This window comes from Hevea brasiliensis, unplaced genomic scaffold (genome assembly GCF_030052815.1).
Source record: "Hevea brasiliensis isolate MT/VB/25A 57/8 unplaced genomic scaffold, ASM3005281v1 Scaf1, whole genome shotgun sequence".
NCBI classification, from domain to species: domain Eukaryota; kingdom Viridiplantae; phylum Streptophyta; class Magnoliopsida; order Malpighiales; family Euphorbiaceae; genus Hevea; species Hevea brasiliensis.
In genome coordinates, this window is record NW_026614585.1 from 6,200,231 (window position 1) to 6,272,319 (window position 72,089).

The window sequence follows — 72,089 nt, forward strand, 5'->3', positions numbered from 1 at the left end:
TGGGTTTTATGAAATATGATTTGATACTTCAAAAAGAAATTGTTTGGGATTAAAATCTCATAAACTATGTTTTGCATTTAACTCGCATGCTCAGTTCAAATTTTGAATAAATGTGATTTTATTTCTGCATAAATATTATTTTAGTATGTTGTGCACCACTTAGTCCTAGTACTCGTGATAGCTTTATTCTTTGTCATGAGATATAGAGACTAGAGGAAGCGTGAAGAGTCTTGAGGATTGAGGATCTATCAGCTTGGAGTTATCGAGTATAATTTATACCCTAATTGTAAATATTTCTTTTGATGTATGTATTGCATATAAATGTATGGACATGTAAATGGGTCTTGAGCAGCTTGTACAAAATTTGTATGAAGTTTGTAATAAAGTTTAGTTTGTATTTTTTTTTTTTGATGTAAATTTTGTAAGGATGAATATAAATTGTTTTGTCTCTAATGAAATATGAGTGGAACTATTTTATTTAATTTGAATGAAATGTATTGCTAGTATTTTGAGGATTATTGAATTTTGAACTTGAGAAATTGATTGAAATGATTGTGGAGTTGTTGAAATTGATTGAGTTTGATTGTGAAATTGAAGTAGTTGTTGAGAAAAATTTTTAGAAGTGCTTTTTACAGGTATTTGAAGAACTGGTTTCTCAAAATACAAACAGAACTCTGTCAAAATTTTTATAAAATTTGCGAAAAACTAAAATGGACCAAAAATATTAACTAGATTTACTTTTAATCAAATGTTTTAAATACCTATTAGAAAATGCTCACCACTTATCAAAAATAAGAAAATTGTTTTAAAATTCCTTGTAGGGTACTTAATGAGTTATCGGTAGATGAAGTTCGGTAGTTCATTAGGTATTCTACGGGATCATGTTATGCCTTACAGAGGAGTAAGGTGTGACACAAGGCTACTGGTAAACTGCCTAGTCAACCAGAGATGAACCCAAAGGCGCATTGCAAGGCAGTTACATTGAGGAGTGAAAGAATTCTAGAATAATTAGAGGAAAATCCAACCAAGAAAACCTCTGATAAACCTGAAAGCCAAATAGAGGAGAAAAAGGAAGAAGCCAAAAAGGACTAAGAAGAGGAAGCAAAGAAGAAAAAGAAGCTACCAGAGCCATATCAGCCTCCTCTACCTTTTCCTCAGAGATTCCAGAAAGCCAAATTAGATAAGTAGTTTGGAAAGTTTTTAGAAGTTTTACAGAAACTCTACATCAACATTCCCTTCACTGAAACACTTTCTCAGATGCCATCCTATGCCAAATTCCTTAAGAAAATTTTGTTAAAGAAAAGAAAGCTGGAAGATTATGAGACTGTTGCTCTCACAGAGGAATGCAGTGCCATACTACAAAACAAACTGCAACCAAAGCTGAAGGATCCAGAAAGCTTCTCCATATCGTGTCTCATTGACAATATGAAAATAGACAAGGCCCTCTATGATCTAAGGGCAAGTGTGAGTCTAATGCCTCTATCAATATGTCAAAAGCTAGAGGTCGGAGAATTGAAACCCACAATGATCTCACTATAATTGGCTGACCGGTCGGTTAAATATCCTGTGGGCATTCTAGAGAACATCCCTATCAAGCTGGGTAAGTTCTTCATCCCAGTTGACTTTGTTGTCTTGGAAATGGAGGAGGATGTCCAAATTCCTATCATCCTAGGAAGACCTTTCTTAGCAACTGCCGGAGCTATCATAGATGTTAAAAACGGGCGGTTAACTATCAAGGTAGGAGATGAGGAAGTGGAATTCAACCTGTTCAACATGATAAAGCACAGACTTGAACCTGATGAATGCCTTAAGGTTGATATAGTTAATAAGCAAGTTGAGGAGGAATTTCATAAGAAACATCTTGAAGATCCTCTTGAAGCATGCATTGTGCACGCAGTGGATAATGAGAACACAGAAATTGCAGCCTGTGCACGATCTTTAGCAACAAATCCACCCTTATGTTTAACTAAATCTTTCAAAGTGGAGGAGCTAAAAGAATATCGGCCCAAAGGCAAGCCTTAGGAAGGCACTAAACAGGTAGAGATTTGGAGTGAAACCTCAGGCGCATTCAAAGTGAACGGGTAGAGGCTGAAGCCATACCTTCAAGGAAAACTCATAGAGAAGGGGGCAAACTGTACCTTTGACAACCCTCCAGACTGACTGTGAACTAAGAAAGTGAAGTTAAGCACAAGACTATAAACAAGCGCTCTTTGGGAGGCAACCCAAAATTTCTAAATTTCCTTTATTCTTACTCTTATTTTATTTTTGTTTTATTTGTTCGTGTTTTATTTTGTAGGAACCCTAAATCACAATTCTGTGAAAGCCAGGAACCGAAAGCAAAGGAGGAAAGGAGATGTCAAGTCAAAACCACACAAGAGGAGAGTGTATAAAACCGGGGAAGTAGCTCTGTTGTTAATTTTTATGTTCATTTCATTCATAGTGGTAGCATAAAATTTTAACACAGAGAGAATTGGAGAGCCAGAAAATTACACGGGCAGTGTATGAGTTTTACATGCACTGTGTAACCTTCTAGAAGTCGGGAAACCCCTACACAAGCCCCAGAAACTTACACCGGTTGACCCTGTGTAATGTTACACGGGGCGTGCTTCATCAAATGAGAGAGAAATTTAAAGTCTAAGGGAGACAGGAAGTTACACGGGTCTCAAATAATTTTACACAGGCCGTGCAACTTAACCAGCAAAGTAACTTTCGAGCAGGAAGTTACACGGGTCCCCAAATAGATTTACACGGGCTGTGTAACTTGATAGAAAAGAGGAAATTCTGGACAGAAGATTACATGGATCTCCAGGTTGGGACCTGTGTAGTGATACCCCGTGTATCATGTCATAGACGTGATTCCTGGGACGCGAAACGAAGGGTCACAACGACCCTTTAAATTCTCCTACACCTCTTAAACTCCCTTCCACTCAAAACCTCTTCCTCTCCAAGCCTCCTTCCCTTTATAAACCTCTCAAATCTCTTCTTCCCTCTCATAAAACCCTAGCTTCTCCTTCTTCCAAAGTCACCAATGGCTCCTGCTAAGAGACCTGCACGACGAACGGGCTCCTCCTCAAGGCAAGGAGGCGATTCCTCACCCTCACCTCCTCAGCCACCGCCCCAGCGCCCGAGAACAAGGCAAACCTAGCAATCCCCACCTCCACCTCAGCCACAAGCCGCGCCACAACCACCACCACAGCCCCAACAACTAGCCTAACCCGAATTCTCCATTGCCTGGTCGTTCTGAGATAACACCCACCGAGACTTGTGTGCGTGACTGAGCAATAGGAGAATTATCTCCACCAAATACATGGATTTGGGGTTGTTGGATCAACTCGGCCTACGGGAAGAAATTGATGGACTGCTAGATAGCATTGGGTGGACTAGATTACCCAATTAGAGTTCCCAGCCTATCACGACACCACCTTGGAATTCCTGGGGAGTTTCAAGGCCACCCTATATCCCACAGATCGAGAGGATAGGGGAAGGATAGAGTTTCGGCTCCTTGGTGTTGACCGAGTGATGACCATGGACGAGTTCAATGCGGTGTTCAGCTTTGACAGCACTGGATTCCAGGAGATCCCACATAACTAAATGGTCTACAACAATGTCAACTTTTGGCATTCCATAGCACCAAACACCGACGTTTACAACTCCAGCAAATCCAAATCCTCTGGCATCATCAGCTCCACTTTGAGGTACATGCACCGACTCACCGCCCACACCATAATGGGCTGTGGTGATAGCCTAGGCATGGTCAATGCCAATGAGCTTTTCTTCCTCTGGTGTATGGTCACCGGGCAACATTGCAGCACAGGTTTCTTCTTGTGCAACCACTTTCGCCACAACTCTCATCAGCCGACAGGCCACATAGTGCTTAGTAGACTCATCACAGCCCTCGCACTCCACTTCGGCTTCGTCTCGAGGCATCACAGGCTGCGCTCCATTGCTGGTATTACTAGAATCGACCAGACCGTTTACATATCCATGGGGATATGTAAGAAGGTTGGGAAAACCTGCTTCCTAATCGATGTCGAAGGGAATGTCATTCCCAGGAGAAATGAAGAAAAAGCAGAGCCTGGTGAACCATCACAGCCACAAAAGGAAGCCCAAGAGCCATTACACCATGAGTCCCCAACCCGACTGCCTCCTTACACTCCACCACAGACAGACCCCGTCCTTGCATACCTTCAGCGAATGGAGACCACAATAAATTACAGGATGCAAGCACTCGAGGACAGTCTCCAGGAGGCCCACAACCACAACAAGCTTGACATGATCATGGAGAGACTTGATAGAGAGGGAACATCATCCCCATCAGAGGCTTTTTAGAGCTAGGACTCTAGGATAGATTCCTTTATGTAAAAATTTATATGCCCTAGTCCTACTTAGTGCTTATAGGTCTTTATTACTTATTTTTTGTCTAAACCTTCAATTTTTAATACATAATATGCTTTTTGATAATTCGGTGTGCTATGCTTTAATTTTGCATATTGTGTTGCCATTGAGGACAATGTCAGATTTGAGTTTGGGGGAACAGATGCATTTCATGCACTGCATATCATTGCACTTCATCACATTTCTTAATTATATATATATTATACTTGTGTATCAAAAATATAGAAAATTTTACAAATTTTAAATTTTTGAACTAGTTTTTAACTTAGAATTATAACTACAAATATTAATGAGCTAATAATTGGACTCCATGGGATTGAGGTATGACTGTATCTGGATAAGCAAAAAGGCTTTAATCTATTGTCTGTGAAAAAACGTAACCACCTTAGTGGAACTAGACTAGTTAAACCCATTCATAGCTATTAATTTGTCACATTGAACTTGCAAAGTTAGGAGAAAATTTTTGAAATGCAAACGAACCCAAAAATGCCTCACTAGCTCTAGAACATGTCTCTTGGACCTATCGAGGCGAAATCCTAGCATTTGTGTGAAAAAGAGATGATTAAGGCATTCTTTAATATAGCCCCACTAAGCCTTAGCCATCCCTAATTAAAATATATATCCCTTATAGCCAACTTGAGCCTGTGTCTTACCTGTATAATTTTTTTTGTCTACCCACAAATATTTATGTAGCCCCTAGCCTAAACACTCATCTCACCTTTTTGAAGAAAGCCTAGTGTATAAAAGATAGGTATATCAAAGGGAAAAGAAAACATGGGGAGAAGATGTGAAAACCAAGAAAAGTGCAAGTATGCAAGTAAAATCAAGGAAAAATTTACCTTTCCAACCCAACAAAAGCAATGAGTTTGGGGGAGAGGACAAATAGGGACATAAAAAAAAAAGTCCCAAAATAAGTATGCTTAGCACTACAAAGAACTTTTTTTCCCCACATAAAAAAAAAGCAGAATAAAACTTGATATATTTAGAACTTTATGTATGAAAGCTATCCTCATATTTGCATCCCTTAAAACCCTTTATTGGCAACCAAGTCATTATCAATTTACCCCCTTTACAACCCTTTTAAGACCTTTTGATCTTTTGAAAAGTATATGATCCATTAGTGGAGATAAGAAATTGAGATATGCATACGAAGTTGGAATTTGAGTACTTCATCACAATTATCCATAATAGAGGCAATTTCGAGGGCTCTGGTCTATCCTAATAAAACAGGTTATTTGTAACTCATTAATAACCTTGCATAGAGGAATAACTAGTTGAAACTCCATGAAAGGTGTAAAGGTTTAAGCAGGCAGCTATTGAAGCCCTTATGCCTTGAAGGAAGGGAATTGGTATGAAGGTTGACGGAGTTCAATTATATGCATATTGAGTCTGTGGTTATGTTTCTAAGTTTTCCCCTAAAAAGTGTTCTAAAAAGGTTTTGGTTTGCTTGAGGACAAGCAAAAGCTTGAGTTTGGGGGTATTTGATACACTTGTACTATATAGATATTTTTTAGTACATTTGTATAATATTTCATAGCATTTAGACTAGTAATTTCATGCATAATCATTAATTTCATCAACTTTTGTAAATTCCATTACCAAGCTCTAAATTCCATGTTTTCTACATCATTTCAGGTGTTTGTGTGAAGTTTCAAGGCATAGGAGTGCGGAAGGAAGCTTGGAAAGGCCAAGGGATTAAGAAGTGCTGCTGATACATATTACACGGGTCGTGTAAGCAAAGCCACAGACCCGTGTAACCTATTGCCAGGAGAAAGCCAGAGAGCCAAGGAAGAAACAAAGTACGCGGGCCGTGTACCATGACCCGTGTAAACTATGGAGACCCGTGTAAGTCTCTGCCGGGCCAGGCTTAAAGAATTCTCTGAAGAACAGAAGAACACGGGTCGTGTAATCGGACTCGTGTAATTAGCAATGCCCTGTGTAATCTCCTGTGCTAATACAAGATGCGACCATTCAGCTCCAGTGAGTTACACGACCCTGGGCCGTGCAGTGACACACGGGCCATGTATCATGCGGCAGCCAGTTTTCTGATATGAATTCCAGCTCCAGTTTACACACTCCAAACAGTCTCTTAATGCTTTTAGGACTTTAAAAACCTAACCCTAGGTCACCTATTATAAATAGAAGTAGCAGATGATAATAGAGAGAGCTTTTGTTTTGGGAGTTTTAGAAGAGTTTTCATTTTCACACATACATTATTCTTCATAGCCGTCATGAAGAAGAGAGCATCAGCGTAAGAGGGGTGCCTTTAGCCAAAGTTCCACAAGTCCAAGACTGTAGAAAACCCTTATCGGTTCTTTTGTTCTATTTCTTTAAGCAGACTGTTCATGTTCTTTCACTTTATTTTTATTATATTTGTCAAACTCACCATGAGTGAGTAATCCTCTTATTCTGAAACTAGGAGAGTAACATTTGTAATTATTATTATGGATGAATATTGAATTCTATTTATTGGATTTGAGTTCTGTCCTTTGATTCAATTTCTTGTGATCTTAATGCATGCTATGTGTTGGTACCCACTTATTATAGATTATAGATATTAATTAAAGGACTGAAAGGTGAAGACTAATATTAGAAAATCAAGATCTTGAACCTAGGAAATCTAACCTAGAGATAAGCTGAAGACCTTTGTGGAGTTTTGTAATTAATCAAATATCTTAAAGGGTTTTTATTAGGACTAATCACCAACGAAAGTAGGGTTTAGCTCTAATCGAAACACACCTTAGGTGCCTTGAGAGAGGACCTAGGATATTTTAGGATTAATTTCTATCAAAGTGACGATCCTTAATCCAATTAATAGACAAGATTGAAATCCATAATGAGATTACAGTGTGAAATCTTAATTTTGGAATTACTTAAATAGATAGTTTCATTTAAAGTTCATTTCCAGCATTCAAATTAGATTTAATTCACTCTTCATACATATTCGGTAGCCTAAACAGTTAAAATTATTATGTAGTTTAGTACTTGCTAACTAAATTCCTCATGGGATGATACTTCACTCACTACTCTATTACTTATTAGCGATCCGTGCACTTGCGGTGGTTACAAAATCGGTAAACAATAAGGGACTGAGCTCTGTGCCTCCTCATGAGTCCCAGTATGTCTCTTAGAAGAAGCATTGCTTGTGGAAGATGAGTCAGCACTTGAAGGAATCCCTAAGTTAGTATCACTAGTATCAAAAACCTTTACTGGAATTGCAGGAGGAGCTTAAGGCTTCTTAGCCTAAGGTACATGATGACTGAAATGCCTGATAGAAAGGAGAAAAGAGCTTCCCTATTACTTCTTCTAAGGTGGAGGGAACTTCTTGATTTTGGACTTATATCTCTTGGCCTATGCCTTCTTCTTGGGTGGAGGAAGCTGTGACTAGGAAGGAACACTTTCCCACTTCCTAGAAGAAGAAGTGGATCTGGAAGAAGCTGCTCTTTGGGCTATGGCAGCAAAAGGAGTAGAGGGAGTACGTGAGAGAGAACCTAGAGAAAAATAGCAAAGGTCAGTAAATGAAAAGTATAATAGGAAAAAATAGCAAAACAGTAAGCACTTGGGGCCTTCATGGGAATCATCTGGCACACATCCTGTAGTTGCTCTGGCTTGTAGCTGTATCAACCCATGTTTGTTGGAGATGATAGACTGATCCCATTGCTAATGACTGGGTTAGCTCAGATAAGGACACCAGAAGGAATGCCTTGAACAAACCTAAGCTGTCTGAACTAAAGGGAAGGCATATATAATTCTAGTTTATGCTTTACTATGGCTAAACGAGTGCCAAAAGAGGTATCAGTGTGCAAGTATCGGATACTAGTGATAGAGGCCCAGTGGCTAATAACATCATCTGTAAAGGTGGCTTTGGAATGGATGACCCAGCTAGGAAGGCCAGCAGACTCAAGACCTTCAATGTCATCAAAAGGAGTGAAGTCAGAGAAGTCCAGAGCAAATAGCTAGACTAGGAACCTTAATACCCAGCTCTCATCCCAAGTGCAAGCCAGAGAAATAGCCCTCCTACTGAAGATACTGTCGACGAGGATTGGTAAAGCATCTCAGGGAAGTAGGATAGTAGCCATAACTGTATAATCAATAAAGCGCCATTCACCTTGCTCAGTGGTGCATCATTTGAAACCATGGTAGATAAGGCTCGAAAAATGAAAGCCAACAGCATGGTACCAAGGGCATAAGGCTGAGCCAAGGCAAGAGAATAGGCTAGTGGCAAGTACTTAGTAGAAAGGCATCCAAAAGAGGGATAGAAGATGATTCTACAAATCAAACACCAAAGGAATAAAGTATGGTCAAATTGGTTGATACCTGTGTTGCGCTCAATAAGGGCACTATAAGAAGAGAATTTGTCTAGCTTCTTGTATCTGAAGGGCAATTCTGTAAAAGAACTGGGAACATCATTACCAATGATAGGTAGGCCTATCAGGACTTTAATGTCCTTTTGTGTGATAGACATAAGCCACATTAGCAACATGAAAGAGTTACATGATCTAGACCATAACCTCAAAGAGTCAGCCAGTAACCCAGGACAGAAAGGTGGATCGCATCTGGATAGCTTGATGAAGTCATATATGCCTTGGAGCTTCCAAGTATGAGAGAAGTAGAATTGGAGTATGTCTGTCCATGCCTCCTAGCTAGAAAATTACTTCAGCCAGGATTTGATGTCACTTAGATGGGGGAAGGATTGTAGTTCACGAATGAGCAACAGCTCCTGGCAGCTCCCTAGAAGGAAAGGAGGCAGTGGAATATCATGAGAAAAAGCAAAAGGGCAATAGTGTTAGCCACTACTACAAAACCCTATAAGAACGAAGTAAGTGATGTCAGGTACTTAGATAAAGAATTTATACTAGATGAAGTGAAACAGTAGAAGAGCATAAGACTTACTTGTCACACCTTATCCCTCGATAAGATATGACATGATCCCGTAGTATATCTAATGAACTGCCGAACTCCACCTACCAATAATCCATTAAATATACTACAAGGGATTTTAAGCGAATCCAATTTATTTTAAATTAAATAATTGCCAAACAGTTGAGAAATAAATTAAGTGTTGGGGAATCAAAGAATTTTATTTCATATTATTTTTCAGAAAATCTGCGTGGTGACGGCTATAATTTAATTAAATTCAAAATTTTAATCTAGTGAAAATCAATCTGTAATAAACAGTATGCATAAATTAAACTCAATCAAAGCTCAAATCATTTATTTTCATTCATTCGACATCAAGAAAATAAAATCATCTCATTACAATTTAAAAGAAATACTCATTCACACTTTTATAACTCAAAAGATATTTATTTTCAAATTTACAAGCTTCAAAATTACAAAAATATTATTACAAATCTTTTGATACAGCTGCTCAATTGTCTCTTACATACATATAGTTCTACTTTACATCAAAATACAATCTACAGTGGGTATACCTATTATACCTGAAGACAATCCTACATAGCTCCAAATAGCTCACTCATCTACTTTTTCCTTTTCTTTACCTGTGACAGCATAAAACAGCTATCGCTGAGTAATGTTGCTCAGTGGTGCATAACTAATAGTTTTAAAAACTCATTATAAACATATTTGCAAAATTCAATTTTCCCTAAATCATGAAAACAATACAACATTGTTCAATCATTAACAAATCAATTAATTTGAATCACATATTTATCAAAATATTCACAAAACACAAATGTTGCCAACAATCACATAGTTTAAACCATGACATAAAATTTCACGATTAATGCCGCGTTGTACACCATGACAAAGTAATCTCAACCCCACTAACCATTATTAATGAGGGAGGAGGCTAGCTAGCAATATGAGTATTCATCTGATCTCAACCTCAACTAGCAAGCCAGAGAGGGAGGTAATATAAACAAATATTAAACTCTAATTAGCCATTATTAATGGGGAATACTGTAAGGGACTATCATGCCAACAGTGGTTTCAAAACAAATCTCTAAATAATTTTCCATTTAAATAATCACAATTACAAATCAAATAATCACATTCAAACATCACAAATCCACATAAGTGGTTGGAAACACATCAAGTACTCAAAGCACTTTTAAATACATTCAAAACCGGCTCACCCCCTTGCTACAATAAATTCAACTGGCCAACATCTGTCTTTCCACAATTATAAATCCATTTCACAATTCAAAACTCTCAAAACAATATGTAAAATTCTCAAATACAAAAGAAAAGCATAATTGACTCATATAAAGTCCATTCAATCCAACTACAAATTTTAAAATAAAAGAGAAATCTAGTTGTGCACAAACCTTCTTTCAATTCTCTCTTATTGTCCTAGTTCTTCCCTTCTTTGAAAGTCTCCTTATCCACTGAAAATTCACAAATTCAAAGCTTTACTATCATTCTAAGTTCCACTTATAGCTAACCAAATAAATTTCTAATGAATTCAAAGTTGTAGTTGATTTTGGGTTTTAGATAGTTTTGGAACCTGATTTTAGAACCCAATTTCAACCTAGTTCCGGTCATAATTTGATAATGCAATCTTCATGAAAGTTGTTCCCCTATGTCTTAGATTTAATTTCCTTTTTGAATCACTCAATTTGAAGTTATGGTTCTCTTGTTATGGCCAAAAAACTAGGTATTACTCCTAGGTACCTAACACTGTTCTTTTCTAGTTTTCCAAATTTTTACCTAATTTTTGCATTCAATATCCAAGCACCTTATGCTAAGAATTTGAACTTAGTTCTTGAAACAAAGTTTTAGGCCTTTGTCTTAGGTTTTTAAATCATTTTGAATCACTTAAATTGGAGTTTTTTAAAGGAAGTTATGCCCTAATTACTATCCAGAGGTCAAAGGGCACAATTACTAAGTTGCAGGAAATTCCCAGTTTTCAAGCTCTAACTTACTCTAGTATTTTAGCCACTTTGCCCTTAGAACTGGGTTTAGCTCTAAACATAAAATTTGTAGTTCTATATCTTATGAGTATTTTGGCTTTAGAATCACTTAAGTTGCATCTATAGAGCTCCACTTATGGCCACTTTGCCAAAACTGGTTGGATACCTAAATTTCCCAAAATTCAGGTCTAGTCCAGAATCAGGGTAGATTTCTAGACTCATTTTGTTTAAGCAATTTAGGTAAGTTATGGTCATAATTTGGCTTCATGGTCCTTATGAATTGTTCTCCTATGTCTCAAAATTACACGGGTTCAATAATTACCCAATTTAGAGTTTTCTAGAGTGAGTTATGCTTAATTGATTAGGTACTATTCATTTGGTCAATTTTTCCAGTCTATAATTGGTAATCCAGATTCAAGCCCTTATTGAGGTATGCTATGGTCATTTTCTGAGCAAGTGGCCTTCATGAAAATTTGAGAATTATGTCTTAAGTTTCATTTCCAATTGGTTTCACACCAATTGGAGTTATGTAGCTCAACTTATGAGTTTCTAAACACACTAGACTCAAGCTGTCCAGATTCAAAACCTAAGGTTCAATGTCACTTCTATTAATTCCTTCACCAAACAAATACCATTTTACATTCAATGCACATCAATTGGTCACCTTACAACATCAAGAACATTAATTGAACTTCATACCAAGGAAACCCTAATTTCTCAAAACCCTAATTGCTCATCTTCTAAATTCATACAAATTCAAACTCACAATTCATGTTTATATCATCATCCAACACTAAAAATCACTTTTAATTGAATCAAACCATCAAACCCTATCTCCCTTCATCTTGGCCGAAATTCAAGCTCCCCATATCATGCATAATTTTTATCATTTTTCATGTTAACTCTCCATAATTAAACTTAATTTAAGTAATTATACAACTAATTAAGCTTGGAAGGAAGCTTACCTTACTTAAGCAATTTCCAATCTCCCAAAATCTTCAAAGTTTCTTGGTTTTCTTTCTTCCAATCTTCTAATTTAGAGCTACTTCCAAGTTTTCTACTAATTTAGTATGGGATTTATGGAAGAAAATGGTGGATTCAAAGCTTGGGATGAGCAAAAATGGAGGAGGAAGAGAGAGAGAGTGAATCGGCCAAATGGGGAGGAAGAAGATGGATTTTTGTTTTAATTTTTAATGTCTTTTGCCCTATTTATATTTATCTCAAATTAAATATTCAAATTATAATTATAATAATAATTATTTTTATACAATTTTATTAATTTCATCCATGTCCCTTCTCAATTTTTCATACAGCAATTACTAATTTAATTCCTATTTCAATATATTAGCCTCACTCATTTTAATGGACATTTAGGTGTTTGCTGGTTTTTCAACCCTGCAAGTGCACGAATCGCTAACAAGTAATAAAGTAGTGAGTAGAGTATCTGTTAGTAGTATGCCCTAGAGCATATCATTTAGTATGTATCTTGTACATATTTTATTAATAAAAGGCATTTTCACTTTTCCGTTTACATAATATATTTATGTGTAATAGAAAAGGTCCATTGATATTTTGTTAGAAATATTATTCTTAAGTTGTTAAGAATATGAGTGACAATATTTCTAGCACAAAGTATCATAAAAAGGTTCACAATCGAGGATACTTCATAATAAAGACATGACTTATCCAAAAAGATTGTATTCATGTTTGTTCCCAAGTTATTTATATGAGATATAAATAAGATAGAATGGTGAGTCTCATGCCATATAACAAACATGATAGGCACTTATAAATGATAAGTAGGCCGAACCAGTGACACTTATGACAAGCATATGGAGTTTACTCTTGTCAATGTTTTGTCATAAATCATATCAGTGCATATAATCTTTAGACCTAAGATAGCACAGTTATCTTGTATATAGGTAGTTTGAGTTTGATACTGCTTTCATACTTGTACTGTGTATGGGTATATGGGCATGTGTTGGCTCCTACTAGTTATATATGGAGGTAGGTGTTGATCAAGATGGAATCTGTTCCTCTAAGTAAATAGAGATAAAATCCTATGTTCATTTAATTGTTCTTGATGTTTCAAGTTCCTGACCAGGACAGATAGATTTATTCAGAAAAGAGTTTCTGATGAGAAAATCTTTTAATCAAGAACTGGAATTAAAAGAGAACATAATATTCATATCAAATGGAGTTTGACATAAACCATGACTCCAGCTTGAGTTGGGATTTTTTAACAGAGAGATTCTAGTGCATGGTAACATATGATTATAGGTTCATTTAAGGTAAACCTTATTACTATTTGGGTGGCCATGGCATGCTATACTAGGTGTTAACCATGGTCTATGAGGTTCATAAAATGATTTAGAGAAATCATTTATGGTAAGAAAGAGTTCTGATGATATTAAGAGTTAATATCATGTCTCATTGCCAATTAGTGATGAGCCTAGTAAGTCACACACATACACAAGTTATCACCTATTTAAATATGATTTAATTAATTAATTAAAGAGTTTAATTGATTAATTAAATAGGTTTGGTTTGCAATTAAATTGCAAAGTCCCTAGCATGACTTGAAATCAAATCTAGATTATTGGATGTATAGTATAAGTTAAATTTATATTTAAAGTGTTTAAATATGAATTTAATTAATGAGAAATTAATTAATAGAGATTAATTAATTAATTTATATTTGATATAAATTAGAAGAAGAAAAATAATAATTATTTGGGGTTAAGAACTCAAAATTAAGAAACAGGGGCATTTTGGTCATTTCTCAGTGTGACACGTGGCACCATGAGATGGTGACACATGGGATTACACATAAGCTTGCCAAATGTTTTTTAATCATGTAAGATGATTAAAATCAAGATTAAATATAGGTTTGACACTTGGCACAATGTGATTGGGTCACTTAAACCTAGAGCTAATCAAAGGGTGACATGTGGCAAGGGTTTAATGTGTTAGCCTAGCTATTTAAGTGTTGTTATGAAAAGAAAAGCCAACCAGCAGCCACTCCTCTCTTTTGTCACTCCACTTTGAGGCTTTTCATATATTCTTCTTCATCTCTCATCAATTCAAAGAGATTAGCCATCAATCTCTTGAATTAAGAACACTAGAAATTGTTTCTAGTGTCCTGTTTACATCTCTAATCTCTTAAAAGGCAGAACTTGAATTTCTAATTAATAGAAAAAGCTTTAGAAGCTGTTCAAGGGCTACCATAGGTGTTCTTGGTGTGGACAAGCTAGAGGGACAACATCTGGTGTCCTGAAGATGAATCTCAAAGGCGCAGATACGCTGCAGTGCATCAAGAGGTTAGTGTAATCGTTCTTGATTTAATCTAGGGTTCTAAAATTAATCTGATTAATTTTAAAATCTTAAATGGCAAATACAGATCCAAAAACATAGTAAAAGAGTTTTAATATGTTTTTTATCATTGAAATCAAATAGATAAAAATAAATCTTGCATGATGCATGTGACCCTAGGTGAAAATTTTTGAATTCAATGGTATAAACTTGTGTTTTTCACGCTTCCGTTCCTTCAATTGGTATCAGAGCCACTATATTTGCCATTTAGATTGATGTTTATATGATTTAATTGTGTGTTTGATCATGAGATCAAAAGTTCATTGCTGGTTGCAAAGCCAAGGTGGCGGCACAAATGATGAACACCATGGTGCGCATGGTTGATGCACCACAATGGTGTGCAAAGGTAAATGGATGGTGAATGTGCAATTGTTGTATGATCTAAGATCCATTTTATGTCTAATTAAATTGTTTAATTAGAATTTTTATCACACAATTAAATTATGATTCAAATCAGAATTTTAAAAATTGTTTGAATGTGATTCAAATCTGAATTTTAAAAGTTGTTTGAATGTGATTCAAATCTGAATTTTTAAAGTTGTTTGAATCATATTTAAATCTGATTTTTTAAAATTGATTGAATAAAATTCAGATCTGATTTTTTAAAAAATGTTTGAATGTGATTCAAATCTGATTTTTTAAAAAATGTTTGAATGTGATTCAAATCTGAATTTTTAAAGTTGTTTGAATGTGATTCAAATCTGATTTTTTAACTTTGTTTGAATGAGATTCAAATCTGAATTTTTAAATTTATTTGAATCATATTCAAATCTGGATTTTTAAGTTGAATATGAGATATTCAATTTAATTTAAGTATGTATGTTTTATTTAATTGTTAAATAGTGATATGCATGATGGATGATCATGGACTATAAAAGACCAATGTGATTGGATTTATTTCTTTTATGTTTCTTTGGGATTGTAAATTAATTAATTTATTTTGGGCATGTATTATTAAGTTTGTAATAATTTTTGGGTTGTAATTTCATTTATTTAAGTTCTTGTAAATTTGCCTTGGTATGCCAAGGATTACTATGTAATATTGGATTGCAAGAAGTTCAAGGAGGTCAAGAGCATTGGTGGGACCAGTGGGAGGAATTCAAGATCAAGTGTTGATTATGTACTCCTTCAGCAACTCTTGTAAAATGAATGAATGAATAAAATGCACTTAGGAATGCCCTGATTCAATTCTTGGTGGCTCAGAATTGAATCCCTTAGAAAGTCCATGATCATACCATATTTATTGCTTATCCATGAATGCATGAGATGTATGGGAATGTATGCTATTATATGATATATGCATGCTAATTGGATAATGTGCAAAGTGAGACCTTAATAGTAATTAGAATGACCATAAAATCTTCCAAACAAATGATTAAGTTGGAAATGCTATAATTAAAGTAATTATAACATAGGCCCTCCATTGGGGCAATTATTTTAAGAAATTTTAAATAGTTGCACAAGATGCAATTAATTTAAGAGATTTTCTTAAGAATAATTGTTAAGCATGAGATGTTGTAAATATGTAAATGGTTTAGTGGCCAATATTGGATGTACCTGAGGACATTAAAATTATTTGCATAATTACTGGCTCAATGGGATCAACTTAACTAATGCAAGATAAGTCAATAATGGATGTACCTGAGATTTTGAGCATTAGGGGCTAGGTAAAGGATTGAACCTCACATGAGATGTGATGGGCAAGGAGTTGCTCACTTATAGTTTATTTTAATTCCAATAACGGATGTACCTGAGGATGATCAATAGAATTATAAGAATTCAATCACCCACTAGAAATCTATCCAACTAGGATTTCCGTTTTCTACTTTGGAAGTGTAGGATTCGCTAAGTTAGTGGGAGGACCAATTTGATTAAAAGACCATAATCATTTTGGTTAATTACATGATACATTTACTCATTAATCTGGTTATTTTCTGCAGTTAATTTTATGATAAAAATGAGCACAAAACAACCACCACCATCCAATATCCTTGCAAGCATACTTGATAACAAAAGGTTGAAAGGACCTAATGTCTGATTGGCTAAGAAATTTGAAACTTGTCCTGAACCTTGAACATATAGGATATGTTCTAGATTCAAATGTTCCTGGTCCTTACCTCCAGAGGCCACACAAGAGGAACATGAAACTTTGGACAAGTGGAAGGAGCATGATATGAGAGCTAAGTGTTACATGCTTGCTTCCATGAGTAATGAGTTACAGAAGCAACATGAGAACATGCAGAGTGCGAGTGAGATCCTCCTTCACCTACAAGAGTTGTATGGTGAGCACAGCAGGAATGCTAGGTATGAGATATCTAGACAGCTATTCTCAGATGAGGATGTCCGAGGGACGTAATGTTGGGGATCATGTCCACAAGATGATTCGGTGATTGAGCAGCTTGGAACATCTTGACTTCAACATGGATTTCCAACTACAGACGGATTTGATCCTTCATCCCTTCCCGAGTCTTTTGGGAATTTTGTGACAATTTTCCATATGACTAAACAGAATGCACCTTAGCCGGTTTACTCAACATGCGGTTATTGCCCAAAAGAATATGCCGGGCAATAAAGGAAAAGAGGTAGCTTTATTGCATCTTCTTCTGCTGGAAAGTCCAACAAGAAGAAGGGTAATAGGAAAAAGAAACCTCAGATTCCTGGTCCTTCTAAGAAAATAGCTAAACAGAAAAGGAAGACTAAAGCTGATGAAGGCAAAGGAAAGTGTTTCCACTGCCAAAAGGATGGGCACTGGAAAAGGAACCGCCTGAGTATCTTGCTTCTCTGAAGGACAAGAAGGATACACCTTCGGAAGGTATGTCCATATCTTGTTATTTAGATTCTGATGATACTCATAGTTCATCTACAGCTTGGGTTTTAGATATTGGTGCCAGTTCTCACATTTCTAATGATATGCAGGAACTAGCAAACAGTAGCAGCTTGCGTTCTCAAGATATTAGAGTCCGGATTGGCAATGGCTCAACTGTTGAAGCTTTAGCCATAGGATCTAAATCTTTTTACATGTTTGGACATATTTTGTGTTTGGATAATATTTTATATGTACCTGATGCTTTTAAGAACATCATTTTTATATCTAGTTTGACTAGAAATGGCTATGAATTTCAGTTCACAGATGATGTTTGCAATATTTATTTTGGAAATAAATATGTTAGTTCGGGTTATATGAATGATGGTCTTTATTATTTGGATAATAATGACAAACACAAATTGAATGCAAGTGATCTAAAAGAATGCAATGCCATGGTGAAAACCAACTCAAGTTCAAAATATATTTGGCACTTAAGGTTATGTCATGTTGCAGAAGATAGGATTGCCAAACTGGAGAAAATAGGGATTCTATCCTAATTGGGCTCTGAGCCTACTCCAACTTGTGAATCTTGCCTTCAGGGTAAAATGACTAGATCACCCTTTGTTGGACAAGGGCTAAGAGCTGAAAATATTTTGGAGCTAATACATAGTGATGTATGTGGTCCATTTAAAGAAATGGTTAGAGGGGGTTTTCATTATTTTATTACCTTTACTAATGATAAATCAAGGTTTGGGTATTTGTATTTGATGAAATACAAACATGAATCTTTTGAAAAGTTCAAAGAATTTAAATCTGAAGTAGAAAATCAAACAGGAAAGAATATTAAAGCTCTTCGATCAGATCGTGGAGGTGAATATTTGAGTACTGAATTTGATGAATACTTGAGAGAGCATGGCATTGTTTCGCAGCTGACTCCTCCAGGAACGCCACAGCTGAATGGTGTATCTGAAAAGAGAAATCGTACCCTATTAGATATGGTACGTAGTATGATGAGCTATACTGATATGCCAATCTCCTTTTGGGGATTTGCATTAGAATCAGCTTTGTATATTCTGAATAGGATTCCATCAAAATCAGTTTCTTCCACACCTTATGAGATATGGCATGGAAGAAAACCAAGTCTTAAGCATGTTAAGATTTGGGGTTGTCCAGCTTATATCAAAAAAGCTAAACACTGATAAATTGGAGACCAGATCAGAAAAAGGTCGATTTGTTGGATATCCAAAAGATAGTTTTGGATATTATTTTTATTTGCCTACTTCACAAAAGGTTGTGATAAAGTAGAGATGCCACATTTCTTGAACAATAGTTTGTTCAAGAAGGAGGCAAAGGAAGGCAAATAGAGTTAGAATTGGAGAATTCAGACCAACCAACAGATCAGATGGATATAGATCCATCTAGTTAACCTATACTCGTTAATGAAACATCTACAGCTGTTCCTCGTAGAACAACCAAGGTATCTCACCCACCAGTGAGATATGGTTTCCTTCATGAAGAAGAATAAGAGTTGTCTACTCATGAAGAAGTAGATCATGGAGATGATCCACTTACTTATGAAGAAGCTATATCAGAGATAGACTCTTCAAAATGGATTGATGCTATGAAATTCGAGATTGATTCCATGTATAAGAATCAAGTTTGGGATCTTGTTGACCCACCTGAAGGTATTTTACCTTAGGGAACAAATGGGTTTTCAAGAAGAAAATTGGTTCTGATGGAAAGGTAGAGACCTATAAGGCAAGGCTAGTAGCAAAAGGGTTTCGCCAAAGGCAAGGAATCGACTATGAGGAGACTTTCTCGCCTGTTGCCATGCTTAAATCAATTAGGATTTTATTAGCAATAGCTGCATACTATGATTATGAGATTTGGCAGATGGAAGTCAAAACAGCTTTTCTCAATGGATACATTGAAGAAAACATTTTCATGGAACAACCTAAGGGTTTTGAATCCCAAGATGGTTCCAAGGTATGCAAGCTAAAGCGATCCATTTATGGGTTGAAATAAGCTTCGAGGAGTTGGAAAATCCGTTTTGATGAAGCCATTAAATCCTTTGGTTTTATCAAAAATGAGGATGAGCCATGTGTATATAAGAAGGTTAGTGACAGTGCTATCACTTTCCTTGTCTTATATGTGGATGACATACTGTTGATGGGTAATGACACAGGTATGTTGACGACTATAAAGGTATGGTTGTCAAATACATTTTCCATGAAAGACTTAGGGGAGGCAACTTATATTCTTGGGATTCGCATCTATAGAGATAGAGCGAAAAGAATAATTGATTTATCCCAAAGTCTATACTTGGAAAAGGTGTTAAAGAGGTTTAACATGCTTGATTCCAAGAGAGGATTGTTACCAGTGAGTCATGGTATCCACCTTTCTAAAGAGATGTCTCAAAAGACACCAAGAAAGAGATAAGATGGCGAGGATTCCATATGCTTGGCTATTGGAAGTATAATGTATGCAATGTTGTGTACTAGGCCGAATATCGCATATGTTGTTAGTTTGACTAGCAGGTATCAATCCAATCCAGGTTTGGAACACTGGATAGCTGTCAAGAATATCCTTAAGTACTTGAGAAGAACTAAGGATTTATTCTTAATTTATGGATGTGGAGACTTGCAATTGGGTGGTTATACTGATTCTGATTTCCAATCAGATATCGATGATAGAAAGTCTACCTCTGGATATGTGTTCATTTGTAATGGAGGTGCAGTCAGTTGGAAGAGTTCCAAACAGAGCACGATCGCAGATTCCACTACGGAGGTCGAGTATATTGTCGCATCGATGTCGCAAAGGAAGTCGCTTTGGATAAAGAAGTTCATGACAGAACTTATAGTAGTTCCTTCCATTGAGTCAGCAGTTCCACTACACTATGACAACAATGGAGCAATCATACAGGCTAAGGAACTAAGGTCTCACCCAAAATCCAAACACATAGAAAGGCACTACCACATTATCAGAGATATAGTTGGGCAAGGCGATATAGCCATGCAGAAAAATAACATCAGCTGAAAAATCCAGCTGATCCATTCACTAAGCTTTTGTCACAAGTTCAGTTAGACCGACATCTTGAGAAGATGGGTCTAAGGTATTGTAATGAATGGCTCTAGTGCTAGTGGGAGATTGTTAGTAGTATGCCCTAGAGCATATCATTTAGTACGTATCTTGTACATATTTTATTAATAAAAGGCATTTCCACTTTTCCGTTTACATAATATATTTATGTGTAATAGAAAAGGTCCATTGATATTTTGTTAGAAATATTATTCTTAAGTTGTTAAGAATATGAGTGACAATATTTCTAGCACAAAGTATCATAAAAAGGTTCACAATCGAGGATACTTCATAATAAGGACATGACTTATCCAGAAAGATTGTATTCATGTTTGTTCCCAAGTTATTTATATGAGATATAAATAAGATGGAATGGTGAGTCTCATGCCATATAACAAACATGATAGGCACTTATAAATGACAAGTAGGCCGAACCAGTGACACTTATGACAAGCACATGGAGTTTACTCTTGTCAATGTTTTGTCATAAATTATATCAGTGCATATAATCTTTAGACCTAAGATAGCACAGTTATCTTGTATATAGGTAGTTTGAGTTTGAAACTGCTTTCGTACTTGTACTGTGTATGGGTATATGGGCATGTGTTGGCTCCTACTAGTTATATATGGAGGTAGGTGTTGATCAAGATAGAATCTGTTCCTCTAAGTAAATAGAGATAAAATCCTATGTTCATTTAATTATTCTTGATGTTTCAAGTTCCTGGCCAGGACAGATAGATTTATTCATAAAAGAGTTTCTGATGAGAAAATCTTTTTAATCAAGAACTGGAATTAAAAGAGAACATAATATTCATAGCAAATGGAGTTTGACATAAACCATGACTCCAGCTTGAGTTGGGATTTTTTAACAGAGAGATTCTAGTGCATGGTAACATATGATTATAGGTTCATTTAAGGTAAACCTTATTACTATTTGGGTGGCCATGGCATGCTATGCTAGGTGTTAACCATGGTCTATGAGGTTCATAAAATGATTTAGAGAAATCATTTATGGTAAGAAAGAGTTCTGATGATATTAAGAGTTGATATCATGTCTCATTGCCAATTAGTGATGAGCCTAGTAAGTCACACACATACACAAGTTATCACCTATTTAAATATGATTTAATTAATTAATTAAAGAGTTTAATTGATTAATTAAATAGGTTTGGTTTGCAATTAAATTGCAAAGTCCCTAGCATGACTTGAAACCAAATCTAGATTATTAGATGTATAGTATAAGTTAAATTTATATTTAAAGTGTTTAAATATGAATTTAATTAATGAGAAATTAATTATTAGAGATTAATTAATTAATTTATATTTGATATAAATTAGAAGAAGAAAAAAAATAATTATTTGGGGTTAAGAACTCAAAATTAAGAAATAGGGGCATTTTGGTCATTTCTCAGTGTGACACGTGGCACCATGAGATGGTGACACATGGGATTACACATAAGCTTGCCAAATGTTTTTTAATCATGTAAGATGATTAAAATCAAGATTAAATATAGGTTTGACACTTGGCACAATGTGATTGGGTCACTTAAACCTAGAGCTAATCAAAGGGTGACATGTGGTAAGGGTTTAATATGTTAACCTAGCTATTTAAGTGTTGTTATGAAAAGAAAAAGCAACCAGCAGCCACTCCTCTCTTTTGTCACGCCACTTTGAGGCTTTTCATCTATTCTTCTTCATCTCTCATCAATTCAAAGAGATTAGCCATCAATCTCTTGAATTAAGAACACTAGAAATTATTTCTAGTGTCCTGTTTACATCTCTAATCTCTTAAAAGGCAGAACTTGAATTTCTAATTAATAGAAAAAGCTTTAGAAGCTATTCAAGGGCTGCCATAGGTGTTCTTGGTGTGGACAAGCTAGAGGGACAATAACTGGTGTCCTGAAGACGAATCTCAAAGGCGCAGACACGCTGTAGTGCATCAAGAGGTTAGTGTAATCGTTCTTGATTTAATCTAGGGTTCTAAAATTAATCTGATTAATTTTAAAATCTCAAATGGCAAATACAGATCCAAAAACATATTAAAAGAGTTTTAATATGTTGTTTATCATTGAAATCAAATAGATAAAAATAAATCTTGCATGATGCATGTGACTATAGGTGAAAATTTTTGAATTCAATGGTATAAACTTGTGTTTTTCACGCTTCCGTTCCTTCAGTATCGTCCCATGAGGAATTTAATTAGCAAGTACCAAACTACACAGTAATTTTGATTGTCTATGCTACCGAATAAAATAAGGGAGTAAATCTGATCTATTTTGAATGCTAAAGACTAGAATGATACGAATTTAAAATAAAACAATCTATTTAAAACAATTCCAGAATTAAGATTTCACACTTTAATCTTTTTATGGATTTAATCATGTCTATTCATTGGATTGAGGATCATTGCTTTGATGGAAATTAATTCTAAGGTATCCTAAGTTCTTTCTCAAGGCACCTAACGTGTATTTTGAATAGAGCTAAACCTTACTTTCATTGGTGATTAGTCCTAATAAAAACCCTTTAAGATCTGTGATCAATTATGAAACTACACAAAGGTCATCAGTCTATCTCTAGGTCAGATTTTCTAGGTTTAAAATCCTGATTTTCTAATACCAATCTTCACCTTTTAGTTCTTCAATTAATATCTTAAATCATAACTAGGTGGGTACCAACACATAACATGCATTAAGAACACAAGAAATTGAATCAAAGAACAAAACTCAATTTCAATAAATAAAACTCAATATTTGTCCATAATAATGATTACAAGCATTACTATCCTAATTCTAGAATAAAGAAACTACTCACTCATGGTGAGTTTAACAAACATAATAAAAATGAAATAAAAGAACATAAAAGCATCCTAGAGAAATCGAACAAAAGAACCGAAGAAAATTTGCAGCTTTGAACTTGTGAAACTTCAGCTCACGGCCCAGGATTGGTTGTCAGTTGATACACGGCCCATGTGTCACTACACGGCCCGGGATCGTATAACTTACTGGACCTGGAACCTAATCAGGAAACTGGCTGTCGGTTGATACGTGGCCCGTGTGTCACTACACAACCCTAGGCTGTGTAACTTAATGGAGCTAGAAGGTTGCATCTTATATCAGGGCAAGAGTTTACATGGGCCTTGGCTAGCTACATAGGTCCAATTACACGGCCCGTATACTGTTGTTCTTCTAGGAACTCTTCGAGTTTCGCCAGGCAGAATCTTACACGAGTCACCGGAGGTTACACGGGTTATGTTATACAGCCCGTGTACTGTGTTTCTTCTTTAACTTCTTTAGTTTTCTTATGGCAACAAGTTACACGGGTCTGTGGTATATTTATATGACCCGTGTAATGACCCGTGTACTGTGTATCAGCAACAATCTTCTTTTTTTTTTAGTTTTTCCAATCTTTCTTCTTTACTCCTATGCTTTGGAACTTCCTCTAAACATTTGAAAATATGCAAAAAACATAGAATTTAGTGTAGAGTGATGAAATTTACAAATGTTAATGAATTTAATGATTATGTATGAAATTATCTATCTAATTGCTATGAAATGCTGTACAAATGTGCTTAAAAATATCTATATAATACAAGTGTATCAAATACCCCCAAACTCAAACTTTTGCTTGTCCTTAAGCAAATCAAAACCTTCTTAGAACACATTTTAGGGGATAACTTACAAACACAACCATAAATTCAATATGCATATAATTAAACTCCTTCAATCCTTCATACCATTTACCCTCTTTCAAGGCATAAGGTTTTTAATAGCTGCCTGTTTAAAGCTTCGCCCCCTTTTATGGTATTTCAACTAATTATTCCTCTATGCAAGGCTATTAATAAGTCACAAATAACTTATTTTATCAAGATAGACTTAGGAAACACTTACTCCCCTCAAATTTGCCTCTATTATGGATAATTGTGATGAAGTGACTCAATTCTAACTCCATCGGCACATCTCAATTCCCTATCTCCACTAATCCAGCACACACTTTTAAAAGATCAAAAGGTCTTTAGAGAGGTTGTAATGGGGTTAAGGGATGATGATTTGGTTACCAATGAAGGGTCTTAAGGAATGCAAATATGAGGATAGCTTTCATGCATAAAATTCTAAGTATACCAAGTTTACTCTATTGATTTTGTACGAGGAAGAAGGGTTCGTCATAGTGCTAAGTGTACCGTCTTGATATTTACTTTGGGACTTTTTTTTTATGTCCCTTTTTTATCCTCTCCCCCAAACTTATTGCTTTTATTGGGTTGGAAAGGCAAATTTTTCTTTAACTTTAATTACACACTTGCACTCTTCTAGGTTTTCACACTTTCTCCCCATGTTTTCTTTTACACTTAGATATACCTATCCTTCATACATTAGGCTATCTCAAAAGGGTGAGGTGAGTGTTTAGGCTAGGGGCTAGGTAAATTTTTATGGGTAAACAAGGAAAATTATACAGGTAAAGATATAGGCTTAAGTTGGCTGCAAGGGATATATATTTTAATTAGGGATGGCTAAGGCTTAGTGAGGCTATATCAAAGAATGCCTTAATCATCTCTTTATCAAGCATATGCTAGGATTTCGCCTCGATAGGTCCAAGAGACATGTTCTAGAGCTGGCGATGCATTTTTAGGTTTGTTTATATTTTAAAAATTTTCTCTTAATTTTGCAAGTTCAATGTGACAGATTAATAGTTATGAAGGGGTTTAACTAGTCTAGCTCCACTAAGATGATTAAGTTTTTCACATACAACAAATTAAATCCATTTTTGCCTATCCAGATATATTCCTTCCTCAATACTATGGAGTCCAATTATTAGCTTATTAATATTTTTTGTTATAGTTCTAAGTTAAAAATATTTGAAAATCTCAAAATTTTGCAAAATTTTCTGGATTTTTGATACACAAGTATAATATGGATATAATTAAGTGATGTAATAAAATGTAATGATATGCAGTGCATGAAATGCATCTGTACCCCCAAACTCAAATCTGATATTGTCCTCAATGGTAACACAATATGCAAAATTAAGATATAGCACAAAAATTATGAAAAAGCATATTATGTATTAAAAGTTGAAAGTTTGGACAAAAAGCAAGTAACAGAGACCTATAAGCACAGTTTAGGACTAAGGCATATAAGTTTTTACATGAAAGAACCTATCCTATAGTCCTAACTCTAGAAAGTCTCTAATGGTGATGATGGTCCCTCTCCGTCGAGCCTCTCCATTATCATATCAAGCTTGTTGTGAGCTTCTTGGAGGCTGTCTTCGAGTGCTTACACTCTGTTGTTTAAGGTGGTCTCCATACGCTGAAGGTGGGCAAGGATGGGGTCTGTGGGTGGTGGTGTGTATGGAGGCACTCGAGCAGGGGACTCATGGTGGAGTGGCTCTTGGGCTTCCTCTTGTGCCTGTGAGGGTTCGCTAGGGTCTTCCTGTGCTTCTTCCCACCTAGGGATGACGTTCCCTCCGGCATCAACTAGGAAGCAAATGTTCCCAACCTTCTTACATATCCCCATTGATATGAAGACAGTTTAGTCAATTCTGGTGATGCTAGCGATGGAGCACAGCCTGTGATGCCCAAGGACGAAGTCGAAATGGAGTGCGATGGCTGTGATGAGACTGCCAAGCATTATGTGCCCTGTCGACTGGTGAGTTATGTGGCGTAGATGGTTACAGAGGAAGAATCTGATGCTGCAACGTTGGCCAGTGACCATGCACCACAAGAAGAAAAGCTCATTGGCATTGATGATGCCTAAGCTCTCACTACAGCCCGTAATGGTGTGAGCGGCCAACCTGTGCATATACCTTAGAGCGGGGCTAGTGATACCGGAGGATTTGGATTTGCTAGAGTTGTAGACATCAGTGTTCAGGGTAATGGAGAGCCAGAAATCCACACTGTTATAGATCATCCTATTTTGCGGGATCTCTTGGAACCCGGTGTTGTCAAAGCCGAACACCATGTTAAACTCATCCATGTCCATCGCCGGGTCAATGCCCAGTAGTCTAAACTCAATCCCGCCCCTGTCCTCTATGTCCGTGGGCCATAAAGTGGCCTTGAAGCTCTCAAGGAACTCCAGAGTGGGGTCTTGATAGGCTGAGAATTAGAGTTGGGCAAATCTAATCCATTCGATACTATCAAGTAGCCCATCGATCTCCTCTCACTGGCCGAGTTATTCCAGTAACCCGAAATCCATGTATTTTATGGAGATAATTCTCCTGTTGTTGAGCCGTGTGCACAAATCTCCTTGGGTAGAGTCGCGGAATAGCCAAACAAGGGAGAATTTCAGTTGTGCGGGCTGTGTGGGTTGTTATGCGGGAGGTGGGCTTTGCTGTGGCTACCTTATTCTTGAGCATTGTGGTGATGGCTGGGGTGGTGATGGTGAGTAATCTCTTCCTTACCTAGAGGAAGAGCCCATTCTTCTTGCTGGTCTCTTAGTAGGTGCCATTGGTGCTTTGGAGAGGAGGAAAAGCTAGGGTTTTATGAGAAAAGAGGAGATTTGAGAGGTTTTTAAAGAAGAAGAGGGGTGGAGAGGAAGAATGGGAGTTGAAGGGGTGTTAGGAGAATTTAAAAGGTCATTTTTCCCTTTGTTTTTAGGCATTTCACACCCCTGGTATCGCGTCTATGACTTGATACACAGGTCGTATATCACTACATGGATCCCAGCCTGAGGACCCATGTAACTTTCTGTCCTTAAGTTCCCTCCTTTGCCATGTTACACAGCCCGTGTAAATTTGTTTTGAGGACCCATGTAACTCTCTGTCTCCCTTAAACTCAAAATTTTTTCTCTCCATTTATGAAGCATGGGGCGTGTAACATTACACGGGGTCAACCCGTGTAAGTTTTTAGAGCTTATGTAAATGTAGTTTCAGAGTTCTAGGATGTTACATGGGGAGTGTAAAATTTATACATAGCTCGTGTAGATTTTTGGCTCTCCAGTTCTCTTTTATATGTATTTGATTCATGCTAATGTCTATATGAATGAGATGAATGCAAATATTAGCAACAGAGTTACTTCCCTGATTTTGTACAATCTCCTCTTGTGTGGTTTTGACTTGACATTTCCACTCCTCCCTTGCCTTTCGTTCCTTGCTTTTGCAGGATTGTGATTTGGGGTACCTTTAAAAATTAAAGAACATAAAGTAAAGTAATGAAAATAGAAAGAAGGGTTACAAAGGTGTTTGGGTTGCCTCTCAAAGAGCGCTTGTTTATAGTCATTAGGCAGGCTGTTCTTCAACTTTATTATTGAGATGGAGAGGTACTGTAGGATTGGGTGAATCCATCTTCAATTTATCCCCTGGGAAGAATGGCGTCAATCTTTGCCCATTAACCTTGAAGGCACTTGAGGTTTCATTCCATACTTCCACCTCTCCATGTGGGAAGACTTGAGTTACCTTAAAGGGTCCAGACCATCTTGACCTCAACTTCCTTGGAAAGAGTTTTAATCTTGAATTGAACAGCAGGACAACTCCCCATCTTTTGGTCTTGTCCTTAAAGATTCTAGCAATCTCATAAGCATCCTCCCTGACTTCTTCCAGCTCATTGAGCTGTAGAAGCCTTTTTTCACTAGCAGCCTTCAGGTTAAAATTGAGGGTCTTGATTGCCCAATAGGCTTTGTGTTCAAGTTCGACGGGGAGGTAGCAAGATTTTCCATAAACTAGGCAGAAGGGTGTTGTTCCAGTGGGAGTTTTATATCTAGTGTGGTATGCCCACAATGCATAATCCAGTTTCATAGACCAGTCTTTCCTTGAGCGATTGACTATTTTCTCAAGGACATATTTCAGCTCCTGGTTTGAAACTTCTACTTCACCACTGATTTGAGGATGGTAAGGGGTTGCCACTTAGTGAGTCACTCCATATTTCTGCAATAATGTTTCAAATTATTGATTGCATAAGTGACTTCCTCCATCTAATTATTGCCCGTGGTGTGCCAAATATTGTGAAGATGTTCTTCTTAAGGAATTTTGTGATCGCTCTAGCATGATTTATTGGTGTAGTGATTGCTTCTACCCATTTCAACACATAATCAATACCAACCAGAATATACTTATTTCCAAAGGAGGATGGAAATGGACCTATGAAGTCTATTCCCCATACATCAAATAGTTCAATTTCAAGTATGCCATGCAGTGGTATTTCATTCCTTCTTGAGATGTTTCCTGTTCTTTAGCATTGAGCACAAGTCAACACAAAGGATCTCACATCCTTAAATAGATTTGGCTAGAAAAATCCTGTTTGCAAAATCTTGGCTGTTGTTTTTGTTGTGCTAAAATGTCCTCCATATGGTGATGAATGGTAATGCTGTAAAATGCTCTCGATTTCTTCTTTTGGTATGCATCTCCTTATCAGCCCATCGTTGCATCTCCTATACAGCAAAGATTCTTCCCATGTGTAGAAGCGCACATCATGTAGAAATTTTTTTCTTTGCTAATAAGACATGTTTGGTGGCAATACCCTGCATACAAGATAATTAACAAAGTCAGCATATCATGGAGCTTGTGAGAGTGCTAGTAATCTCTCATCAGGAAATGAGTCATCAATTGGTAAATCCTTGATGTCCCCTATGTCTTCCTGTTTCAATCTTGAGAGGTGGTCAGCTATTACGTTCTCGGATTCCTTTTTGTCCTTGATCTCAAGGTCAAATTCTTGTAGGAGTAAGATCCATCGAATCAATCTTAGCTTTGCTTCCTTTTTATTCAAGAGGAGCCGAATGACAGCATAGTCTATACATACAGTGACTTTTGATCCAAGAAGATAGGATCTGAATTTGTCAATTGCAAACACCACTGCAAGGAATTCCTTTTTCGTGGTAGCATAGTTGATTTGTGCATCGTCAACTGTCTTGTTGGCGTAGTAAATGGCATAAAGCCTTTTATCTTTCCTTTTTCCGAGCACTGCTCTAACCGCATAGTCACTTGCATCGCACATCACCTCAAATGGTAGTTCCCAATTAGGTGGTTGCATTATTGGTGCTGAGGCTTCTTTGATCTTGTTAAAAGAGACAAGGCAATTTTTATCAAAATCAAAAGGAACATCTTGACTTAAAAATTAGTCAATGGCTTAGCTATTTTGAAAAAATCTTTAATAAATCTTCTGTAGAAGCCTGCATGTCCCAAAAAGCTTCGTAATCCCTTGATTGATGTTGGTGGTAGCATCTTTTCAATAATTTCAATTTTTGCCCTGTCAACTTCAATTCCTCTTTCTGATACCAGGTGCCCAAGAAATATACCTTCCCTTACCATGAAGTGGCATTTTTCCCAATTCAGAACCAAATTTAATTCTTCAAATCTTTGCAACACCTTCGATAAATTAGCTAGACATTCATCAAAAGTAGTTCCATAGATAGAAAAATCATCCATAAAAACTTCCATAATATTTTCAATATAATCAGAAAAAATGGCTGTCATGCAGCTTTGAAAAGTAGCAAGGGCATTACAAAGACCAAAGGGCATTCTTCTATATGCAAAGGTTCCATAAGGGCATGTGAATGTGGTCTTTTCCTGGTCTTCTGGGTGAATAGGAATTTGAAAAAATCTTGAATACCCATCTAGATAGCAAAAGTAGGAATGTTTTACTAGCCTTTCTAGCATTTGATCTATGAAAGGGAGAGAAAATGGTCTTTTCTGGTAGCACTATTCAATTTCCTATAATCTATGCACATGCGCTAACCAGTGACTACCCTAGTAGGGTTCAATTCATTATTTTCATTTTAAATGACAGTTGTCCCACCTTTCTTAGGCACTACATTCACTGGACTAACCAATTTACTATTAGAAATTGGGTATATAATACCTGCATCTAATAGTTTTAAAATTTCTTTCTTAACTACTTCTTTCATGTTTGGGTTAAGCCTTCTTTGGTGTTCAATAGTGGGTTTGTTGTTTTCCTCCATAGGTATCCTATGCATGCAAATTAAAGGATTAATCCCTTTTAGGTCTTCTATTTTATACCCTATAGCTGTAACACCCCTATTTGTATAGCCTGGTATATTTTACTGTTCCGGTGATCGGTGTTGGTCCGGACAATTAAGAGAAGTAGAACTATGTCTAAGACACTTAGATAAGCCCTGAACACAAATAATTAATAGTTAAGTATAAATAAGAAAAACCGAACACAAGAAGTTAAATGAGCCGAGAGTCACAGCGATGGGTGACTTTGTCGGGAAGGACTGCGAGGTCAATCTAAACTCAAATTTCGAACCGTAAAATGTGACGCTGCGGTCCTTAGGACTATTGCGAATACAGTGGAAAAGATAAAAATCACATAAAAGAATTCTTAAGCAGGTCAAATAATTAGGTCAAGAATCCGAAAGAAATATCGAATAACTTGCAAACCGGATTGAACCAACGAGGGGTAATTTGGTCAATTTACCCCAGGAGCTGACTCTTGACCTAACTGTCCAATAAAATCGGAGAAATAAAATTTCGGGATCAAGAATTAAATTAAAGACTAATGAAAAAACAAATGCAAAAGAAAAAAAAAAGAAGAAAAAGTTTAATACATCATTGGATGACATTATCATGATGTCAAAATCCATTGTAATTTCCCTACATAATTGACCAAGTCAATTCTTGTTAAATGAGACATAAAATAACAAAAAAGAAAAGAAAAAAAAATCATTTTTGATCTTCTTTTTCCTAGTGTGCCGCCCACCTCTCCCTCGCCTCTCCATTGCAAAACCTCCATTAAAGCTTGATCTCAAGCTTTTGTTCCCTCACTTAACCCTACTTTGCCCCCAAATTATTCTATTAAAGCTTGTTAACTTCACTTGGGAAGGTGATTGAGCAAGAAAGAAAGAGGAAAAAAGGAGAAGAATTGAAGATTGAAGTGCAAAGTGGAGGTAAGCAATTGAATTTGAAAATTTAAGTTTATTAGATGTGTTTATGACTCAATTAACCTAGAAATCTACTTGAAATTAAAAGAAAACAATTATTGAGGGACCAAACATGAAATTCATCCAGCTAGGGTTAGGGTTTGATATGAATGAGTTTGATGGTTTTGAATGATTATTTGAAGTGAATTAAGTGTATAAATCATGAATATACACTTTAAATTTGCATTAGAGTTGAAATACATGTAACTAGGGTTTGGAGATTGTGAAAACTTGAAGAAAAATTTCAAAATTGGCCAAATGCTATTGTTGACCTTATTTGAGTTGAGAAATGGTCAATTGTAACCATTTGTAGTGTGTATGAATTGTTGGAACCAAGTTCCAATTCGGATTGGGGAGGGTCAATCTGTAGGCAGCATGACCTAGGTCCCTTTCAGGGACCAAAATTGAAAATTTACCAATCCAATTGGTGTGAGGCCAATTGGGAATGAAACTACACACAAAATGGCACATTTTTCATTTAGGATTCATGCCCAAAAAGTGACCATAACTTAGTAAACAATTAGGCCAAATCCGAAATTGGTAAACTGACCTGTACAAAAATGACCAAATGAACAGTAGTTACGTAAATGATCATAACTTGGTCTAGGGAGGTCCAAATGACCTGAACTTTTACCTGTAGAAAGCTGAAACATAATCCTACAACTTTTATGCAGAAAACAAACCCAAATTTTGACCATAACCTGTTTGAAAAGCCACCTGTAGTAAACCTACAAAAACTGCCATTATCCATTGAATGCCCAGAATTCTGGGTAAAACTAAATCCAGCCAGCCATATTCAAATGGCTATAACTTAGGCTAAAAAACTCCAAATGGAGTGATTCAAAAAGGGAAATAAAGTTAAGACAATAAGGAACAACTTCTATGAAGAAAACTTAGCCAAATTTCCACAGCAACATGACCAATGGAACAGTGCAAAATAGGACACCAAAACTAAAAATTTGAAATTTGTGCCTAAAAGACTTAAGATTTGAGAAAACAACCAAAACCAACAAAATTGGCAACCAAAATGTGGTATGTGGGTATAGTTGGATTTCCCATACCTTTTAAGCATAAGAAAGTCAATATTTTGACTTTAATAGTATCATGAATAGTAACTTCGACATGAAAATTTCTAAGTATTGGGGCTAGAATTGAGCATATATGAAATTAATTATTGGATTTATTGTGAGATAAGATACTGAAACACTGTCAATTATGTGTTTCAGCTAAAAAAGACCCAAAAAATCTAAGGGACTGAGTCAAGGCTTAGAGGCGACTCACGTCAGGTTTGTTCACAATAAATTTATGTAATTATTTTCTAACTGAAAAGTTGAATTGTTATACTTTATGAAATCATTGTATTGTTTATAAATTGTGTTGCCATTTTGTGACTGCAAAATGACTTTGGAAATTGTTTGGGATCTTTTCTAAATTATTTGAGTACTTTGTTTTGAATTGATTTTGTGTTTACACTTAGCATGACAGTACCACATTATTCCTCCTCCATTTATGGGGTTGAGATCGTTTATTTTCCTCCTTACACGCTTGAGGTTGTAGATCGGATGAGTACTCATTAGCTAGCTAGCCACCTCCCTCATTAATTTTGATTAGTGGGGTTGTAGATCACTTTGTCATGGTGTACAACACGACATTGATTGGAAATTTTGTGTTATGGCTTAAGTTGTGTATGAATTGGCAACACTGTGTTTATTAAATTGTTTGACCAAAATTGTGCTATAATGAGTTTTGATGATTTGTGCAATATTTAAATTGTGATTTATCAATGAATGTTTTATGTACTGCATTTCGAATTTTTATTGTGCACCACTGAGTATTTTTATACCCAGCGATAGCTTATTTTGCTGTCGCAGATAAGGGCAAGGAGAAAGCAGCAGAGTGAGCTGCTATTAAGATAGAGGACTGCATTGACCTTTTTGGTATGGATATTTATTTATACCCTTGTAGTTATTTTGATGTAAATATTGTAATGTCATATGTATTAATATAAAGTTGAGCAGTTGTACAGTAAATTGTAATAATATTATTTTGGATTTTCTTTTTATAAATTAAGACCTGTATACGTAAATTAAATTTTAAATGCAATGTGAATGAAATTATGAAATATTGTGAGATGACAAACTTTGATTGAATTATGGAATTGATTTGAATTATGTTGAACTGAGTCATTTTGGTGGTTGAAAGTTGTGGAAACAATTATTGGAAGTGTTTTTATAGGTTTTTGAAGAACTGTTTTCTCAAAATACAGACAGCACTCTGCCGAAATTTTTACTAAATTGTGGAAAAATAAAAATGGATAAAAATTTTTATTAGTTTTGAAACTTCAATTAATTTTTTTTTTAATTCCTACCATAATGCTCACCACTTCAAAAAAGTAAGAAAATGGTTTTAAAATCCCTTGTAGGGTACTTAATGAGTTATCGGTAGGTGAAGTTCGGTAGTTCATTAAGTATTCTACGGGATCATGTTATGCCTTACAGAGGGGTAAGGTATGACATGTTTTAGTGGTATCAGAGCATGGTTTTGCAATGAATTTTGACTATGTATGTGAATATTTCTTTGATAAGTACAACTGCTCAAGTCTCTTTAATTGATACATATGACATATTTACATCATTAATATGCTCTAACAGAGGTCAACCTCCTTGTATTTGATCTCAGGAAGTAGGAAATTTTTGAAAACGGAGTGGAAGAGGGAGATCATTCCGTTGAGCAATCTGTCGAGGCTGAGGTCCAAGGAGAAGCCCCAGCACTTCAGAATGTGAGTGGATCAGCCACTTCAGCTCCTACTCCAGCACCGCAGTTTCCTACTCAGTTTGCATAGTAGATGGCTGCATTTTTTTACCAAATGACGGGAAATGTGCCACCCCAAGTTCAGATGCAAGCACTGCGGACAACCACAAATTTCACTGACAATATAAAAAACTAATGAAATTTGGGACTACCGAGTTTAAAGGCACTGTGGATCTATTGGAGGCAGAACAGTGGCTAGAACAAATGGAAAGGGTATTCAGAAAACTACAGTGTGCCGAAGAATTAAAATTTGAATATTCAGTATCTCTTCTGTAAGGGGATGCATATGAATGGTAGAAGACCATCTCCCACAGCCTGGTTAAGCCACTTGTGCTGACATGGACAGACTTCCTGAGGGAATTCAGGCAGAAATGGGTTCCCGATGGTTATGTAGATATGAAATTGCAAGAATTCTTGAGCCTGAAGTAAGGGGACAGAACAATAGTAGAGTATGAGCAGGACTTTTCTGTTAGTAGTATGCCATAGAGCATATCATTTAGTATGTATCTTGCACATATTTTTATTAATAAAAGGCATTTCCACTTTTCCGTTTACATAATATATTTATGTGTAATAGAAAAGGTCCATTGATATTTTGTTAGAAATATTGTTCTTAAGTTGTTAAGAATATGAGTGACAATATTTCTAGTACGAAGTATCATAAATAGGTTCACAATCGAGGATACTTCATAATAAGGACATGACTTATCCAGAAAGATTGTATTCATGTTTGTTCCCAAGTTATTTATATGAGATATAAATAAGATGGAATGGTGAGTCTCATGCCATATAACAAACATGATAGGCACTTATAAATGATAAGTAGGCCGAACCAGTGACACTTATGACAAGCACATGGAGTTTACTCTTGTCAATGTTTTGTCATAAATCATATCAGTACATATAATCTTTAGACCTGAGATAGCACAGTTATCTTGTATATAGGTAGTTTGAGTTTGATACTGCTTTCATACTTGTACTGTGTATGGGTATATGGGCATGTGTTGGCTCCTACTAGTTATATATGGAGGTAGGTGTTGATCAAGATGGAATCTGTTCTTCTAAGTAAATAGAGATAAAATTCTATGTTCATTTAATTATTCTTGATGTTTCAAGTTCCTGGCCAGGACAGATAGATTTATTCAGAAAAGAGTTTCTGATGAGAAAATCTTTTAATCAAGAACTGAAATTAAAAGAGAACATAATATTCATATCAAATGGAGTTTGACATAAACTATGACTCCAGCTTGAGTTGGGATTTTGTAACAGAGAGATTCTAGTGCATGGTAACATATGATTATAGGTTCATTTAAGGTAAACCTTATTACTAATTGGGTGGCCATGGCATGCTATGCTAGGTATTAACCATGGTCTATGAGGTTCATAAAATGATTTAGAAAAATCATTTATGGTAAGAAAGAGTTCTGATGATATTAAGAGTTGATATCATGTCTCATTGCCAATTAGTGATGAGCCTAGTAAGTCACACACATACACAAGTTATCACCTATTTAAATATGATTTAATTAATTAATTAAAGAGTTTAATTGATTAATTAAATAGGTTTGGTTTGCAATTAAATTGCAAAGTCTCTAGCATGACTTGAAACCAAATCTAGATTATTGGATATGTAGTATAAATTAAATTTATATTTAAAGTGTTTAAATATGAATTTAATTAATGAGAAATTAATTAATAGAGATTAATTAATTAATTTATATTTGATATAAATTAATTAGAAGAAGAAAAATAATTATTTTGGGTTAAGAACTCAAAATTAAGACACAGGGGCATTTTGGTCATTTCACAGTGTGACAAGTGGCACCATGAGATGGTGACACGTGGGATTACACATAAGCTTGCCAAATGTTTTTTAATCATGTAAGATGATTAAAATCAAGATTAAATATAGGTTTGACACTTGGCACAATGTGATTGGGTCACTTAGACCTAGAGCTAATCAAAGGGTGACATGTGGCAAGGGTTTAATGTGATAACCTAGCTATTTAAGTGTTGTTATGAAAAGAAAAAAGCAACCAGCAGCCACTCCTCTCCTTTGTCACGCCACTTTGAGGCTTTTCATCTATTTTTTTTCATCTCTCATCAATTCAAAGAGATTAGCCATCAATCTCTTGAATTAAGAACACTAGAAATTGTTTCTAGTGTCCTGTTTACATCTCTAATCTCTTAAAAGGCAGAAATTGAATTTCTAATTAATAGAAAAAGCTTTAGAAGCTGTTCAAGGGCTGCCATAGGTGTTCTTGGTGTGGACAAGCTAGAGGGACAACATCTGGTGTCCTGAAGACGAATCTCAAAGGCGCAGACACACTACAGTGCATCAAGAGGTTAGTGTAATCGTTCTTGATTTAATCTAGGGTTCTAAAATTAATCTGATTAATTTTAAAATCTTAAATGGCAAATACAGATCCAAAAACATATTAAAAGAGTTTTAATATGTTGTTTATCATTGAAATCAAATAGATAAAAATAAATCTTGCATGATGCATGTGACCCTAGGTGAAAATATTTGAATTTAATGGTATAAACTTGTGTTTTTCACGCTTCCGTTCCTACAATTGGTATCAGAGCCACTATATTTGTTATTTAGATTGTTGATTACATGATTTAATTGTGTGATTTGATCATGAGATGATTGATCCATTGCTGGTTAGATCAAGAGGTGTGGCGACATGCTTGATGAACTCCAACATGGTGCGCATGGCTTGGGAAGATCATGGTGTGCATGGTTGTTATTAAATTTTGCAATTGTTGCATGATGAAAGGTTCATCATATGACTAATTAAAATGTTTAATTAGGATTTTTAATCACACAATTAAATTATGATTCAAATCAGAATTTTAAAAATTGTTTGAATGTGATTCAAATCTGAATTTTAAAAGTTGTTTGAATGTGATTCAAATCTGAATTTTTAAAGTTGTTTGAATCATATTTAAATCTGATTTTTTAAAATTGATTGAATAAAATTCAGATCTGATTTTTTAAAAAATGTTTGAATGTGATTCAAATCTGATTTTTTAAAAAATGTTTGAATGTGATTCAAATCTGAATTTTTAAAGTTGTTTGAATGTGATTCAAATCTGAATATTTAAAGATTCAAATCTGAATTTTTAAATTTATTTGAATCATATTCAAATCTGGATTTTTAAGTTGAATATGAGATATTCAATTTAATTTAAGTATGTATGTTTTATTTAATTGTTAAATAGTGATATGCATGATGGATGATCATGGACTATAAAAGACCAATGTGATTGGATTTATTTCTTTTATGTTTCTTTGGGATTGTAAATTAATTAATTTATTTTAATTTATTTTGGGCATATATTATTAAGTTTGTAATAATTTTTGGGTTGTAATTTTATTTTTTTAAGTTCTTGTAAATTCGCCTTGGTATGCCAAGGATTACTATGTAATATTGGATTGCAAGAAGTTCAAGGAGGTCAAGAGCATTGGTGGGACCAGTGGGAGGAATTCAAGATCAAGTGTTGATTATGTACTCCTTCAGCAACTCTTGTAAAATGAATGAATGAATGAAATGCACCTAGGAATGCCCTGATTCAATTCTTGGTGGCTCAGAATTGAATCCCTTAGAAAGTCCATGATCATACCATATTTATTGCTTATCCATGAATGCATGAGATGTATGGGAATGTATGCTATTATATAATATATGCATGCTAATTGGATAATGTGCAAAGTGAGACCTTAATAGTAATTAGAATGACCATAAAATCTTCCAAATAAATGATTAAGTTGGAAATGCTATAATTAAAGTAATTATAACATAGGCCCTCTATTGGGGCAATTATTTTAAGAAATTTTAAATAGTTGCATAAGATGCAATTAATTTAAGAGATTTTCTTAAGAATAATTGTTAAGCATGAGATGTTGTAAATATGTAAATGGTTTAGTGGCCAATATTGGATGTACCTGAGGACATTAAAATTATTTGCATAATTACTGGCTCAATGGGATCAACTTAACTAATGCAAGATAAGTCAATAATGGATGTACCTGAGATTTTGAGCATTAGGGGCTAGGTAAAGGATTGAACCTCACATGAGATGTGATGGGCAAGGAGTTGCTCACTTATAGTTTATTGTAATTCCAATAACGGATGTACCTGAGGATGATCAATAGAATTATAAGAATTCAATCACCCACTAGAAATCTATCCAACTAGGATTTCCGTTTTCTACTTTGGAAGTGTAGCATTCGCTAAGTTAGTGGGAGGACCAATTTGATTAAAAGACCATAATCATTTTGGTTAATTACATGATACATTTACTAATTAATCTGGTTATTTTCTCTGATTAATTTTACGATAAAAATGAGCACAAAACAACCACCACCATCCAATATCCTTGCAAGCATACTTGATCATAATAGGTTGACAGGACCTAATCTGTCTGATTGGCTAAGAAATTTGAAACTTGTCTTGAACCTTGAACATATAGGATATGTTCTAGATTCAAATGTTCCTGGTCTCTTACCTCCAAAGGCCACACAAGAGGAACATGAAACTTTGGACAAGTGGAAGGAGCATGATATGAGAGCTAAGTGTTACATGCTTGCTTCCATGAGTAATGAGTTACAGAAGCAACATGAGAACATGCAGAGTGCGAGTGAGATCCTCCTTCACCTACAAGAGTTGTATGGTGAGCACAGCAAGAATGCTAGGTATGAGATATCTAGACAACTATTCCATATGAGGATGTCTGAGGGACAGAATGTTGGGGATCATGTCCACAAGATGATTCGGCTGATTGAGCAGTTGGAACATCTTGACTTCAACATGGATTTCCAACTACAGACGGATTTGATCCTTCAGTCCCTTCCTGAGTCTTTTGGGAATTTTGTGACAAATTTCCATATGACTAAACAGGAATGCTCCTTAGCTGGTTTACTAAACATGCTGGTTATTGCCCAAAAGAATATGCCAGGCAATAAAGGAAAAGAGGTAGCTTTGGTTGCATCTTCTTCTGCTGGAAAGTCCAACAAGAAGAAGGGCAATAGGAAAAAGAAACCTCAGATTCCTGGTCCTTCCAAGAAAATAGCTAAACAGAAAAGGAAGACTAAAGGCATGGAGGCAAAGGAAAGTGTTTCCCTTGCCAAAAGGATGGGCCTTTGGAAAAGGAACCGCGAGTATCTTGCTTCTCTGAAGGACAAGAAGGATACACCTTCGGAAGGTATGTCCATATCTTGTTATTTAGATTCTGATGATACTAATAGTTCATCTACAGCTTGGGTTTTAGATACTGGTGCCAATTCTCATATTTCTAATGATATGCAGGAACTAGCAAATAGTAGCAGCTTGCGTTCTCAAGATATTAGAGTCCGGATTGGCAATGGCTCAACTGTTGAAGCTTTAGCTATAGGATCTAAATCTTTTTACATGTTTGGACATGTTTTGTGTTTGTATAATATTTTATATGTACCTGATGCTTTTAAGAACATCATTTCTATATCTAGTTTGACTAGAAATGGCTATGAATTTCAATTCACAGATGATGTTTGCAATATTTATTTTGGAAATAAATATATTGGTTCGAGTTATATGAATGATGGTCTTTATTATTTGGATAATAATGACAAACACAAATTGAATGCAAGTGATCTAAAAGAATACAATGCCATGGTGAAAACCAACTAAAGTTCCAAATATATTTGGCACTTAAGGTTATGTCATGTTGCAGAAGATAGGATTGCAAAATTGGAGAAAATGGGGATTCTATCCTCATTGGGCTCTGAGCCTACTCCAACTTGTGAATCTTGCCTTCAGGGCAAAATGACTAGATCACCCTTTGTTGGACAAGAGCTGAGAGCTGAAAATATTTTGGAGCTAATACATAGTGATGTATGTGGTCCATTTAAAGAAATGGCTAGAGGGGGCTTTCATTTTTTTATTACCTTTACTGATGATAAATCAAGGTTTGGGTATTTGTATTTGATGAAATACAAACATGAATCTTTTGAAAATTCAAAGAATTTAAATCTGAAGTAGAAAATCAAACAGGAAAGAGTATTAAAGCTCTTCGATCAGATCGTGGAGGTGAATATTTGAGTACTGAATTTGATGAATACTTGAGAGAGCATGGCATTGTTTCTCAGCTGACTCCTCCAGGAACGCCACAGCTGAATGGTGTATCTGAAAGGATAAATCGTACCCTATTGGATATGGTGCATTAGTATGATGAGCTATCTTGATATGCCAATCTTCTTTTGGGGATTTGCATTAGAATCGACTTTGTATATTCGAATAGGATTCCATCAAAATCAGTTTCTTCCACACCTTATGAGATATGGCATGGAAGAAAACCAAGTCTTAAGCATGTTAAGATTTGGGGTTGTCCAGCTTATATCAAAAAGCTGAACACTGATAAATTAGAGACCAGATCAGAAAAAGGTCAATTTGTTGGATATCCAAAAGATAGTTTTGGATATTATTTTTATTTGCCTACTTCACAAAAGGTTGTGATAAGTAGAGATGCCACATTTCTTGAACAACAGTTTGTTCAAGAAGGAGGCAAAGAAAGGCAAATAGAGTTAGAATTGGAGAATTCTGACCAACCAACAGATCAGATGGATATAGATCCATCTAATCAACCTATACCCGTTGATGAAACATCTACAGCTGTTCCTCGTAGAACAACCAGGGTATCTTACCCACCAGTGAGATATGATTTTCTTCATGAAGAAGAACAAGAGTTGTCTACTCATGAAGAAGTAGATCATGGAGATGATCCACTTACTTATGAAGAAGCTATATCAGATATAGACTCTTCAAAATGGATTGATGCTATGAAATCCGAGATTGATTCCATGTATAAGAATCAAGTTTGGGATCTTGTTGACCCACCTGAAGGTATTGTACCTATAGGGAACAAATGGGTTTTCAAGAAGAAAATTGGTTCTGATGGAAAGGTAGAGACCTATAAGGCAAGGCTAGTAGCGAAAGGGTTTCGCCAAAGGCAAGGAATGGACTATGAGGAGACTTTCTCACCTGTTGCCATGCTTAAATCAATAAGGATTTTATTAGCAATAGCTGCATACTATGATTATGAGATTTGGCAGATGGATGTCAAAACAGCTTTTCTCAATGGATACATTGAAGAAAACATTTTCATGGAACAACCTAGGGGTTTTGAATCCCAAGATGGTTTCAAGGTATGCAAGCTAAAGCGATCCATTTATGGGTTGAAACAAGCTTCGAGGAGTTGGAACATCCGTTTTGATGAAGCCATTAAATCCTTTGGTTTTATCAAAAATGAGGATGAGCCATGTGTATATAAGAAGGTTAGTGACAGTGCTATCACTTTCCTTGTCTTATATGTGGATGACATACTATTGATGGGTAATGACACAGGTATGTTGACGACTATAAAGGTATGGTTGTCAAATACATTCTCCATGAAAAACTTAGGGGAGGCAACCTATATTCTTGGGATTCGCATCTATAGAGATAGAGCGAAAAGAATAATTGGTTTATCCTAAAGTCTATACTTGGAAAAGGTGTTAAAGAGGTTTAACATGCTTGATTCCAAGAGAGGATTGTTACCAGTGAGACATGGTATCCACCTTTCTAAAGAGATGTCTCCAAAGACACACGAAAAAAGAGATAAGATGGCGAGGATTCCATATGTTTGGCTATTGGAAGTTTAATGTATGCAATATTGTGTACTAAATTTGGATATCGCATATCTTTGTTAGTTTGACTAGCGGTATCAATCCAATCGAGTTTGGAACACTAGATAGTATCAAGAATATTCTTAAGTACTTGAGAAGAACTAAAGATTTATTCTTGATTTATGGAGTGGAGACTTGCAATTGGATGGTTATCACGATTCGATTTCCAATCGGATATCGATGATAGAAAGTCTACCTCTGGATATGTGTTCATTTGTAATGGAGGTGCGATCGGTTGGAAGAGTTCCAAAGCGAGCACGATTGCAGATTCCACTACGAGGTGAGTATATTCTGCATCGGATCTTTGCAAAGGAAGCTGTTTGGATAAAGAAGTTCGTGACAGAACTTACAGTAGTTCCTTCTATTGAGTCAGCAGTTCCATTGCACTGTGACAACAATGGAGCAGTCATACAGGCTAAGGAACCAAGGTCTCACTAGAAATCCAAACACATAGAAAGGCGCTACCACATTATCAGAGAAATAGTTGGGCAAGGCGATGTAGCCATGCAGAAAATAGCATCAGCTGAAAATCCAGCTGATCCATTCACTAAGCCTATGTCACAGACTCAGTTAGACCGACATCTTGAGAAGATAGGTCTAAGATATTATAATGAATGGCTCTAGTGCTAGTGGGAGATTGTTAGTAGTATGCCATAGAGCATATCATTTAGTATGTATCTTGCACATATTTTTATTAATAAAAGGCATTTCCACTTTTCCGTTTACATAATATATTTATGTGTAATAGAAAAGGTCCATTGATATTTTGTTAGAAATATTATTCTTAAGTTGTTAAGAATATGAGTGACAATATTTCTAGCACGAAGTATCATAAATAGGTTCACAATCGAGGATACTTCATAATAAGGACATGACTTATCCAGAAAGATTGTATTCATGTTTGTTCCCAAGTTATTTATATGAGATATAAATAAGATGGAATGGTGAGTCTCATGCCATATAACAAACATGATAGGCACTTATAAATGATAAGTAGGCCGAACCAGTGATACTTATGACAAGCACATGGAGTTTACTCTTGTCAATGTTTTGTCATAAATCATATCAGTACATATAGTCTTTAGACCTGAGATAGCACAGTTATCTTGTATATAGGTAGTTTGAGTTTGATACTGCTTTCATACTTGTACTGTGTATGGGTATATGGGCATGTGTTGGCTCCTACTAGTTATATATGGAGGTAGGTGTTGATCAAGATGGAATCTGTTCTTCTAAGTAAATAGAGATAAAATTCTATGTTCATTTAATTATTCTTGATGTTTCAAGTTCCTGGCCAGGACAGATAGATTTATTCAGAAAAGAGTTTCTGATGAGAAAATCTTTTAATCAAGAACTGAAATTAAAAGAGAACATAATATTCATAGCAAATGGAGTTTGACATAAACCATGACTCCAGCTTGAGTTGGGATTTTGTAACAGAGAGATTCTAGTGCATGGTAACATATGATTATAGGTTCATTTAAGGTAAACCTTATTACTAATTGGGTGGCCATGGCATGCTATGCTAGGTATTAACCATGGTCTATGAGGTTCATAAAATGATTTAGAAAAATCATTTATGGTAAGAAAGAGTTCTGATGATATTAAGAGTTGATATCATGTCTCATTGCCAATTAGTGATGAGCCTAGTAAGTCACACACATACACAAGTTATCACCTATTTAAATATGATTTAATTAATTAATTAAAGAGTTTAATTGATTAATTAAATAGGTTTGGTTTGCAATTAAATTGCAAAGTCTCTAGCATGACTTGAAACCAAATCTAGATTATTGGATGTGTAGTATAAATTAAATTTATATTTAAAGTGTTTAAATATGAATTTAATTGATGAGAAATTAATTAATAGAGATTAATTAATTAATTTATATTTGATATAAATTAATTAGAAGAAGAAAAATAATTATTTTGGGTTAAGAACTCAAAATTAAGACACAGGGGCATTTTGGTCATTTCATAGTGTGACACGTGGCACCATGAGATGGTGACACGTGGGATTACACATAAGCTTGCCAAATGTTTTTTAAACATGTAAGATGATTAAAATCAAGATTAAATATAGGTTTGACACTTGGCACAATGTGATTGGGTCACTTAAACCTAGAGCTAATCAAAGGGTGACATGTGGCAAGGGTTTAATGTGATAACCTAGCTATTTAAGTGTTGTTATGAAAAGAAAAAAAGCAACCAGCAGCCACTCCTCTCCTTTGTCACGCCACTTTGAGGCTTTTCATCTATTTTTTTTCATCTCTCATCAATTCAAAGAGATTAGCCATCAATCTCTTGAATTAAGAACACTAGAAATTGTTTCTAGTATCCTGTTTACATCTCTAATCTCTTAAAAGGCAGAACTTGAATTTCTAATTAATAGAAAAAGCTTTAGAAGCTGTTCAAGGGCTGCTATAGGTGTTCTTGGTGTGGACAAGCTAGAGGGACAACATCTGGTGTCCTGAAGACGAATCTCAAAGGCGCAGACACACTGCAGTGCATCAAGAGGTTAGTGTAATCGTTCTTGATTTAATCTAGGGTTCTAAAATTAATCTGATTAATTTTAAAATCTTAAATGGCAAATACAGATCCAAAAACATATTAAAAGAGTTTTAATATGTTGTTTATCATTGAAATCAAATAAATAAAAATAAATCTTGCATGATGCATGTGACCCTAGGTGAAAATATTTGAATTCAATGGTGTAAACTTGTGTTTTTCACGCTTCCGTTCCTTCATTTTCAAGGCTAAGTCATTATGCTGGAAGCTTAGTCTCCACCCCCAGAGATAGATGTAAGAGGTTTGAGGCTAGGTTGAGGCCTAGCTTAAGAATGCAAGTTGTGGGATTCAGACACCACAATTTTTCTAAGCTGATTTCACAAGCCCTAGAACTGGAAAGGATAGAATCAGAAGGGGCAGTGAAGAAGGGCACTCAAGAGAAAGAAAAGACTAAAAAGGCTATGGGCCAGGCTACTGAGAGTGGTTTTAGGAAGAGGAAACAGTTTGGGGGATCCAATTCTCGCAGATCTGGCAGAGGCAGATTCTCTGGCCAAAGACCACCCCGGTCTAGTCAGCAGACCCAGCAGGCATCTCGAGGAGCTTTATCAGTCCGGCAGTGTAAAACTTATGGTAGAACACACGGTGGGGTGTGTTTCAAGGCCATCGGTGCATGTTTCAACTGTGGAGGGAGTAGACATTTTGATAAGGATTGTACTAGTCCACGCCGATCTGGACCTCCTGCCACATCGGAGGGATCAACCCAAGTCTCTACACCTAGAGGGACACAGCCAACTGGTCGAGGTAGAGGCAGAGGTAGGGGTAGCACTCTTGGAAGTCAGAGTACTGTTAACCAGCCAGAACCAAGTGGTACACCAGCTAGAGGCTATACCATGAGACAGAGAGAGGAGGCTGAAACATTAGATGTAGTAGCTGGTATTTTCTCTATCCTTGACCAAGATGCATATGTGTTGTTTGATCCTGTCTCCACACATTTATATGTCAGTGCTAGTGTGATGTGTTCTACTGCTATCCAGTGTGTACAAATGGACTATGATGTACTAGTAACTAGTCCATTAGGCCAGGAGGTTAGGGTAAATAGAATATATAGGGATTGTCCTCTGGTGATCCAAGGACACACCTTTTTGTCTGATCTGATTGAAATGCCCTTCAGAGATTATGACATCATCTTGGGCATGGATTGGTTAGCCAGGCATCATGCAATGATTGACTGTCGACTGAAGACAGTCACTTTTGGTCTCCTTCTGTACGGTGATGTGGTAATACATGGGGAGAGGCAGTTACTGCCATCAAACATCATTTCGGCTGCACTAGCCAGAAGGATGATCAGAAAGGGGTGTAAAGCATACTTAGCACATGTGATAGACACCCAAGTGGGGAGCCCGACACTGAGAGACATCCCTACTGTATGTGACTTTCCAGATGTGTTTCCTGATGAATTGCCAGGATTACCTCTAGAAAGAGAGGTGCAGTTTGAAATTGATGTTATGCCTAGCGTGGACCCAATCTCGATAACACCATATCGAATGGCACCAGCAGAATTAAAAGAGTTGAAAGTGCAGTTGCAAGAGCTGCTTGACAAGGGCTTTATCCGCCCCAGTGTGTCACCTTGGGGAGAGCCAGTGTTGTTTGTTAAGAAGAAGGATGGCACTCTCCGCTTATGTATCGACTATCAGCAGTTGAATAAGGTGACAATAAAGAACAGATACCCATTGCCCCGCATTGATGACTTGTTTGATCAGTTGAGGGGTGCAGTTGTGTTCTCCAAAATTGACCTAAGATCAGGTTATTATCAGCTGAAAGTATAAGAGCAGAGTATTCCAAAAACTGCCTTTAGAACCCGCTATGGCCATTATGAGTTTTTGGTTATGCCATTCAAGTTAACTAATGCTTCGGCTACTTTTATGGATCTGATGAACACTATCTTTAGACCATATCTCAACCAGTTTGTAGTGGTGTTCATAGATGATATATTGGTTTATTCGAGGAGTGCAAGGGAGCATGATAGACACCTATGCATTGTACTGCAAACTTTGAGAGAGAAACAGCTATATGTAAAACTATCAAAATGTGAATTTTGGCTGAAGAAGATATCCTTTTTGGGGCATATTGTATCATCAGAAGTTATTAAGGTAGATCCTAGCAAGATAGAAGCTGTCCTTAATTGGAAGCCACCCAGAAATATCACAGAGATTCACAGTTTCCTAGGGTTAGCTGGATACTACCGCCGTTTTGTGAAAGGGTTCTCCATGTTGGCATCTCCACTGACCAAGCTGCTTAGGAAAGATGTAAAATTTCAGTGGACGGATAAATGCCAACAGAGTTTTGATGAATTGAAGAGGTGCTTGACTGAGGCTCCAGTCTTGACTTTACCTACCCCGGATAAAGAATACACAGTATATAGTGATGCTTCTCATTATGGGTTAGGTTGTGTACTGATGCAAGATCGGAATGTCATTGCTTATGCATCACGCTAGCTGAAACCTCATGAGAGAAATTATCTGACACATGACTTGGAGCTAGCAGCTATTGTGTTCACTCTTAAGATCTGGAGACACTATTTGTATGGGGAGAAATGCTATATTTACACAGATCATAAGAGTTTGAAGTATCTGGGTACTCAGAAGGAGTTGAATTTGAGACAGAGGAGATGGTTAGAGTTAATAAAAGACTATGATTGTCTAATAGACTATCAGCCAGGGAAAGCTAATGTTGTGGCTGACGCCTTAAGTCGCAAGACTATGGCAAGTCTCAGAGTTTCTCCTTTATCTATAGTACATAAGTTGAGATTATTGCATGCCAGCATAGAGATTAATGATGAGGGGCAAACAGTAGTTGCATGGCATGTATAGCCAGTGTTGATTGACCATATCAGAATGGCTGCTCAGAATGATCAGAAGTATGATAAGTTATTAGAAGAATTCAGACAAGGCAAGAAACCAAAATTCTCAGTGAGAGATGACAGTCTATTGCTACACTAGGGCAGAATGTGAGTTCCTAATGATGTTGACTTGAGACAGATCATTTTGAAGGAAGCACATAAGCCTCCTTTCGCTATGCACCCTGGTGGTACAAAAATATATAGAGAGCTAAAAGAGCATTACTGGTGGATGGGTATGAAAAGAAATGTAGCAGAATTTGTTTCCAAATGCCTAACTTGTTAGCAAGTAAAGGCAGAACATCAAGTACTAGCTGGTTTGTTACATCCACTACCAGTACCGGAATGGAAATGGGAGAGAATAACTATTGATTTTGTGATGGGCCTTCCGAGGACATAGAAAAGTCATGATGCAGTATGGGTCATTGTTGACAGACTGACCAAGTCTGCTCATTTTCTGCCAGTTCAGATGGACTACAGTTTAGAAAGATTGGCCAAGTTGTATATTGATAAGATAGTAAGACTGCATGGAGTGCCAGTATCCATCGTATCAGACAGAGATCCTAGGTTCACTTCTAGATTCTAGGGTAGTCTCCAGAGAGCCCTAGGAACTAGATTGAACTTCAGTACGTCATTCCATCCATAGACAAATAGCCAGTCTGAGAGGGTAATTTAGATCTTGGAGGATATGCTACGAGCTTGTGTGATTGAGTTTGAGGGCAGTTGGGACACACACTTACCTTTGATTGAGTTTGCTTACAACAATAGCTACCAATCAAGCATTGGGATGCCTCCATATGAAGCTTTGTATGGCAGGAAATGTAGAATCCCATTGTGTTGGGATGAGGTAGGTGAAAGAAAGATGATTGGGCCAGAAATTGTTCAGCAAACTGAAGAGAAAATCAGATTGATCAGAGATCGACTTAAAACTACATTAGACTATCAGAAGTCCTATATTGATTTGAAGAGAAGGGATATTGAGTATGCAGTGGGTGACAAAGTATTCCTCAAGGTTTCCCCTTGGAAGAAGATTATGAGATTCGGCAAAAAGGGAAAACTGAGTCCTCGTTTCATTGGGCCATATGAGGTTCTGGAGAGATTGGGTCCTTTGGCATATCGTTTGGCACTACCTCCAGAGTTGGAGAAGATACATAATGTCTTCCATGTATCTATGTTGAGGAGGTATCGATCAGACCCATCTCACGTACTACCAGTGGAAGAAATTAAAGTGAATCCAGACCTCACATATGAAGAAGAACCCATAGAGATTCTGGCTTATAAGGTGAAGCAGCTACAGAACAAGCAGATATCATTAGTGAAAGTGCTGTGGAACCATCATTCAGGCCAGGAGGCTACTTGGGAACGAGAAGAGAACATGAGGAGATAGCATCTACAGTTATTTAGAGATTGATACCAGGTAAATTTCGAGATAAAATTTATATTAAAAGGGGGAGAATTGTAACACCCCTATTTGTATAGCCTGATATATTTTACTATTCCGGTGACCAGTGTCGGTTCGGACAATTAAGAGAAGTAGAATCATGTCTAAGACACTTAGATAAGCCTTAAACACAAATAATTAGTAATTATAAATAAGAAAAAAAGAACACAAGAAGTTAAATGAGCCGAGAGTCACAGCGATGGGTGACCTTCTAGAGAAGGACTGTGAGGTCGATCTAAACTCAAATTTCGAACCTTAAAATGTGACGCTGCAGTCCTTAGAACTATTGCGAACACAGTGGAAAAGAGAAAATCATAGAAAAGAATTGTTAAGCAGGTCAAATAATTAGGTAAGGGATCCAGAAGAAATATCGAATAACTTGCAAACCGGATTGAACCAGCGAGGGGCAATTTGGTCAACCCCTAGAGCTGACTCCTGACCTAACTGTCTAATAAAATTAGAGAAATGAAAATTTCGGGATCAAGAATTAAATTAAAGAACTAATGAAAAAATAAATGCAAAAGAAAAAAAAAGAAGAAAAAGTTTATTACATCATTGGATGACATCATCATGATGTCAAAATCCATTTTAATTTCTCTACATAATTGACCAAGTCAATTTTTGTTAAATGAGACATAAAATAACAAAAAAGAAAAGAAAAAAAAATCATTTTTGGTCTTCTTTTTCCTAGTGTGCCGCCCACCTCTCCCTCACCTCTCCATTGCAAAATCTCCATTAAAGCTTGATCTCAAGCTTTTGTTCCCTCACTTAACCCTACTTTGCCCCTAAATTATTCCATTAAAACTTGTTAACTTCACTTGGGAAGGAGATTGAGCAAGAAAGAAAGAAGAAAAAAGGAGAAGAATTGAAGATTGAAGTGCAAAGTGGAGGTAAGCAATTGAATTTGAAAATTTAAGTTTATTAGATGTGTTTGTGACTCAATTAGCCTAGAAATCTACTTGAAATTAAAAGAAAACAATTATTGAGGGACCAAACATGAAATTCATCCAGCTAGGGTTAGGGTTTGATATGAATGAGTTTGATGGTTTTGAATGGTTATTTGAAGTGAATTAAGTGTATAAATCATGAATATACACTTTAAATTTGCATTAGAGTTAAAATGCATGTAACTAGGGTTTGGAGATTGTGAAAAATTGAAGAAAAATTTGAGAATTAGCCAAATGATATTATTGACCTTATTTGAGTTGAGAAATGGTCAATTGTGACCATTTGTAGTGTGTATGAATTGTTGGAACTAAGTTCCAATTCGGATTAGAGAGGGTCAATCTGCAGGTAGCATGACCTAAGTCCCTTTCAGGGACCAAAACTGAAAATTTACCAACTCAATTGGTGTAAGGCCAATTGGGAATGAAACTAGACACAAAATGGCATATTTTTCATTCAGGAATCATTCCTAGAAAGTGACCATAACTTAGTGAACAATTAGGCCAAATCTAAAATTGGCAAACTGACCTGTACAAAAATGACTAAATGAACAGTAGTTACGTAAATGACCATAACTTGGTCTAGGAAGGTCCAAATGACCTGAAATTTTACTGGTAGAAATATGAGACATAGCCCTACAACTTTCATGAAGAAAACAAACCCAAATTTTGACCATAACCTATTTGAAAAGCCACCTGCAATCAACCTATAAAAACTGCCATTATCCAGTGAATGCCCAGAATTCTGGGTAAAATCAAATCCGGCCAGCCATGTTCAAATGGCTATAACTTAGGCTAAAAAACTCCAAATAGAGTGATTCAAAAAGAGAAATAAAGTTAAGACAATAAGGAACAACTTCTATGAAGAAAACTTAGCCAAATTTCCACAACAACATGACCAATGGAACAATGCAAAAAAGGACACCAAAACTGAAAATTTGAAATTTGTGCCTAAAAGACTTAAGATTTGAGGAAACAATCAAAACCAACAAAATTGGTAACAAAAATGTGGTATGTGGGTATAGTTGGATTTCCCATACATTTTAAGCATAAAAAAGGTCAATATTTTGACTTGAATAGTATCATGAATAGTAACCTCGACATGAAAATTTCCAAGAACGTAAGTTTAAGCATATTGGACCTAGAATTGAGCATATATGAATTTAATTATTGGATTTATTGTGAGATAAGATACTGAAACACATTCAATTATGTGTTTCAGCTGAAAAAGACCCGAAAAATCTAAGGGATTGAGTCAAGGCTTAGAAGCAACTCACGTCAGGTTTGTGCACAATAAATTTATGTAATTATTTTCTAACTGAAAAGTTGAATTGTTATACTTTATGAAATCAATGTGTGTTTATAAATTGTGTTGCCATTTTGTGACTACAAAAATGACTTTGGAAATTGTTTGGGATCTTTCCTAAATTATTTGAGTACTTTGTTTTGAGTTGATTTTGTGTTCACACTTAGCATGACAGTACCACATTATTCCTCCTCCATTTATGGGGTTGAGATCGTTTATTTTCCTCCCTCTCTGGCTTACCAGTTGAGGTTCTAGATCGGATGAGTACTCATTAGCTAGCTAGCCACCTCCCTCATTGATTTCGATTAGTGGGGTTGTAGATCGCTTTGTCGTAGTGTACAACATGACATTGATCGAAAATTTTGTGTCATGGCTTAAGTTGTGTATGAATTGGCAACACTGTGTTTATTAAATTGTTTGACTAAAATTATGCTATAATGAGTTTTGATAATTTGTGTAATATTTAAATTGTGATTTATTAATGAATGTTTTATGTACTGCATTTCAAATTTTTATTGTGCACCACTGAGTATTTTTATACTCAGCGATAACTTATTTTACTGTCGCAGATAAGGGAAAGGAGAAAGTAGCAGAGTGAGCTGCTATTGAGATAGAGGACTGCATTGACCTTTTTGGTACGGGTATTTATTTATACCCTTGTAGTTATTTTGATGTAAATATTGTAATGTCATATGTATTAATGTAAAGTTGAGTAGTTGTACAGTAAATTGTAATAATATTATTTTGGATTTTCTTTTTGTAAATTAAGACCTGTGTATGTAAATGAAATTTTAAATGCAATGTGAATGAAATTATGAAATATTGTGAGATGACAAACTTTGATTGAATTGTGAAATTGATTTGAATTATGTTTAACTGAGTCATTTTGGTGGTTGGGAGTTATGGAAACAATTATTGGAAGTGTTTTTACAGGTTTTTGAAGAACTGTTTTCTCAAAATACAAACGGCACTCTGTCGAAATTTTTACTAAATTGTGGAAAAATAAAAATGGACAAAAATTTTTACTAGTTTTGAAATTTCAATTAAATTTTTTTTTAATTCCTGCCATAATGCTTACCACTTTCAAAAAGTAAGAAAATGGTTTTAAAATCTCTTGTAGGGTACTTAATGAGTTATCGGTAGGTGAAGTTTGATAGTTCATTAGATATTCTACGGGATCATGTTATGCTTTACAGAGGGGTAAGGTATGACAATAGCCTTGCTATGGGTCCTAAACACTTTTAACAATTTTTCCTCTTCTATTTCAGATAGGCTAGCATTGATAATAATAGGATATTTAGAATTTGAGTCCAAGAATGCATACCTTAGCGTGGAGGGGAGAAGTTTTAGTTCTACATATTTGGTATCTTCCTGTGGCTTGCTTTTGGGTTGTTCTTCCTTTAGCTCTTCCACCTTGAAAGCTTGAGCTGAAGGTAGGGGTGAATTAGTTGCTAAAGATTGTGTGCACACTGTAATTTCTATGTTCTCATTATTTGTTATATGGCTGTGCACTATGCATGCTTCAAGAGGATCTTCGGGATGTGCTTTGTGAAATTCCTCTTCAATTAACTTGTCAATGACATTAACCTTTAAGCATTCATCAGGTTCAAGTTTGTGCTTCATTATTCTAAATAGGTTGAAGTCTACTTCTTCATCTCCTACCTTGAAAGTTAACTGCTCATTCTTAACATCTATGATAGCTCCAGCGGTTGTCAAGAAAGCTCTTCCCAGGATAATAGGAATTTAGACATCCTCCTCCATTTCCAAGACAACAAAATCAACTGGGCTGAAGAATTTCCCCACCATGATGGGGGTGTTTCCTAGGATGCCCACCGGCTATTTGATAGATCGATCAACTAGTTACAGTGAAATTGTTGTGGGTTTAAGCTCTCCCATATTCAGCTTCTGATTTATTGATAGAGGCATTAGACTCACACTTGCACCTAGATCACAGATTGCCTTATTTATAGTCATGTTGCCAATAAGATAAAGTATGGAGAAGCTCCTTGGATCCTTGAGCTTTGGTGGCAGCTTATTCTGCAATATAGCACTACATCAACAGTCTCATAGTCTTCCAGTCTTCTCTTTTTTAAAAGAATTTCTTTAAGGAACTTGTGTAGGATGGCATCTGAGAAAGTGCTTCTGTGAAGGGAATGTTAATATAGAGTTTCTGCAAAACTTCTAAAAACTTTCCAAACTACTTATTCAATTTAGCCTTCTGAAATCTCTAGGGAAAAGGTAGAGGAGGTTGATATGGCTTTGGTAGCTTCTTCTTTTTCTTCGTTTCCTCTTCTTATTCCTTTTTAGCTTCTTCTTCCTTTTTAGCTTCTTCTTCTTTCTCCTCTGTTTGGCTTTCAGATTCATTAGAGGTTTGTTCCTTTGATGGTTGTTTTTCTAATATTCCGCCACTCCTCAAGGTAACTGCCTTACAGTGTTCTTTAGGGTTCATTTAAGGTTGACTTGGCAATTTACCAGCAACCTTGCTTGAAAAACTTGCCTTTGAGCAATTTGGTTTTCATGCATCTTATTGTGTGTGGCTAGTTGGTCTATTCTAGAAGTTAATTGCTTTATCATTTCATTATGCTGTTGTTGGGATACTAAGAAGCTCTCCATCATGGATTCCATAGTCAACTTTGATTTAGGCTATTGAGGTTGAGGAGGCAAAGGTGGCTGTGTAAGTTTTTGTCCTCTACTTTGAAATCCTGGGGGTGTTGGTGATTTGTATCCTTGCTGCTTGTTCATGGGCTGATTCTGTAAGTTGGACCATGGTTCAGGCTGATTCTGCAAAAAGTTAGGGTGTTTTCTCCATCCAGGGTTATAGGTGTTTGAGTATGGATTGTTGAGCTGCCTCCGGTTGAAGTTTTCTCCATTATTCACATAGTTCAGTTGTTCCATAGAGGGTTCATTGTAATTGTTGATGCATTCTGAAGTCATACACCCTCCTCCGCAGTTGTCATAGTGTTGGTTGTTCATCCCTATAGCATTGGCTTACATTTTATCAAGCCTTTTAGTGAGCTGGTCAAACTGAACATTTATCATGCTTAGGGCATCCACTTCCAGGATCCCTACTATTCTTCTTGTATTTCCTATTTCATTTGACCACTCGTAGTTGTGATAAGTGACCCCCTCCAGAAGTTCAAGTGCTTATGCTACTGTTTCCTCCATTAGATCACATTCTGCAGCTGAATCTACTGTGCTCCTTGTAGAGGGCAATAGCCCATTATAGAAATTCTTAACTAGGAGCCAATCCTCTATGCCATAGTGCAGACATTTCCTCTGTAGGTCTTTATACCTCTCCCATCTGTCATAGAGTGATTCACCTTCCTTTTGCCTAAAGGTGTTGAGTTCAACCCTCAACTTTGTAGCCTTTATAGGTGGGAAATACCTTGCTAGAAAAGCTTGCAAGAGATCTTCCCAACTAGTGAATGTTCCAGCTGGTTGAGAAAGTAATCACTTCCTTGCTCTATCTTGAAGGGAGAATGGGAATGCTCTGAGTCTTATAGCTTGATCAGAGACCGTAACACCCTCCCTATAGCAACTCCGTACATTCTACTGTTTCGGTGACCAGTGTCGGTCCGGACAGCTAGAACACCCGAAAAAATATTTAAACTAAAGTGAGGAACCATAATTAACTCAAATATTAACAAGAAAAATTTAGGAAAAATTTTAGAAATAAAATACAACCAAGTTAAATGAGCCGGTGCCCTAGCGATGGGTAACCTAGTGGGAAGTTATGGTTCTCACAACTAGGAGCCCTAGACCCAGGGAAAAATTTATAAAATAATTTTTGGGACTCCAGAGAATGGTCATTGAGGTTCCTATGGCATTGAATGCCAAGAAAATGCTTAGGAAAAATTTTCAATCGGTACAGACAATTTTGGCTCAATAAGCCAAACGGAGGGCATTTTGGTCATTTCGTCTTCAGAGATGATTTTTGGCCGACTTGTCCAGTTAAGTAAATAATTATTATGATATAAAATGTGAATAAATATTGCTAAAAATTAAATTGAAAATGAGTAGAGAAGAAAAGAAGAGAAAAATGAGATTAAATGACAATTTTGACATCACATGATGTCATCAACCCTTCCCCATCAATCACAATTAAGCTAACTTATTAAAAAGGGATAATTGAGATAAAAATACACAAAAGCAATCAGCAGCCATCACTTTCCTTCAACCAGCCATTTCCTCTCTTCGCACCCAAAACCACCATTGAAGCTCCACCAAAGCTTCATTTCACACCAAATCTCACCTTGAAACCACCACTTAGCTTCACAAAAAATTAACCTAGCAACTTGAACATCTTCTAGGCAGCCAAAAGAGGAAGAAAAAAAGAAGTTTGGGTAGCTTGAAATTATGCTCCATTCAAGGTTAGTGTCTAATCTTAGTTCCTTTTGCTTTAATTCATGTTTAAGGGCATGAATTGTGTAAGAAAGGTAAGAAAACAAAATAAACAAGTGTGTGTGTGTACCCTACAATTTTGGCAGCTAGGTTTAGCTAGGGTTTGATGATTTTGCTTGGTAGAAAAATGGTTATGAGCCGCCTTTGGTAGTGGATGAGGGATTGAACATAATTGAGTAAATGAAATGCAAGAATTGTGCATGTGGGAAATGAAAAAAAAATTAGACACTTGAACAATTCTAGGGTTTGCTCATGTGATGGTTCATTAACCTTGTAATGTTCAATTAGTGGCCATTTGAATGTGTATGATGAGGAAATGAAGTGAGTTGAGGCTTGGCATTTGTGTATGGGTGAGCTGCCTTGGCTGACCTGCAGGACTGAACATGAGTCCAGCAGGTTTGGGCAGTTATAAATGGAGTTGTAGAGGTTCAATTGGTGCAAGGCTAATTGAACATGAAACTAGACACATAATGGCACTACTTTGGTGAAGAAACCCTGCTCATAAAATCAAACCAAGTTGGCCTAAAAATTGCCCTAATCTGGGTGACTTGCATTCTGCCTGGGCAAAATGACCAAATGAATAGTATTTATTCATTTGGTTATAACTCAGTGTAGAAGGGTCCAATTGACCTAAACTTTTACCAGAAGAAATCTAAGACATAGACCTACAACTTTAATGAAGAACACAAATCTAAATTCTGACCATAACCTAGTCAAATTGCCAACCAAACTTAGGTTACCAAATCTGGCAGAACTAGTTTTGCCCAGAATTTTGGATTCTGTCTAATCCGGCCAGTTATGGTTTTTAGGCCATAACTTGAGCTACAAAACTCCAAATGGAGTGATTCAAAAAAGGAAATGTAACTAGACAAAATAAGGAACAACTTTCATGAAGACAAGTTTTCCAAATTTCTATTGTACAAATGACTAATGGAACAGTAAATATAAGGCTTGAAATATGAAAATTGTGAATAATTAACACTAAGCTTAGAAATGGTATTGGCAACCAATACCAACAACTTTAGAATACAAAATGTGGTATGTTGGGAGCATTAGAACCAATGTACCTATTGTTTATGCAAAAGTCAACATTTTAGTTGACTAATGAAATAAATAGTAACACCTAAACTTAAATTTCAAGAATTGTACAATTTAAAAGTGTAGCATGCCCTAGTACACCTAGCAAGATTTGTTTGGATAGGTTGGCATGCCAATAGGGTTCAGTTAGCAGTATTGCACATGGCATTATGCCATTATGTGATTTCATGGCTTTTAGCCATTCTTACATTACGTTGATACTTAGCCTTGTGCCTAATATTATTACAGCTTATTAGCTGTTCTGTTGCACACCGGGAGATACATATGTGACCGATGGTGTGACGGCCCGAGGTACTTGATACCCAGTGCCAGTTCACCGTTTATCCAGTCCAGTCGTCCAGTATAGGTTACTTGGGCAATCAAAAATGAAAGTGGATAAATTTAATGAAATTATGAATATAACAAGTATAAAATAAATAAGATTACCAATAATGATCGAAAAATTGTCTGCATAAGACATCAGGACATGCACTGCATATTTATTTTCTGTTATTTCTTTTTATTTTATTATTGGCACCACTAAGCATTATTGCTTAGCACGTTGCTTTTTGCCACGCGTAAGTTCTGGAGAGACTGACCGAGAGCCCAGTAGACCACAGACTGGGTGAGATCTTCTACAGCTCTGCATAGTGTCCGTGTCACCTCACCGACATCAGTGCATTAGTAGGACACTAGTTTTTATTTTGGTATTTTGTAATTAACTTTTATTTTCTCATTTGTAATTAAGACTGATGTAATGTATTTTAGTATTAATGTAAATAATGAAAATTGTGCTAATGAATGAATAAGTGAATATTTATTTATGACTTCTATATGAATTTCATATGAAATGAATAAATGAGAAATGGGAGTATATTTGAGAAATATTGAGATTTTGTTGATGAAATGGAGTTTGGGAGTGATTGAAAATTTTGAAAGTATTTTTCACAGGTTCTAAAGAACTGTTTTATCCATTTTTAGCCGATACTCTGCCGAATTTTCAATAAAATTTGCAGAATCTCAAATAAATTATAATTTCAATAAATGACTTAAATGAATTATATTTCACAAATTGTACTTCATAACTATGATAAAAATAAATTAAAGAAAAAAAATGATTGGGATAAAATGGAGTGTTCGGTACACTGTGTGACATATCTTACTCGGCTATACTGTAGACGGGTAAGGGGTATCACATTTAGTGGTATCAGAGCACGGTTTAGGCGTTTCTGGGCCTAGATCGAGTCCATACCATGCATTGCATTTGTAAGAGTTGAGGTGACACTAATGCAGATCTGTTTGTCTTTGTTAAATAGGATATGGACCCTACATCTCAGAGGGTAGTTGAGGAGGAAGTGGAGAGTCATGCTCCACCTGCAGCAGCTGAGACTGGGGGTAGGGGAGAACCTGCTTCGCCAGCTCCAGTAGAGCCTGCTCAGCCTCCACAGGCCATGTTCCAGTAAATGGCCGAATTTTTCAGACAAATGGCTGGGGTAATGCCACCACTACCACCACCTCCACAGCATAAATCGCACCTAGAAAGATTGAGAAAATTTGGAGCAGTGGATTTCTTTGGCAAGAGAGAAGATAATTCTGCTGTAGCCGAAAACTGGTTGAATAGAACAGGCAGAGTTTTAAAACAACTCCACTGCACTCCTGAACAAAATCTAGAAGCTGTTGTATCTCTATTGCAAGATGATGCATATGAATGGTGGGAAACGGTGTCCAGTGAAGTACAGCCAGAAGTAATAACTTGGGACTTCTTCCTCTCAGAATTCAAGAAGAAATATGTGGGTAGTGTATACCTAGAAGAGAGAAGAAGAGAGTTCTTTAACCTGAGGCAGAGACAGCTAACAGTGGCAAAGTATGAAAAAGAATTTGTCAGACTAAGCCGCTATGGAAGGGAGATAGTCCCTAATGAAGTCGAGAGGTGTAACGGCCCGATCCTTCTCCAGTTAGTATTGTCCGCTTTGGCCCATGGGCCTCACGGATTTGTCCCTTGGGAGGTTTCATTCCCAAAAGCGCGCTGACCAGGTGAGGAAGGCTCCCACATATATGGCCCAAATCTTTTCTTCCCATTTCCGATGTGGGACACGAAGTTTCCACCCCAGTGCGTAGTTGGTTGAACAAGCACGTCCCAACCCCATCCCTGGGTCGTGACAAGCCCACTAGCTTCCGCCTGGTGCGTCCTCGCACCACACACCGTACTAGAGGGAGTCCAGCTCTGATACCAAATGTAATGGCCCGGCCCACTAGTGATATTGTCCGCTCTGGGCCGAAGCCCTCACGGTTTTACAATGCGTCACTAGGAGTTACGAACCATCAACTTATGAACCCAGCATCTCTCCCGTGTTTTGTCGATGTGGGATTTGCCTAGGGTGTTACAATCCACCCCCCTTATGGGACTCAGCGTCCTCGCTGAGGTTTGCCCCACCATCATTCAAGGTTGCACGCGGAGCCGCTCTGATACCACAAATGTAATGGCCCAACCCACTAGTGATATTGTCCGCTCTGGGCCGAAGCCCTCACGGTTTTACAACGCGTCACTAGGAGTTACGAACCATCAACTTATGAACCCAGCATCTCTCCCGTGTTTTGTCGATGTGGGATTTGCCTAGGGTGTTACAAGAGGTGTAAAAGATTTGAATAGGGATTAAATGATAACATAAAGATGATGATCACTGTAACACCCCTAAGTTCAGTAGTGCGTTCTACTGTTCCGGTGACCAGTGTTGTCCGGACAGCTAGGATGCCTAGAACTACATTTCGTTATGAGTGAGGAGACATAAAATAATGAAATACAAGAAAAGAAAATACAAGAAAAATAAAGGAAAAATAATAGCAAAGAAATGCAACCAAGTTAAGCGAGCCGAGAACCCTAGCGATGGGTGATCATGCGGAAGTCACGGCGTGGGACGTTGACTAGCTACGGACGCGGAGAACCCTGGAAATTAATTTTAAGACTTAAAGAGACATCAATTGAAGTATAAATATCATTAGAAATATCAAAGAAAAATTAAATAATTAGTACAAAGAAAAGTGAGAAATCAAAAAACGGACAAAACCCGGTGTTACCGAAAAATCGGGAATATAACCCGAAAAGGGGCATTGTGGTCATTTGACATCCCGAATTGTCTTTTGACCTAAATTTCCATTAAAAATAAATAATATTACACTTGGAAAATATAATGAAAAATTAATTTAGGGGTACCTAATGTAAATAGCCAAAAGTGGAGAGTAAATGGAGTAATTAACACATTTAACATATAAAATGGTTTAATTAATGTGAGTGGAGCACTAAGAATTATAATATGTATTAAGTGGGCAGATTGCTCCACTAAAACATCATCTTCAACCTTTGAAGACCATCCATGCCGAAATGAGAAGCTTGAAATCCTCCATGGCCGTTTTGCTTTAAGCTTCATCATCCTCTTCATTTCACCTCCAAACACCTAGGTTGCTTCATTAAAATTTATCCCCACATCACAAGGAAGAGTTTGATAACAATTTCAAGAAGTTTTGGTGAAGATTTAAGAAGTCTCATCCATAGGTAAGTTTGAGTTTTTGAATATTGCTTTGTTAAAGTTTGTAAGCATGTTATGGGTGTTTGAATTATGAAGAAATTTTTAAGGTTTGATGTTGAATGGGAATGTGTAATTTTGGCAGCCATGGAAATACCTTGAAGGCAGGTTATTTGTGCTTGTAAATGGTGAATTAAATGATTGATTAAATGTATATTGTGTAGGAAATTGTTTAGGTGATGTATACTTAGTATATGTAAATGTAAAATGAAATTTAAAGCTTGGAAAGTAATGGAATGTAAGTGTACCATTGTGGCAGTTTGCTAACCCTTGAAGAATGCTGGAATTCATGCTTAGTTTATGGAATAATGATGTTAAAATGTGTTGGTTGTTATGGCAGTTTGAATGTATGTATAGTGGTGTGAAGGTTGGACATGTGAATGAGCTTGGTTATGGAGTTAAATTGTTGTAAATTGAGTTGGGCAAATTCTGCACTTGTTGGTGCACAATAAATGTAATTATAAGCTGCCAAAATGACCTATAATGTGTTGTAAATTATGTTTAGGTTGTGGTACAACCAGAATTGGTTTGAAGGTTAAGTTTGGTGAGTGTTAAAAGTGAGGCTTGATGTGTATGCAAGAATTTCAATAAGGCAGTTTGAGTTTTAGGCCTATAACTTTAAGTGTGTGACTCCAATTGGTATGAGACCAATTGGAGGTGAAACTAGGCACCAAATGTGCCAACTTTCATGAAGAAAGCTTGCTAAAATTCTGCTTGCAAAGTAGCTTGAAAAATGACCAAATCCGGATTAAGTGCAATAAGGCCTAAAAATTGACCATTTGGGCAGTAGTTAGTATTTAGGCCATAACTCACTCAAAACAGGTCCAATTGACCTGAAATTTTAACCATGAATAGTTAAGACCCATATCTACAAGTCTTATGAAGACACCAAAGCCTAGAAATGGCCATAAGCAAGTCAAACAGCTTGCACAAGTTTGGGTCCAAAAACTGGCCGAACCAAAGTTGACCAAAATTGACCTAAAATGACCAAATTTGATGCCATTTGACCAGAAATAGTAAAATGACCATAACTTTGTCTACATAACTCAGAATGACCTGAAATTTTGCCCTGCGTGCAATAAGACATAGATCTACAAGTTTGTAGTTTTGATCGAAACCCGAAAACTGAGGGAACTAGGTCGTCCGGCTAGGTCAAACTAGTATCCCGGAATCCAGCAAATTGCAAGAAAACGCAATATACATGGAAATGAGTTTGGTAACATATACCAACCTTAAAAGACTATCGAATGTGACATATTAGTAACATTAAAACCTATATTACCTAGAATGCACAGAGGGTCGACATATTAAGTTGACTAAGTAAATAATAGAATTCAGTGAATTACTTATCAAGCATTATCGTTAGAGACAATTTAAATGAGTACTGAAACACTTCAAATTGTGTTTTCAGTTAGCAACGACTCAGGGAAAGGGAAGGAAACACTGAGTCAGAGCCAAGAGGCATATATTAGAGGTTTGTGCACAATAAGTATTTCTTTTGAATTTTTCAATTGAAATAAATTACGATTATTTATATGTTATTGTTTTAAATTGTGTTTGTGCACAATAATTTTGACTTCTCATTTTCTACTTAAAAATTTAATTCAACATTATAGTTTTAAATTGTGACCGTGCACAATACTTTTATATTCACTGCTTTTACTAGCAAATTTATTTGGAGAAATGAGTTATGAATAATTTTTTATTGCTTTGGTTTTGGGAATATTATTTGGAAATTATTGTGTTGCCAACTTTGCAAATGGAAATTTTGAGATAAAATGCGATTTATGGTTTGTATGAAATATTGTGATTTGAAATTGTTTTGATTCACACTTGGCATGACACTGTTACTATGTTCCTCCTCCATTTATGGGGTGAGTGTGATATATTCCTCCCTCTTTGACTTATCAGTCTGGGGTGAGTGTGATTATGTTCCTCCCTCTTTGACTTGTCAGTCTGAGGTGAGTGTGGATGAGTACTCATTTTATAGCTAGCTTCCTCCCTCATTGATTTCGATTATTGGGGTGAGTGTGTCTTGTCGTGGTGTACAACACGGCATGTGTGGAAAAATTGTGTCATGGCCTAAATTATGTTATCGATTGGCAACATTGTATTATTCAGTTATTTGATCGAATGGTGTTATTGATTGGCAAAACTGTGTTACTCAGTTATTTTATCAAATTTGTGTTAGATGAATTTTGTAAATTGTGAAATGGAATTGTGAATCATTTGATTTGTGAACTGCCAATAAAAGATTTATATATCGCATTTCAAATTGTTATTGTGCACCACTGAGTAAATTTTACTCAGCGATAGCTTTTCATTGCTGTCGCAGGTAGACAGACTGACAGGGCAGCAGACTAGGTTGCTAGTACTATATTGAGAGATCATCGGGTATATTGAGTATACCACATTTTGCATTTTGTACTGTAATGTATGTTCACTGTATGTATATATTGTTCTTGGTTTTGAGCAGTTGTCAAATAAAATTGTACATTAAAGTTGTAAAATAAATTATGAGTTATTTTGACTTGTAAAAATTGTATTATATTTCTTGTATCTCAGTCTTTGAAAAATTACTATGGATTTGAGTTGAGAAATATGTTGTGTTGAGAAACATGTTGGAGTTGAGATTTGGAAATATATATTGAAGTGCTTTTTACAGGTTTTTCTGAAGAACTGTTTTATCCAAAATACAGATGGCACTCTGCCAAAATTTTTACAGAAATTCCAAATAATTCAAATGTGTTAGTTCTATCACTTCAGTTCAAAAAGGTTTTTAACACCTGTAAATAGTTCTCACTACTGTAAAAGAAGTAAGAAAAGTTTTTAAAATCCCTTGTAGTGTATTTAATGGGTTATCAGTAGACGGAGTTGGTAATTCATTAGGTATACTACGGGATCATGTTATGCCTTACAGAGGGGTAGGGTGTGACAATCACTGCCTTGGGAATCACAAAGTTCACCAAGTTAGTGGAAGCTGCAATAAAAGTTGAAAAAGTTAGAATAAGTGAGCAGACCAGAAGAGAGAGACAGCAGAAGAGGGGCCCAGGTCAGTCTAGTTCATCTCCTGCACCTGGAAAGAAGTTTAAGGGTCCACCTGCACAGAGTTCAGGTCAACCACAAAGTCAGGGTCAGACCCAGGGGCCCAGGCCACAGTTCACCCCTAGGAGAGGTCAGTCCACACCATCAGTGGGCAGCTCTCCAGGGACGGGGTTTAGGGGACCAACCCCAGCATCTTCTACATGTCCACATTGCCTGAAGTGGCATAAGGGGGAGTGTTGGAGAGTGACTAGTGCCTGCTTAAGGTATGGGTAGACAGAGCATCAGTTGAGGAACTATCCACGCAGAACTGCTACAACTGCTCCAACACAAGTAGACAGACCTGCTCCTGCACCACAAAGGGGTAGGAAATCTGGAAAATCTGAGGCAGTGAGACCATCACAGAGGCCTGCATCTGAGCCAGTAGAGAGGCTTGAGGGCAGACCACCTGCCAGAGCCTATGCCATGAGAGCTCAGGAGGAGCAAGATGCCGACGTCATCGAGTGCGTTCTCCCTCTACAATACATCTGTGCATGCATTGGTGGATCCAGGATCCACTCATTCATACATCTGCATCAACCTACCTGTAAAAAGGGGGATACTAGAAGGGGAGAGTGACCAAGACATTCTGGTCACTAATCCATTGGGCCACAGTGTAGTGGTGAACAAAGTGTACAAAGGTTGCCTATTAAGGATTCAGGGGTATGAATTCTTGGCAAACCTGATTGAGTTGCCTTTCCATGAGTTTGACGTGATTTTAGGAATGGACTGGTTGTCACGTCATTAGGCAATGGTTGATTATAAACTGAAGAGGATTTCCTAGAAAACTCCTGAGAGTAATGAGATCACAGTTGTGGGGGAAAGGACAGATTTCTTGTCCAATGTCATCTCAGCCACAATTGCAAGAAAACTGATGAGAAAAGGCTGTGAAGCCTACCTAGCACATGTGGTGGATACTAGGGAGGTTAAGCCAAATCTGTGTGACATACCCACAGTACGAGACTTCCCAGATGTGTTCCCTGAATAATTTCCTAGCTTGCCACCAGAAAGGGAAGTCGAATTTGCTATTGAAGTATTACCAGGTACAGCATCAATCTCTATTGCTCCTTATAGGATGGCACCCACAGAATTGAAGGAACTAAAAATCCAGTTACAGGAGTTACTGGATAAGGGGTTCATACGCCCCAGCGTATCACCATGGGGAGCTCCAGTGCTGTTTGTGAAGAAGAAGGATGGGACTTTGAGGTTATGCATTGATTACCGGCAGTTGAATAAAGTGACAGTGAAGAATAAGTATCCATTGCCTATAATTGATGATCTGTTTGATCAATTGAAGGGAGCAGGAGTATTTTCCAAAATTGATCTCAGATCAGGATATCATCAATTAAGGGTGAAGGATGCAGATGTGCCAAAGACTGCATTTAGGACCCGGTATGAGCATTATGAGTTCCTAGTGATGCCCTTTGGCTTAACAAATGCACCAGTGGCATTCATGGACCTTATGAACCGTATCTTCCATCCATACTTAGATCGGTTCGTAGTGGTCTTTATTGATGATATTTTAGTGTATTCCAAGACCAGTGAAGAACATGATGAGCATTTGAGGATTGTTCTGCAAACCTTGAGAGAAAAGAAGCTGTATGCTAAGTTATCCAAGTGTGACTTTTGGTTGAATGAGATTGCATTCCTTGGACACATAGTGTCAGCTGATGGGATTAGGGTGGATCCCAAGAAAATAGAAGCAGTGATGGAATGGAAGCCTCCCAGGAATACAACTGAGGTCAGAAGTTTCTTGGGGCTAGCTGGGTATTATAGAAGATTTGTGAAGGGATTTTCGTTAATAGCTGCTCCAATGACCAAGTTGTTACACAAGAATGTCAGATTTAATTAGAATGACAAGTGTCAGGCTAGTTTTGAGAAGTTGAAGGCTATGTTGACAGAGGCACCAGTATTAACACAGCCAGTGTCGAGAAAGGACTTTGTGGTCTATAGTGATGCCTCTCATAATGGGTTAGGGTGTGTATTGATGCAAGAGGGGAAGGTGGTCGCTTATGCTTCCAGGAAGCTAAGGCCACATGAATAGAATTACCCTACCCATGATCTAGAACTTGCAGTAATTATCTTCGCACTGAAGATATGGAAGCACTACTTGTATGGTGAAAAGTGCTACATTTACACAGACCACAAGAGTCTGAAATACTTGCCAATCCAGAAAGAACTCAACCTCAGACAGAGGCGATGGATTGAGTTCCTAAAGGACTATGATTGTGTGATTAACTACCATCCTGGGAAGGCAAATGTAGTTGTTGATGCTTTGAGCAGAAAATCCATCACAACTTTGAGATCATTGAATACTCGTCTATCCTTGGCTCGAGATGGAGCTATTTTGGTTGAGTTACAAGTGAGGCCATACCTGCTACAGCAGATTTTAGATGGGCAAAAGGTAGATGAGAAATTAATGACTACTGTGAGTAAAATCTCAGAGGGGAAAGCAATTGACTATGAGGTGAAAGCAGATGGGTGTCTGTACTACAAAGGAAGACTGTGTGTACCAGATGATGGGGAATTGAAAGCCAATATCCTGAAAGAGGCACATACCAGTGTTTATGCTATGCACCCAGGAAGTACAAAAATGTATCATGATCTGAAGCTTCAGTATTGGTGGCCTGGTATGAAGAACGACATAGCTGACTATGTGACTAAATGCTTGACATGTCAGTAAGTCAAGGCAGAACATCAAGTTCCATCGGGTTTGCTACAGCCAATAAGCAGACTTGAATGGAAATGGGATCGGGTCACCATGGATTTTGTAAGTGGTCTTCCTCTCACCCAGAAGAAGCATGACACAGTATGGGTGATAGTAGATAGATTAACGAAGTCAACACACTTTCTACCAGTTAGGACTGACTACTCACTGGAGAAATTAGCAGAATTGTATATCAGTGAGATAGTTAGACTACATGGAATTCTACTTTCCATCATATATGATCGAGACCCAAGGTTTACATCGAGATTTTGGAAGAAATTGCATGAATCCTTGGGTATACAACTCCACTTCAGCACAGCTTTCCATCCTCAGACGGATGGGCAATCAGAAAGAGTAATCCAGGTAAACAATTGAAACCAATTGAATTAATACAAATATTGAACTGAAATGATAATAATAACATGAAATATATGTCAGGTCCTTGAGGATATGCTGAGGAGTTGTGTCATTGAATTTGAGGGAAGTTGGGATAGATACCTCCCACTAGCAAAATTTGCATACAACAATAGCTATCAAGCTAGCATTCAAATAGCCCCGTATGAAGCACTGTATGGGAGAAAATGTAGAACTCCAGTGTGCTGGACTGAATTGGGTGAAGATAAACTGGTAGGGCCAGACTTGGTGAAATTGACTGAGGAGAAAGTAAAGCTAATCAAAGCCAATTTGAAGGTTGCCTCAGACAGACAAAAATCCTATGCCGACCTGAAGAGAAAAGAAATAGAATATGCGGTTGGCGATAAAGTGTTCATCAAGGTGTCACCGTGGAAAAAGATGCTGAGGTTTAGAAGAAAAAGCAAGTTAAGCCGTAGGTTCATTGGCCCATATGAAGTCATTGAACGTGTGGGTCCAGTGGCCTACAGGCTAGCTTTACCACCAGAGCTAGACAAGATCCACAATGTGTTTCATGTGTCTATGCTAAAAAGATACTGCTCAGATCCTTCACATGTCATCTCCATGGAAGAAATTGAAGTACAATCAGATTTGACATATGAAGAAGAACCCATACGGATCCTGGCTCGGAAAGTGACAGAGTTGAGAAATAAGCAGATTCCACTGGTGAAAGTGCTTTGGAGGCACTACAACACCGAGGAGGCAACTTGGGAAAGTGAAGAGATGATGAGGCAATAGTTCCCTCAACTGTTTGCATCAGGTAAATTTCGAGGACGAAATTTAAATTAGAGGGGAAGAGTTGAAACACCCTCCCTGTTGCAACTCTGTACATTTTACTATTCTGGTGACCAGTGTCGGTCTGGACAGCTAGAACACTCGGAAAAATATTTAAACTAAAGTGAGGAACCATAATTAACTCAAATATTAACAAGAAAAATTTAGGAAAAATTTTAGAAATAAAATACAACCAAATTAAATGAGCCGGTGCCCTAGCGATGGGTAACCTAGTGGGAAGTTGCGGTTCTCACAACTAGGAGCCCTAGACCCAGGAGAAAATTCATAAAATAATTTTTGGGACTCCAGAGAATGGTCATTGAGATTCCTATGGCATTAGAATGCTAAGAAAATGCTTAGGAAAAATTTTTAATTGGTACAGACAATTTTGGCTCAATAAGCCAAACGGAGGGCATTTTGGTCATTTCGTCTTCAGAAATGATTTTTGGCCGACTTGTCCAGTTAAGTAAATAATTATTATGACATAAAATGTGAATAAATATTGCTAAAATTTAAATTGAAAATGAGTAGAGAAGAAAAGAAGAGAAAAATGAGATTAAATGACAATTTTGACATCACATAATGTCATCAACCCTTTCCCCACCAATCACAATTAAGCTAACTTATTAAAAAGGGATAATTGAGATAAAAATACATAAAAGTAATCAGCAGCCATCACTTTCCTTCAACCAGCTGTTTCCTCTCTTCCCACCCAAAACCACCATTGAAGCTCCACCAAAGCTTCATTGAAGCACCAAATCTCACCTTGAAACCACCACTTAGCTTCACAAAAAATTAACCTAGCAACTTGAACATCCTCTAGGCAGCCAAAAGAGGAAGAAAAAAAGAAGTTTGGGTAGCTTGAAATTCTGCTCCATTCAAGGTTAGTGTCTAATCTTAGTTCCTTTTGCTTTAATTCATGTTTAAGGGCATGAATTGTGTAAGAAAGGTAAGAAAATAAAATAAACAAGTGTGTGTGTGTACCCTTCAATTTTGGTAGCTAGGTTTAGCTAGGGTTTGATGATTTTTCTTGGTAGAAAAATGGTTATGAGCAGCCTTTGGTAGTGGATGAGGGATTGAACATAATTAAATAAATGAAATGCAAGAATTGTGCATATGGGAAATGAAAAAAAAATTGGAAACTTGAACAATTCTAGGGTTTGCTCATGTGATGGTTCATTAACCTTGTAATGGTCAATTAGTGGCCATTCGAATGTGTATGATGAGGAAATGAAGTGAGTTGAGGCTTGGCATTTGTGTATGGGTGAGCTACCTTGGCTGACCTGCTGACTGAACATGAGTCCAGCAGGTTTGGGCAGTTATAAATGGAGTTGTAGAGGTTTAATTGGTGCAAGGCCAATTGGATATGAAACTAGACACATAATGGCACCACTTTGGTGAAGAAACCCTACCCAGAAAACCAAACCAAGTTGGCCTAAAATTTGCCCTAATCCGGGTGACTTGCATTCTGCCTGGGCAGAATGACTAAATGAATAGTATTTATTCATTTGATTATAACTCAGTGTAGAAAGGTCCAATTGACCTGAAATTTTACCAGCAGAAAGCTGAGACATAGACCTACAACTTTAATGAAGAACACAAATCCAAATTCTGACCATAACCTAGTCAAATTGCCAACCAAACTTAGGTTACCAAATCTGGCAGAACCAGTTTTGCCCAGAATTTTGGATTCTGTCCAATCCGGCCAGTTATGGTCTTTAGGCCATAACTTGAGCTACAAAATTCTAAATGAAGTGATTCAAAAAAGGAAATGTAACTAGATAAAATAAGGAACAACTTTCATGGAGACAACTTTGCCAAATTTCTATTGTACAAATGACCAATGGAACAGTAAACATAAGGCTTGAAATATGAAAGTTGTGAATAATTAACACTAATCTTAGAAATTGTATTGGCAATCAATACCAACAACTTTAGAATGCAAAATGTGGTATGTTGGGAGTATTAGAACCAATGTACCTATTGTCTATGCAAAAGTCAACATTTTAGTTGACTAATGAAATGAATAGTAACACCTAAACTTAAATTTCAAGAATTGTACAATTTAAAAGTGTAACATGCCCTAGTACACCTAGCAAGATTTGTTTGGATAGGTTGGCATGCCAATAGGGTTCAGTTAGCAGTATTGCACATGGCATTATGCCATTCTGTGATTTCATGGCTTTTAGCCATTCTGACATTATGTTGATACTTGGCCTTGTGACTAATATTATTATAGCTTATTAGCTGTTCTGTTGCACACTGGGAGATACATATGTGACCAATGGTGTGACAGCCCGAGGTACTTGATACCCAGTGCCAGTTTACCCATTTATCTAGTCCAGTCTTCCAGTATAGGTTACTTGAGCAATCAAAAATGAAAGTGGATAAATTTAATGAAATTATGAATATAACAAGTACAGAATATATAAGATTACCAATAATGATCGAAAAATTGTCTGCATAAGACATCAGGACATGCACTGCATATTTATTTTCTGTTATTTCTTTTTATTTTATTATTAGCACCACTAAGCATTATTGCTTAGCGCGTTGCTTTTTGCCATGTGTAGGTTCTAGAGAGACCGACCGAGAGCCCAGTAGACCACAGACTAAGTGAGATCTTCTATAACTCTGCATAGTGTCCGTGTCACCTCACCGACATCAGTGCATTGGTAGGACACTAGGTTTTATTTTGGTATTTTGTAATTAACTTTTATTTTCTCATGTGTAATTAAGACTGATGTATTGTATTTTAGTATTAATGTAAATAATGAAAATTGTGCTTATGAATGAACAAGTGAATATTTATTTATGACTTTTATATGAATTTCATATGAAATGAATAAATGAGAAATGGGAATATATTTGAGAAATATTGAGATTTTGTTGATGAAATGGGGTTTGGGAGTGATTGAAAATTTTGGAAGTGTTTTTCACAGGTTCCGAAGAACTGTTTTATCCATTTTTAGCCGGCACTCTGTCGGATTTTCAATAAAATTTGCGGAACCTCAAATAAATTATAATTTCAATAAATGACTTAAATGAATTATATTTCACAAATTGTACTTCATAACTATGATAACAATAAATTAAGGAAAAAAAAATGATTGAGATAAAATTGAGTGTTCCGGTACACTGTGTGACATATCTTACTCAGCTATACTGTAGACGGGTAAGGGGTGTCACAGAGACTCCATTCATCTTGAATGTGTCACATAGAGCAAGAAAGCACTAGAGGTGGTAGTGTGGATCTTCTGTAGGTGAACCTCCAAACTGGGTCTGTTGAATTATCTGGAGCCATGCTGATTTTAATTCAAAATTATTGGCCTCCATTGTGGGTCTTGTAACACTGGGTTGGAATCCTCATATAGATGGCGCTCCGTAATCCCTTAAGAGTCTTGGCCTATTGTTGTTCTCGGCCATGGTTAGAGTTTCTAGATTTCCTTGATCTTGTTCTTATTATTTCCTTTCTCTCCTAATGGTTCTTAGAGTCCTATCTATTTCGGGATCCAAGTCCAAGACTTATTCCTTCAGCTTTGTTCTGGTCATACACCAAATCAAACACCTGAGAGAGAATAAAAAAATAAAAACAAATTAAGTAAAATTAAATAGTAAATGCAAATGCCTAAATCAACTAAATTTCCTATCGCTTAATGTTACTAAATTAAATTCCCCGACAACAGCCCCAAAAACTTGTTTGCTAGTTTTTCAACCCCGCAAGTGCACGGATCGCTATCAAGTAATAAAGTAGTGAGTAGAGTATCATCCCACGAGGAATTTAATTAGCAAGTACCAAACTACACAGTAATTTTGACTGTCTAGGCTACCGAATAAAATAGGGGAGTAAATCTAATCTATTTTGAATGCTAAAGACTAAAAGGATAACAATTTTAAAATGAAACAATCTATTTAAAATAATTCCAGAATTAAGATTTCACACTTTAACCTTATTATGGATTTAATCTTGTCTATTCATTGAATTGAGGATTATTGCTTTGATGGAAATTAATCCTAAGGTATCTTAAGTCCTCTCTCAAGGCACGTAAGGTGTGTTTCAATTTGAGCTAAACCCTACTTTCATTGGTGATTAGTCTTAATAAAAATCCTTTAAGATCTATGATTAATTATGGAACTCCACAAAGGTCATCAGCCTATCTCTAGGTCAAATTTCCTAGGTTCAAAATCCTGATTTTCTAATACCAATCTTCACCTTTCAATTCTTCAATTAGTATCTTAGATCATAGCTAGGTGGGTACCAACACATAGCATGCATTAAGAACACAAAAGATTGAATCAAAGAGCAAAACTCAATTCCAATAAAAAAAACTCAATATTTGTCCATAATAATGATTACAAGTGTTACTCTCCTAATTATAGAATCAAGAAACTACTCACTCATGATGAGTTTAATAAACATAATAAAAATGAAATAAAAGAACATAAAAGCAGCCTAGAGAAATAGAATAAAAAAATGGAAGAGAATCTGTAACTTTGAACTTGTGGAACTTCAGCTAAGGACTCCTCCTTGATGCTAATACCCTATTCTTCAAGACGGCCTAGAGAGAATGATGGAGATGTATGAAAATGCGTATGTGAAGATTGAGATCCCTTTTTCTATTTTCTACTACTTCTATTTATATTCAATGTCTAGAGTTAGGTTTTTCAGAGTCCCAAAAGTATTAGAAGTTTCTTTTCTCTATAAAAATGAGAGCTGAAACCTAATTAGGAAACTGGCTATCAGCTGATACACGACCCGTTTGTCACTACACGGCCTGGGGCCATGTAACTTACTGGAGCTAGAAGGTTGCATCTTGTATCGGGGTAGGAGTTTACACGGGCCTCGGCTAGCTACACAGGTCCAATTACACGGCTTGTGTACTATTGTTCTTCCAGGAACTCTTTGAGCTTCGTCAGGCAGAATCTTACACGGGTCTCCGGAGGTTACACAGGTTGTGTTACACGACTTTCATACTATGTATCTTCTTTAACTTCTTTGGTTTTCTCCTGGCAGCAAGTTACACGAATTTGTGGTATATTTACATGACCCGT

The 72,089-nt window shown here is 36.6% G+C and overlaps 1 protein-coding gene across 1 annotated transcript; it reads right to left on the reverse strand.

Annotated features, from left to right (window-relative positions):
• Nucleotides 1-27,735: 27,735 nt before the first annotated feature.
• On the reverse strand, nucleotides 27,736-28,251 carry LOC131176357 (uncharacterized). Its single transcript, XM_058141448.1, has one exon. It carries the CDS (start codon nucleotides 28,249-28,251, stop codon nucleotides 27,736-27,738), a length of 516 nt encoding a protein of 171 aa, XP_057997431.1.
• Between the last annotated feature and the right edge of the window lie 43,838 nt (nucleotides 28,252-72,089).

What these genes read in the sequence shown, in the direction of transcription:
- LOC131176357 (XM_058141448.1), bottom strand. Translation starts at nt 28,251, where the DNA reads ATGAAACTGGATTATGCATTGTGGGCATACCACACTAGATATAAAACT.